Here is a 69685-nt window from a genome sequence, read left to right on the forward strand (position 1 = left end):
CCAGGAGTTATGACTTTAAAAAGAAATCTAAGTAATGTGATTTCAGTATACATAAAAAAGGATGTATAAAACAACGTGAGTAGTTATTACTGTAAATGTTGGTCTATTCATTATTTTTGATAGTAGATACTGAATCTATAACTCCTGAATCCTTGTCATACTCCAGGTCAGTGTGGTGGCCATGCAGAGGGGGGAGAATCTGGCTCCATTTAGGACCAAGTCAGGATACACCCTGGAGTTGTTGTACATGGAGGAACTCACAGCCCAGGTTGGTGTGCACTTTTATTTAGTTTTATTTCGTATTGCTTTTATGCAAAAAAAAATACATTGCATCAATAGAGAATCATATCATAATGCAAGGAAAATGCCATGATAGTGTTAATTCTGATTCTGGCATGGCTATATATTTCCGTGGGCAGGAGGTATTTGAAAAGGAGAACCAGCACAATGACATGAAAACATGGGGACTCAGGTTTGCAGGCTGGGCACTAATGTTCCTTGGTATCAGTTTGACCATGCGCATCATCTACACACTGGGTAACTACTAATAACCGTCATATGATATAGGCATATGTTATACAATTGATTGAATCCTTGGATATGATGTATTTACTTTACTTATTTTCCTTATCTTTCTGCAGTGGATTGGATCCCCATTTTGAGAGAGCTTGTTTCCTTGGGGCTGAAACTCTTTGCCCTGTGTGTGTCCTGCTCTCTTTCACTTCTCACCATTGCAGTTGGTTGGCTCTTTTACAGGCCCTTAGTGGCAATGGGACTAATAGGGCTTGCTCTACTTCCACTGCTTATTGGGCGCACTCGTGTACCAGCCAAGAAGCACCAGTGACATCTTACAGGGTTCCCACGGTCATGAAATTCCTGAAAATACTGTTATCCAGGCCTGGAAAAGGTTTGGAATTCATCAAATGTTTTGGAAAATGTTTGGATATTGTTCATAAAAATACATTTCCCAAAACATGTCTAACATTACGTAAACGTATACAGGACGTCACGTGACAAAAATAATAGATCTACAAGCAGTTGCACAGTGATATGATGTTAGCTTGTAGTTCAGATTTTTTTGGTCAATTGTCACGTGGCGCCTTTGCTCGAGTCTGTCTTGGGGCACAGCACACTGGAGTAAAATACTTTTGGAAAAGTTCAGAAAATTCTGTGGTAAAAATGTGTGGGAACCCTTACCTCTTTATCATTAGGATGCCAGCAGCTCATGGAATCCAGTTTGTCAGAACAACACATTTTTGTGTGTTGCTACCTTACCAAATGCTCCATCCTTTTCTGTTACGGTGCACAATCCTGTTTTTCCACACGCTTTTGAACATGTCAGAACTTAACGCCTTTGTTCAATAGTTATATGGTTTATAGTATAGTAATATGCTTGGTCCAGAATCTATTTGTTTTTAAGAGGCTACATTCATTGGCACATATACAGTAGTATATATTTGGGTTATTCAGTGGGTTTTGTTTATCAATGTGTTTGCATATTGCTCATATACTGTACATGTACGCTATGTGTCAAATGTAGTCATAATTGAGTCTGAATAATCTACTTGAATGTTTGCTATTGACTTGGTAAAGCTGGTAGTAGTTCCGCCGCCTCTATTGCATGATAATCTCATCCAGTTTCACAAAGCCATGTTGTAAGAGTAAAGCTAGTGTGCTTATTGTTCAAGAGTAATACACAATTTGAGGGGAAATCTGCCGATATTTTAATCCTCTGGCGTATGGCATTTTGTTTTATAATGTTGTATAATCTTTGGTCATGGGTGGGATGGCCGACTTTATATGAATATTGTCATTCTGTTGTGAGGATGACTTGAAAATCTGACAGAAAACTTCCCAATGCATTCTGTTTGTTGAGATCATGCTCAGCGCTGAGAAATCACCGCTTGCTTATATAAAATATATTTTGCAGCATAGAATGCATTGAGAAGTGTTACGTCAGATTTACACATCCTGTTAAATATCAGCTAAATTTACCTAAAGATAACTGTACTTGATAGTCATTGCATATATATATTACATCAAGCTCCAGCTTTGTAATTGTAATGCATAGCAGGGCTAACACTTAAAACTAAGTGTTACTAAATTCTGCATACGTCAAATTATATTGACGACTTCGAAGTCAAGCAGCTTCAAAGTTTCTGCCCCAAGAAAAATGTATACAATACTAGACTTGGAAAATGACAGTATGGTTGAGTTTTTAAGAGCAAACACCAAAGAAAACTATCGATACAATTGTGTGTATGCACTGTACTGTATGTTGAAAATTGGTTAAAATACTTCTTCTTTTTTTTAAACACTTCTCATTTGGTCTCATTTGTAAACAAATCCAAAAACATTTAATTCCTTATCAAGCAAGTGATAGAAAGTATATTCTGATTCTTACAAAGTTATTTATTACACAAAAACACCAAGAGTTTCCATTGTGTTTTAACAAAATGAGTTTCCAGTCTTTTCAGATTGCATTTGTGCATGGGTTCATAATGCACATAGGGTTTATATCTGAAGCACATAAGAAATGTTGGGCTTGATGTGAACAAGTGTTTCTTCAAATAATTAAAGGAATATGGGTCACAGTGTATAGGTACCTCACAACAATTGGCTGTGGAAACATTCTTTAGATCAGCAGGCAGGACTTCAGCACTGTAGTTGGCAAGTACTGTATGACTTTGACAATAGGCCCATCGCTGACCTCTCAGATTACAATATGTGTTGACAAGTAAGGTTTCAATATGGCAGATTTACTCATGTTAAAGTATAAAAAAGCATTTTCTATAACCTCAAAATTGAATACTGACAAAAAACCTGACTACTTTTGCTTAAGACGAAAAAAAGAAAAGAAAAAAAGTAAAAGCATTACACCTTTAGTAAAAACTTGTGAGCACAGTCTTTTGTGGGTGTGTTGAGGGAGGGGGAGGTTCACCTCCCTTTGACCCTTGACCCATGCAGGAAGCAGTCCTCATGCCTCCATTTACAGTAGAAGACATTTATTGTTCTTCTTTCCCCTCCGAGCCTGTAGTGCCGCCCTGGTGGCCATCTCAAAGACTTCCCTCACGCCATCCTTTGATTTTGCAGAGCACTCCATGTATCCAAAGGCACTGATTCTGTTTGCCATGTCACGGCCCTCCTCTGGTTTCACAGGTTCCTATATTCAAACAAATGATTAAATATGTTGTGTACATGAATTTGTATATATATATACATTGTTTATACACACACACACTCTTATATACTGTATATAGAAAAACTGATCAGAAGACAAAGACGAGGGCCAGCAGTATCCGCCCTGTTCTTAGCCTACTCCCTCCAACGCTGTCAGGAAATCCCACTGGGACTGCCATTTTATTCACCATTGCAATTTCTTGATGACATTCATGTTAAAGCTGCATAATTTTTACCGAATTTCTATCGGTCGATCTATATATCTATGCACATTAACCACAAAGACAACTGTGTGTGATTGTGTTCTAACGTCAGTTTACCTGCTTCATTTTGGCCAGCTCCCTACGGGTGTGCTCATCATTGCGCAGGTCTTTTTTATTTCCCACCAAGATAATGGGAACATTGGGGCAGAAGTGTTTGACTTCTGGGGTCCACTTCTCTGGGATGTTCTCTAAACAAGGGGAGGAAAGGCAAACATCAGTGAGAGCAGAGGAAATAGTTTTGGGGTGGGGTTACATGTTAAAGGGTTTTGGTGTCGCTAACTACTGTAAGTGTGAGAGAGAGGGTTAATGAATATTTTGAGTGTGTGCATGAAAACCAATTCTGGTTTCATACAGCTAATAACAATATTGTGACATTTTCAGTTTAAAGGTTTATTCATTTGGGTACTTCTTACTTTATAAAACAGTTAGCTGAATCTGAAGGATATGCCAATTCTGTTAACTTTCCAGGATTCAATATCTTTTTTATAAGGCAAAGATGCATGAAAAGGCACTCTAAACTTATAAAGTAAAATGATACTAAGCCGATGACTGTTGGGAACACATGTCCCTCCGGTTTTGCAAACACGTTGTCTGAGTACCCGTTGTCAGTGCTTTACCGTTTATCATAGTATTAGGGATCTCCATACATAGGCATTAAAGGTACACAGACAGATACAGAGATCTCCATATATAGGCTTTAAATGACACAGACATATAAACATTCAGATAAACAGAGACAGAGACTTGGGGATTTTCACTTCTGGACAACCGCCACTCCAACTGAATTCCCACTCGGCACAACACACCCTCGGTCCTCGGCAACACGTGCCAAGTTTACTTTGAAGACTGACAGACAGACACATAGTGATTCCGTGCATTTATAGATACATTTTCAGTTGATGATCTTGAATTTTGCTTACCAAGACTGTCCGGGCTATCAATGGAGAAGCACATAAGAATGACGTCAGTATCTGGGTAAGAAAGAGGACGCAGTCTGTCGTAGTCCTCTTGACCGGCTGTATCCCAAAGCGCTAGCTCAACCTAACAAAATAATACCAATCAGTTAACAACACTCAAAATGTCACCATGATATTAACAGTGTTTAACACCAGACTCACCAGAGTGCATTAACACATTAAAGTCATACTGTGTAACATTCATTTCAGTAGTCTGTTATAGCAATGCTCTGTTGCCATTGCAGTGTTTGACTACACAGAAGGAACACTGAAAAAGTTAAGCTGCAGGGTCCTTTGATTTGGATTTTTTGATACATAAATAAATACATGTCTGGCACCAACATAAATTTGGCACGAATTTCAGGGGAGCTGAATGGAATGTTTAACACATTAACCGCCAAGAACGTAGTCCTACGGTCCGTTAAATCCAACTGTTAAGCGCCGAGACCGTAGCCCTACGGGCTGCGGTCTTTTCGCGCATGCGCGGTCCGGGTGCACTTTCGGATTTTTTTTGATCCACTTCCGTTTCCGGTTTGATGACCGGAAATAGAATTATTTGGGATCCGGTTTTGACGATCACGCCCGCTCCCATTCTACAGACGAAACTGAAACTCAATTCTCTTCCTGTAGTTTTTTCTCCTCGCATTTCACTGTTTAACGTAATCCGCTCTAACTACAACATGGATACCCCGTTTGACACGCGATCTTCACTGGGAGATACAGGGAGATCTCGCGGATGTAAACAGACCGTGTAGAGCTCAATCTTAAGGATTTTAACAAGATCTATGGCGACATGAAAAAAACAAAAAAACAACAAAAACACCTTGGCACTGGTGAGTACATTATGAGATTAACCTCTGGCGGTCGATGTGTTAATGGTGTTAGAGAGGTTAACACAGTATTACTTTATCATTAGGTATTCATGCTACACAATATGTTGATTTCTCTGTGTCCAAATTGGCTTTGTTTGATGGTCAAATTCACAATATTCTGTTGAAAATTGTCTGTACCTGTTTGCTATCCACTTCAATGTCAGCGACATAGTTCTCAAAAACCGTAGGCACGTAGACCTCTGGGAACTGGTCCTTGCTGAACACAATGAGTAGACAGGTCTTCCCGCAGGCTCCATCTCCCACTATGACCAGCTTTTTCCTAATTGCTGCCATAGCTTGATAGAAACATCACATGAAATGACTCAGGTTAGGATAGAAGAACAACAAAGTGGAGCAGCACTGTTGCAAAAACAAATAACTGGGTGGGCGGGTAACTGGGAATTTGTAGACCTTGTGATCCAGAAATGGTTATTGTGAGACCAACATAATCGTTCTACTGGTTTGGCTTGTGGTATCTGCTCTAAAGGGTTGTCCTGGAGGTGATAATTATATGCAGCGAGTAGGATTGCAAACTACCTGAAATTCTAAGAAAAATAAGGGACGCCCATAAAAAGATAACATCTCACTGTATATGCTGTATGTACATGTTTTATATTAGCTACAACATGGGGGCAGCAGAAAAAGCATCCATGTGGCTCTGGTTGAAGTGGGGGCAGTAGAATGCCACTTGGAAAGGTAACAGGATAGGTGGGCACTAGGGACATCTGGACACCTCGATGTAAAATTGCCTATTTTGTCCAAAATGTAAATATTTGGAAGTTTACATGATTAGAACATGCTTAAACATTCGACAATTAAGATCGAATATTTCTACAATTGCTACAAAACCTGTATATCCAGTCATTTTGGGGCATAAACAAGAAGTTGAAGGATAAAATTAAGTCTGATAACGATGTTCACATCATGTATCCTATACATTAGTTAGGACCATTTTTCAAATATATATATATATTTTTTACCATTTTGGACAAAATAGCCCATTTCACATCTAGGTGCCCAGATGTCCCTAGTGCCCACCTATCCTGTATCCGTTGGACACAGGCCAATGACTAGAAAAAACACTGATAATAATGTGTCCAGGGTTGTGAATCACAAGATGTTTCTGTAAACTATTAACAACCTGTATTAAGATGAGCTGTTTGAACTTGTAAGATGTGTGTCAATGACACATTGATTGATTGATTCCCCAAAATAAGGAGCAAAAGTGTCTCCCTTTATCGGTTCAAATAAGGGGCACGTATTTTAGTTTCCAAATAAGTGACGGTTCTGTATTTCAAGGGACGATTGGCAACCCTAACAAAAACCTGCAGTCAAGTAATGCTGCCAAGTGTTGAAGCAAAACCACCAACACTGCATCAATCAGGTAAGGCTACCTGGTGCAAAACATGCCCATATGAAATGGTCTATCACAGACTAGTTACTGTGTTGTTAATGCCACATATATTTGGGCCTATAGCGATAGCCTAGTGAGAGAAAGAGAATTACTTCACGTTATTGCTGGTTAATCTGCTACAGAGGCTCATGGCGATGAGGAATATCGTGTTAAATTAGTGTAATAAACGTAAAACACTGGACTTTGTCTTGCAAGTCAAATATGTCCGTCGCCTTCTTTCTGATCCACCCCTGTTAGCATTGTTGGCTAACACCTTTCTTACAACATCGTGAATTTACGTTTAATCTGCATTACCGGGAAGACAAAAATATAAATAACATCCACCCACCAGCACAAATCAATGACAATCAAGTTCGCAGGGGTACGTTAGTTAGCCTAGTAAGAATTAAGTTGGCTAGTTTAGTTACATTATTGAGCTAACAACAGTGAAGTAGCCTAGGATAAAAGGATAGGCCGGTGACGTCACAACAAACAACCGGAATCCAATTGTGGAAAAAATCCAGTGGTGTAAAGTAACAGTTACTCAAGTACTGTACTTAAGTACAATTTTCTGCACTTTTACTTCTACTCCACTACACCTCAGAGACAAATATTGTACTTTTACTCCACTATTATTTGAAAACTTTAGTTACTTTGTAGATTTAGATTATTATTACTAGAAAACATTAAGTAACCATTTCAGCCCATTTCGGCCATTTGAAAAGCTCACAATGTGTCGCATCGCATAGGTTGTAGATCTGCTATTTTCAAAAGATTTATAGACATTTTATAAGTTTGAAAACTTGTGAAATGGGACATTCTGCATAATGAGTACTTTCTACTTTTGGCACTTAAAGTACATTTTTATATCGATACTTTTGTACTTTTACTCAAGTACAAAAGGAATTCCGGACTTTTACTTGTAACAGAGTACTTCTACATTGCAGTATTGATACTTGTCCTTATAATGTGAGTACTTTTACCACCACTGCAAAAATTGCGTTTGTGGGTTTCATTTGCACTGTCGAGCGAAAGGGCTCGTGCAAGATTAAAAGCATAAACTACCTGTTTTATGAGCATAGAGTTGGTTATAAGCTAACTCTATGGTTATAAGGCGTTAAAGGGCCCTTGTCGCACTTCCGCTACACGACGCTTGGTTGTGACGTCAATGACGCATCCTTAGTATGTTTGTTCTAGCGGGTAGTTGTTAAACATCGTTCTCACATCAACTTACACACCGCAAAAGTGGAAATACATAACTACAACGTGCAAATAAACTACCGTGAGCGCATGATAATGTAATTGGTTAGCCGATAGCAAAGAAACTCCGATTACTAGTAAACACAAACCCATGTTATTATTATTCCACACTGAGCCTGACCACAAAGCAGCTAACAGATAGCCACAGCTAGACGGAAGCGAATGACAATGTACTGGTCAGCTAGCATTATTACCTAGCGAGCATTAGCACACTAACTACGGGTAAACTAAGCTACAATGTGTAACGTTATTGCGCAGACCACCAGTAGATACGCTATTACACTTTGTATGACCGATATCCTTACCTGGAAAGATAAATCAAAGCTTCCCAAATGACCAAAAATGATGCTTTTCTCCTGGCCTCTTCGTTGCCCACTACTAGCTGCTGCTAATGGGTTGTAACTTGTGTGTGTGTGTGAGAGAGAGTGTGGGGGGGGGGGGGGGGGGGTAGACTGAGGAGGGGCTTGTGTGTTTGTATGTGTGTCAACAATGACTATCACTGTATATGTATGTATGTATGTATGTATGTAATATGTGCTGTATAGTGTGTGTGTGTAATATGTATGTGTGTGTGTATGTAATATGTATTGTATGTTTTATGTGTATGTATGTAATATGTACTGTATAGTGTGTGTGTGTGTGTGTGTGTGTGTGTGTGTGTGTGTGTGTGTGTGTGTGTGTGTGTGTGTGTGTGTGTGTGTATGTAGTATTGAATACTTTATTAACAGTTATTATTGTTAATAAGGTTAACACAAAAAGTATATTCAATTCATTAAGACTTAAGACATAAAATAATTTGCAATAATAAACTAGACATAAACAACAACACTAGTAGCAATAAACTGTACAGTAAACATTGGGGGGTGGGGGAGGCATTGCTGGTGCTAAGCTTTGAGGGATTTTCTAGGACCATACATGTATGTACTGTAGGCCTATGTATGTATGTATGTAACATATGTGCCATTCACTGTCCTCTGATGTTATTGTAACTGTAACGGAAATACAATTTATATTCCTTTTAGGTTATTGTTTTATTGATTATTGATTCATTATTCAGTTAGTATTCATCTTACTTCAGTTATATTCATATATGACTATGCTGACGTGTCTGAATGTAATGTCCTAGCAAGGGAAGTAAATGAGCCTGATAATATGCCTTGTGAGTTTAGTAGACCTTCTGTGTAGCTATCCCTCTGTAAGCAAGTAGCAGGCTCATACAGCAAGGTCAAGTAGCTATTCCTCTGTAGGCAAGCGGCAGACCCAGACAGCAAGACGACAAGTTGTATGGTTTTATGAAAGCAAGGAGAATGTTTCTCATATCAGGCGTCAGTATTCTGGCTAAGGCAGTGACTATGGCCTCGGCGTATAGCAGTAGGCCTTCCATTCTCAGTCGATGAGAATGGAACACGTGTTCATAGTTGATCAGAGGAGCAGCACATCTCATAGTCAGGCAGAAGAGACCTTCCATACTCAAGGGCTGTTTACACATCCTTTGTTCAGACAGAGGAATTTCAGAAGTATTATAACAATGTGTACCGATGTATCCTTGTGCCCCAACATCTAGCCTTGGATCACAAGATGGTCATCGGTCATAATGATATATGACCAGTCTTGTATCAAGGCTACCGCAACATCCAGATCGGTGTCAGACTCCTGTTGCCTTCCGAGGCAGCCGGACCCTGTCCACCTTTCCTTCTTCCATCACTTTTTCTTTTTCCTTTCTATTCTTTACTCTTATTTCTCATTATTACATTATATAATTATTGTCATAATTATTGTCATCTTTTGTATTAAATTAATTAATCTTCTAAATTGCATATTAGTATCAACTCTTAATTCTCTCACTGAGGAAATGTTCAATTTAAACACAAAATTGAACATTCACAACAGCAACCATTGTATTAATTAGTGTCAATTGCGGCTCATTCCAAATACTGGACTGATGAGTTGAGTCAAGTGCAAAAATGCTAAAATACTGTAAATAAATAACAAAATAGAAATACATTGGAGACTTAAGATTAAAAACATAACTGCCAGAACTTTATTTATTTGCGTTTGCCCACTGCCAGAGATTTTTAATTAAAAAAAAAAGTACTCAGGAGCCGAGATACAAAATGTTTAAGTTTTAAGTTAACAAGGAAGTGGATGGGAGTCTAGATCTTCAACAAATCATATCTCCTTGGTCTTTGGGTTAAAAAATAAATAAATAAATAAGAAAAAAAAAAAAAAGTTTTTTTTTTTTTTTGAAAAAAATAAAAGTCGTTTTAGTCGTTCTTGGCAGAGGGGGCTTAAAGGACAAAAGTCGTTTTAGTCGTTCTAGGCAGGGAATGAGTTGAGAGGTTAAAATAATGTGGTGATGAATGATGTACAATGAATAATGTTAATGTTCATTAAAGTGGCATGAGCAGTAAAATAGTCCAGTGGGATTAGCTATTAAAATATGGTCTAGGGTTTAGCCTATGGAGGTTAGATATCTGATTTCATAGTCGTACATTAAATAGATGATTTAGCCTACTGCTTCCGTTTGCTTATTATTTGGTTAATGTTTAATATTTGATTTGACTAATTATCATGAATTTCAAAGAAGCATTTAAATGAGAGCAGAGAGAGAGAACACACTGTCCTGTGTTGGTGTATTAATAACCATGATTCTAACTCTAATCCTGATAAGAGGCTTCTCAGCACTGCTCAAATCCACTTCATGGAAACTAACTTGTTGCATGTTTTCATATAAATTAGAAAAAAAAGAAGAAGAAAAAAAAGTCCATCTGTATGATTGACAAAGTCGGGGTTAAATTTGAAAGGGACAACCCAATACAACCATCTACAAAAATATGTTTATGTAAAGCAATACGTAAAGCATTACGCTAATATGTGTTAGTTTTCTCAACCTCCATTTTTTCCCCCCGAAATACAAAATATTGTATTTTCATACCCCTCACCACATACACACACACACACACACACACACACACACACACACACACACACACACACACACACAGAGCTTGAGCGTGCGCACACACACACGCACGCACACACACACACACACACACACACACACACACACACACACACACACACACACACACACACACACACACACACACACACACACACACACACACACACACACACACACACACACACACACACACACACACACAGGAGTTATAGACAGACACCATCTGGGAATTTAAACTCTGTTGCCCTCCCGGTCACCATGAACTTCCTGTTGAACTAACAGCAATAATGTATGTCATATCAGATTGCTCATACATAAACACTCCATATAAACCCTCAGATGATAGGAAAATGTAATACAACCATTACCTTTAACAAAAGTAGGACTTATGCATCCAGAGGTAGTAAGATGTATTCACTGTTTAATCAAATATAATTGAAAGTTCATTGAGTTAATGAAAAAAAGAGCACCTTATTATTTCACAGTGGTCCCCTACACCGCGTAGGGGACCACTGTTAAATAATAAGGTACTTAATTTTTTTTTTAATAATAATAATATCCATCTTTATTCCAGATGTGTGTGTGTGTGTGTGTGTGTGTGTGTGTGTGTGTGTGTGTGTGTGTGTGTGTGTGTGTGTGTGTGTGTGTGTGTGTGTGTGTGTGTGTGTGTGTGTGTGTGTGTGTGTGTGTGTGTGTGTGTGTGTGTGTGTGTGTGTGTGTGTGTGTGTGTGTGTGCGCGCGCGCGCGTGTGCGTGTGCGTGTGCGTGCGTGTGCGTGTGCGTGTTCGTTCAGACTCGGAGGCTTTCCATGGCTCTCTGCAGGGGGTCGCTGCTCCAGTAGTCTTGGTTCCAGCCCAGGAACCAACCTGTTGGAGATTCGAATCCCTGCTTGACCTTCACTATGGGCGTGCCACTGTCTCTGCTGGAGGGGTCCGTCTCTATGTACTTGGCCTATGTTTTTTTGTTTTCCACAAAAAGTATTCACATTCACAAAAAAAATGCCTCATAATTTTTACTACTGTCGAAAGGGAATATATTAACCACTTAACCCCTATATACTTACTGTAATATGGCAAATAGTGAACATAGCCGATCTACAAGCTCACAACGCATGTACATCTGCCCACAGATAGCTGTATATCTGCTTGTATACAGTATCTGCTATTTCTTATCTATTTATAAACAATTTTAGAATATCTAACTAACTATCTATTAATATATGCCCAAAATAGAGGCGCCAGAGAATGCATGGAAGGAAAAGCATCGGTCACAACAGTATGTGTTGTGTGAGCTAATGGTCACAACACATACTGCGTACAAACTACTGTCTTCCTACTTTGTAAAGGAATGGTGTCATAAAATGGTGGTAAGAATCTGCAAACTGAAGAGCATACATCTGGATTTTGCTAAGAAAAGATTTTTATTCACAACTTAACTTCCGAACCACACATGTAAAAATGTAAAAATAAATATAAAAAAACCCAAATGATATATCAGTAGTGAGGTTTAACAGTGACAGTAGGACTGTAGTATGTATAAGCTCATTCTTGAGCACAATGTGCACCATCATAACATTTAACCTCTGTGCCATTGTCTGATGTCTGATGTCTGGAGGTAACCATCCCACTTTCACAGTATACAGTATACTGTGTGTGGTCAAAAATCTCACCATTGTTACATTCTTGCTGATTTTCGGCCTATCTCAGAGGCAGAGTGTGCCAGGACACCCATGCTTGCTGAAAATATATTATTTTCAACTGATAAACAAGAAGCATCTCATCATGTTTTTAATGTATTCTTTTTATTCTCCGTGAGCGACGTTGTGCAAGGGAGTAGTAAATGAGGCTACACCTGGAAGGGATAATCCTGTAGATACTGCTGCAGAGGCCTTGGGAGTGGCAGCTGGTCAGGACTGTTGGTGTGACTGTTGATGGCGAGCCGTGTGAGGTGCTGCAATGATGGGAAGGCTTGTGGCCGGTGCAAGGGGTGCATGAGCTTCAAATGCACCCCACCGTCCTTAGCAGTGCAAGGGGCTGAGTCAGGTTTAGCTCTGGGCTGATGATTATTGTCCTCATCTGCTCTCTGGCCCTGTGGAGTCTGGCCAGAACCGATGTAGTGCTGCACCAGGCTGAGGACATCGGGAAAGGACTGCAAGAGAGGCAAGTCTGGAGAGCTGGAATCCAGCCAAAAAAAACCCCTGCCATATTCTATGCGTACGTTAGTGGGTCCACAGCGCGTCTTCACTGACAGAGTCAGCATATACTGTGGGTGGCTGCTGTCGCGCACCAGGAATGTCCCTTCAGATTCTTGTAGGAGTGCATCCCGTGCTTCACTTGCTGAAATGGACCCCCAGTACCAACCTGCAGTTAAAGAAAGATATTGCTGTGCCTCCAAATTAAGTTAGGAATTGCTGCTATAAATTCTGGGCTGTTACACAGGCAACCCAGATGTGTCTAAGATACTATGTGCCCATGATCCATTCTTAAATAAATATTGTATGTTTGTACTTTGGCTAAATGTAAAGCCAACAAATGGTATAAGTTACGGTTATCACAAAAAGGGGAGAAACAGCACCCCCTGGCTCCAAATGCAAGTGAACATTGTATTATCAGACGAGTGTTTTAGGCCATAGCCTTTGTCTGAGTATTAGTCCTCTGGCTGGTTATATTAGTCAGTGGTGTAAAGTAACTAAGTACATTTACTCAAGTACTGTACTTTTTACTTTACTGGAGTAGTTCCAATTGTTTGTACTTTTACTTACTACATCTCAGAGGCAAATATTGTACTTTTACGCCACTATTATTTGAAAACTTGTGTTACTAGTTCCTTTGTAGATTTAGATTATTATTATTACAAAACATACATTAACCACTTCCGCCCTATATACATTTTGACCATTTGAAAATAGCCGATCAAGTGAGCTTGTAGATCTGCTATTTTCAAATGATTTTTATACATTTTATACATTTATACAACTTGTGAAATGGGACAATTCTGCATGAGCACTTTCTACTTTTGGTACTTTAAGTACATTTTGATACCAATACTTTTGTACTTTTACTTGAATTCTGGACTTTTACTTCTAACAGAGTATTTCTATTGCAGTATTGATACTTCTACTTAAAGAAGTAGTTCACCCAAGAAATGACTTATTTTCTATCAATTGCACACCCCATGAAGCCTTGAATCCATGGATTTATTTTTGTTTTTGTGGCATTCCTAAGCCAATAATTTGATTCCCGTCTCCTACCGGCTAATGTATCCGGTAGGAGACACAAAGTAGATTATTTGTGTCTCCTACCGGATACACACCCGGTCATCAAATTATTGGCTTAGGAATGCCACAAAAACAAAAACAAATCCACGAATTCAAGGCTTTATGGGGTGTGCAATTGATAGAAAATAAGTAATTTTTTGGGTGAACTCCTCCTTTAAGCAAAAAAAGGTGAGTACTTTTTCCACCACTAATATTAGTTGAACAATGCATAATGATGAAGTAAGTGTACCAGGATATACTGTACCGTATATACGGTATGTCATTTGTACCAAATGAAGACAAATAAATGTCCCGAGGTACCTGAGGTATGAAGATACTGTAAAGTTGTAGTGATGCAGCAGAGGTCTTTGGTGGCATCCCATAGCGGGGGGACAGGGTGTGGGCAGCGTGAACCTTCTCTCTTCTCCTGATAAGACATGGCAACCAAGACAACCATATCTGATGGTATCTGGTAGCCCTGCAGATTTCTGGTGTTGCAAAAAGATACATTAAAGTCATAATGGAAATCAATAGCAAAAAGGGATTATGGTGGTTACAGTACCACCTGAGTTACATTTCTATTAGGCTATCTGTAATATGTCCACAAAACAGCAGTAGCCTAATTCAAAAATGGCCCCGGTAAAAGTCATAACCTAGCCCCACCCCTCGAACTGTTTACTGTACACATTTTTAGTTTTTCTTACCTTTAAACTGTTTATATGATGTCCTGCATAGTAGTGTATATCTGTCTATCATTTATTGTCTGATGAATTGAGTATGTGAGGACCCCTATTGAATCAAGCCGAAAGGCTTCTTTGGGTTTTTACACCCTTTTTAGTTGACCTTGTATTTTGAACTGTACTTCCATGTGCTTTTTCTCTCTGCAAACTTAATAAATTATTCAATCAATCAATCAATTATAAATCGATAAGGATCATTAGAGGTGTCTTTCATGGATTAATAGGCTATATTATAAATAGTATGGCTATGTTATAATGGCACATTTAAGCTATAGCTTAATTGCACAATCGTAAGAGATTAATGAGTTTGACAATATGGAACAAGTGACCATTTTCCCCCAGATGTGTTAGTTATTAAAACAGGCTATAGCCACTGTAACCCTAAAGGATATGCATGAGGGAAACGGTTAACAGAGAGAAAATCTTCTGGTAGGCCTACTGCAAAAGTTTATAGTAGGCTAGCCAACATTTTAGAATGAACTATAACAAAACAATGAAATATTCTTCTTAGACTTACAATTTAAGTGCACAGAACAATGTGTTAACTTGATAGTTGCTAGTAACTTTACACATTTTATTACAGGCCCTCTATTTCCCAGCAAGGCAAGTTGCAGCTAATGTGATATGGAGGGGGAAAATACTGTCGAATTCACAGTGGTGGAAAGTAACTGAGTAGCCTACATGTACTTTGATTGTCATTGAAGCACTTTATTTAGAAAGACATGGAAACAGTACATGGAATTACAATTCACAATCATCAATCATCCTCTAAACTGGATTGTTCATCAAAGCACAATGGCTTATTTAAAATAAGATCCCCACGCACTCAAATCATGATGACATTTAAGAAAACAGACAGATATACACTACTATGCAGTACACTATAGCCTACTCAAGTCCTTTACTTAAGTACACATTTGAGGAATTTTTACTTTACTGGATTATTTAAATTTTCAGTACTTTTACTTCTACTCCACTCGCAGAGGCAAATTTGTACTTTTTAAAACATACTAGTTACTTTGTAGATTTGTATTAATATTACAAAACATGCATTAACCACTTTATACTTCGGCTATTCGAAAACGGCCGATCTACAAGCTCACAATGTGTTGCTTTGCAGTGTGTTGTGAGCATGTAGATCTGCTATTTTAAGTTTTTTTAATAACTTTTGAACACTTGTGCGTAATGAGAACTTTTACTTTTGTTAGTTTGAGTACTTTTACCCAATTAAAAATGTAATACCGGACGTTTACTTGTAACAAGAGTAGGCTATTTCTACATTGCAGTATTGATACTTTTACTTAAGTAAATAATTTGAGTAGGCTACTTTTTCCACCACTGCGAATTCATCAGCAACATAAACGTCTGACAGCTTTATGTGATTCTGAGAATGAACACCGAAAGTTTGGGAAGAGTAGCCTAAAGGCCACAAAATGAAATTAAACGCTTTAATAGCACACTACGGTCTGTATAACATTCCAGTTGGTCGACACATAATATCTTACCTTTGACCACACAATATCATGGAAAGGATTTCCACCGGATTCGAGAAGATTTAATCCAAACCGTCTTGCCAATAATTAAAATAATAAAAATGCACTGGGAGAAGAATGCAAAACATTTTTAGAACAAATTAATATGGCAGCATGTCCAAGGAAGGAAAAGAAACATCATATACACCCATCTCAAATAATATCGGCCAAGGCTATCCAAATTGAGAGTTGCGACCCAGAGACATGTAGGCTATAATAAACGATCAACTTAGAGGACAAGGACAGAATAAACGCATTTCTCTACTGTATGTTCAGTTGCTGGTTGACAGAACTTAAGTTCCGGGAATTTATTTCCAAGAAAGGTTTTGTATTTCAACGCCCGCAGAGAGAGAGAGAGAGAGAGACAGACAGGGGCTGGATTGTCCAGCAGGTTTCGTGGAATCGCCTGTTCACCCGCGCAGTCGTAGAGCCAGGCTCAATTGGCTTTATCCGTCAGCACAGCGCAGCTGATGGCTTCCCAGTACACAGCTTTCCAGGAAGGCTGGCTCACCCACACACACACACACACACACACACACACACACACACACACTTACATTGACCTCCACTGTTGAGCCTTGATCCCTTGCTGCTCCTCCCTCTACACATCATGTAGGGTGGAGCAATTTGCAAACAACAGATTGCATGTAGCCTACATGCAATCTGTTGTTTGAGCCTATAGGCCTGCAAACACATTTTCTGTGGTAAATTATCATTTTAGCCTACTATTATGCTATATACATTGACAGTACCCATTGACAGTGGTGGTGAAAGAAGGACTCAGATATTTTACTTAGTAGCAATACCACAATATAAAAAGACTTACAAGTAAAAGGCCTGTGTTCAAAATGTAACAAGAGTAAAAGTACATAAGTATTGGCATCGACATATACTTAAAGTACCAAAAGTAAAAGTAATATAATGTTTGAAAATAGCAGATCTACAAGCTCACAACGTGTCGTAATGCGATGCGTTGTGAGCTTGGAGATCGGCTATTTTCAAATAGCCTATGTATAAAATAGGGCTAAAGTGGTTAATGTATGTTTGTATAATATAGTAATTTATATCTGCAAAGTAACTAGTAACTTAAGTTTTCAAATAATTGTAGTGGAGTAAAAGTACAATATTTGCCTCTGAGATGTATTGAAAATTGAAAATTGAAAATACTCCAGTAAAGTAAAAAAAGTACAGTACTTGTACATGTACTTAGTTCCTTTCCACAACTGCCCGTTGATAGACACTCTTAATCAAATCTTGCATGCAAACAAAAAAAAAACTACTCTGCAATGTGCAAGAATGGTGAACATACACACAGATGTAATAAGTAAAATACAGATTGTTTTTATTTATTTCTAGGATCATGTAAAACAATAGCCTTTAGCTAAATATAGTCAACCCTGGCTAGGGTGACCACGTAGGCTAAGGCACTTATACAACTGGGTCTGGATGTGCTAAAGAATGAACCATGGGCAGATTGGGCACTGTACGGGCCTATAAGTAGGCTATTTGAAGGGTAATCCACCCTAAAACAAATTTGCATGGGTTTTTCTTGTTCCACATGATATTATATAGTTCAATCAATATCTATATCTTATATAGTTCAATCAATATTTATAAACTGGAACAAATTGTTCCCAAAGCTAAGATTCTAATCCGTGGTGTCATTAAGATATACATTCTAGGTTTAGTGACACTGAACAAGAAGCTGTAATCTGAGGCACATGACACATAGCAACATTTAGAGGCAATGTTGCCCTTGAGTTAGACAGGAATATGCAAATGAAGTATGTAACATCATAATGCTGATATATATTGCTCAAAGATATTATAAAAAATATTCACAAAGATATTGCCTGAGAAAGAATGCTTGCTTTGATTGTCTCTATTCAACAGTTCTGAACCACAAAATTCAAGAATATTTACACGTAGCGTCAGGGCAGCTCATTAATTCAACGGAGTGGTTCCTGCAGATGATCTGACCTGGTGCCACAGCAACCACCACTTGACAAGTTGACATTATCTTCACAAAAGCACAACACTACCTCCTGCTCTGACTGCTGCACAAAACCATTCCCTCCCACCTTCACTGTTGAAAGCATCTCTACAGGTTGCACTGCAGTTTGGTATGACCAATCTACAGCGTTGGATTACAAATCATTACTCCTCCCAGGCTCCCGCACGGTTCTCTCTGTTGCCACCAGGTAGCATATGAACAACAACTTAAAGGGCAAGACCACTTTGGTAGAGGTTTGGGTTGTGTAGTTACCTTGCCATGATGTAACTCCAAAGGTGGGCAAGAAATAAAAAATAATTGCTCCATTGATTAGAAATTGATAATTCAAAATATGCTCCTCATTGACTTAAATTGTACGGTAAAACTGCTCTCAAAGTCACTCTTTTAGCACAAAAACGAACGCAAACAAAGTTGATTCAGACAATATAGAACATCACCAAACCCAGTACTGTTTTTTTTTCCAATAAAAATGTTAACTTCCTGTTGATTTTGCCATTTTTAATAAGTAGAAAACCCGGACTGGATCGGTGGATCCGGATCCAGATCTTCAAATAGTAAAATCAACAGGAAGTTGACATTTTTTATAAAAAAAAACAAACAGTACTGGGTTTGGTGATGCTCTATATTGTCTGAATCAGCTATGTTTGGGTTCATTTATGTGCTAAAAGAGTGACTTTGAGAGCAGAGAATTATCAATTTCTAATCAATGGAGCAATTATTTTTGATTTCTTGCCCACCTTTGGAGTTACATCATGGCAAGGAAACTACACAACCCAAACCTCTACTAAAGTGGTCTTACCCTTTAAGTGTGTTAAGGACAGCTTCTTCCCCCAGGCCATTTGTATGGCCAACAACAAATAATTGGACTAATGCTCTCTCACTAAAGCACTGCACGCCCACTTTATTGTTACACTTTAACACAGGAGGTGTTGCAGCTTTGTGCCTGTTCTATTATTGACTTGATTTGTGTGCTGTGACTCATTGGTGTGTGTGTGTGTGTGTGTGTGTGTGTGTGTGTGTGTGTGTGTGTGTGTGTGTGTGTGTGTGTGTGTGTGTGTGTGTGTGTGTGTGTGTGTGTGTGTGTGTGTGTGTGTGTGTGTGTGTGTGTGTGTGTGTGTGTGTGTGTGTGTGTGTGTGTGTGTGTGTGTGTGGCGTGACAGTTATACTGCTGTGCTGTCCATTACTGGATGAGTTGGCATAAAAGAGCTGTGAATAAGCATTTATTTGTTTCTCAAACAGTGGTCTGTTTTAACTAAGCCCTATTTTATAATTGAAAACATTTTGTAGATCTGCTATTTTAGAAAATGTGCCTATAATGACATGCCCAACATAGGGACACCGGGTTGAAAGCATGGTCAACATAAACTCGAATTGAAACCGTGTCTTGATGTCATCACAAATTAGAGGTTAGCGGCTAATTGGTGGTTAACGTTCTCATATTAGCACAGAGATTTGTTAGTTATACATTTTGACAAAACCATTGATCACAGGAAATAGGAATTCTGTTTTCGGGTGGATTAAAAAAAAGTTTTACATGAAAGAATATGTCCTTGTATGTCGACAAGTAAAAATGAAGAAATGGCTAGATGCTAAGCAGTCAAAGATCAAGTCAATTCATAGATATGGTGTTTGTCTGCTGGTGTACATGTGCTTGTATGTGTAATTGAGTATACACGACGTCTAACTTTCTTCTCCATTCTCCCCTGCACCCTTGATCATCCTTTTGTTGCCCCTCTTGCCTCCTGGTCCTCGGGGCTTGGCAAAGGCTTGCTTGAGAGTGTGTTCCATCGGGTGGACCTCCTCGTATAGAAAGTCCTCCGTCAGGCCGTCTCCACCATCAATCTCCATCTACAGCACACACATGATGAACATGCATTGATCCAAATGCACACACGGGCGGGCGATCACAAGCATGCGTGCACGCACACACACACACACACACACACGCACACATGCACACACACACACACACACACACACACACACACACACACACACACACACACACACACACACACACACACACACACACACACTCACACGCACACTCACACTCACACTCACAAAACAAGTCATGTTGACTGAAAATATAGACAAAATAGTTGAATTAATGATAGATGACTAGTTTCTTATGCTAATATTATGACTGAGGAACGAAGGGTGTAGACTCGAAGTTTGCTTCCAGATTATTATCACTGCATTTCAACTGTGATTTACTGTTCTGCGTGTGGGTGGGTTTGTTGATCTGCACCTTTTTGATGACCTCAAGTTGGTAATCTCTCTCCACTTCATCCAGTAGCCTGTTCTTGCAACTGGAATACAACATCCGCTCCTTGATGCTACAGCTATACCCGGGCATGGAATAAATGAACACTGGAAAAGAGACAAATTGGTCTTAAAACATATGAAAGGAGACAAATATGAGCTTCCGTTGTGCTTATATCAAGTATAATATTAAGTGCCATTTGCAAGTTTGTACAAAGCTTTAATTTCATTTTTATGAATCGCTAGCATAGATTTAGCAGATGATCGTGTATGCCACTTTATATAGTAGGGCCTACATTTGTAGTTCAATTTTGTGTGATGACCAGACATTTAGCAATACTCAGGATCTAATGCAACTAACCCTCATGCTAGGATGAGAGCCTATAGTCCCAATCATCATGACATCACCACAAACCACATTTTATTTCAGGGTGGATATCACCGACAGCATCACACTGGGGCAGTACTATTCTTTCGAAGAACAGAACACTTAGGATATTGTTATTGAGTATTGATAGAAGTATATTTCTCTCTTCTAAACAGGTTGACAAACTAAACAGCTAATGTATTGGTCAACTTATCTTATATTTATAATGTATCAATAGACACATCCACCCAGAAACATACTGCCCTACTTGTTTACAAACATTCTGATTTGGTCTCTTCAGAAACCTATCTTGGAGGATAGAGAGGAAAGCAGGATGGGTAGTGAGGGTAATGCCTCATTTATGTGTCTACACGTGACGCCGATCATTATACTGACCCAGTGCATTCTCCTGCTGGCCCTGGTGGGAATGTTTGAAGACGAATAAGTGGTATCTGGGAGCATCAGTGGGAATCCTGTACGCAAGCTCATGGTTCTCTGTAGGCTGGGTGTGAACAAGCTCGATTGTCTCTTTATCTACGTCCAGCCTCTACAACACATAGACACAAACACACAGGAAGGTATTAGGTATTAGGGAGGTAATAAAAAACATAAAAAAAAGGGGGGGAAACAACAAGTGCATTATATACCCAACACAAAAGTTTGGATCTTGTCAGACAGGGACACCCAATAAGAGCCTAGAGCAGGATATATGTTAAAATATATGTTAATCTCATGGAGCTCACCAATTGTATGTAGTTGATACGCTTTTGCTTGAGCTGTTGCAGAGCTCGTTTGGCCTCCTCTTGTAGAGGGAATGCAAGACCCTGAAGAGCCTGTGGCCTTCTGTCCAAGCCAAATTCCACCACCTGCAGAGGGAGGCAAAAACATAATACACGTTTCTTAACTGTCTGTTATTGCACACGCCATCAAGCAAACTAAAATGAAATGGACGAGATGAATATGTCTGTGTACTACATACACTGTAGGCTTGAACAGAAAACAGACCAACCTTCGCTCGTGCTGTCGGAGTACTGAGTCGTCTACGTTCATCCTGAAAATATAATGGAGAAATCTATTTTAATCTTTCTCAAACTCTCTCTCACACACACACACACACACACACACACACACACACACACACACACACACACACACACACACACACACACACACACACACACACACACACACACACACACACACACACACACACACACACACACACACACACACACACACACACACACACACACACACACACACACACACACAATTTTTGCAAACATTTGGAGACACTGCCTTGACTTATATTCAATCCATATTCACTTACCCTAACCATAACTAATTGATCATAACCCTTACGAAACTGCAGTAAAAATGTAATTGAGGACTTCACTTTTGTCCCCAATAAACTAGAATGATGTACAAAAACTAAATGCGTCCCAAAATGTGGCCTATGGAAGGAACACACACGTCACGAACACACATGCAAACGCACATGCATGCACACACACTCTCTCAACTCTTTAAGAGAATGAACGTACCCATACAACCTTATCCTGCATAGCATGGGAGAAAGAGAGAGCGAACATAAATACACATATATTTCAAATGATGCTTGCATTACATTCTGACAAGTGACAGCATAATTATGACATGCCTCTCATTGCCTAGCCTACCTCTGTGAGCTTAATTCGTTGCAATTCCTGCTCTGCTACTGTGAGTGGTGCAGGGGAGATACAGGAGGCCATATGTCGCAGGTATCCCTGGAAGCACAGGTCATCCTGCAACGCAGAACGACACTCAGCAAGCAGGCCAAGATTTTGATACACTTTTAGCTGTGGCAGCTTTAAAGATGCACACATAAACACTGAACACTTCACTACTCAAAGCCTTCCACAAACCTCGACTGTCCCAAACATTTCATCTTTGATATGTCCCCCTCCAAACTCTTTCTTAAGAGTGGCACGGGTGGCTGCGTATACCATCTTCTGCCTCACCTGGCATGGGCAGAGCAAATGGGAGTTAAAAACCAGTTGGTATATGTGAATGATTGACTGACGGTAAAAGTGCAGTTGACAGCAGGGGTCATCAATATGTCCGTACACGTGTCTGTGGCTAGACTTGGCCTTGTCTGTGGCAAATATGACAATTTTAGTTTTTTACATTATTTTGATCGTATTACTCAATATTGACTCAATTACTGAATGTCTCAGTCTCCAGGTTTTCCTCAGAATATGCATGTCACTTATTTACTATGACACTATGTATGACACATTAGGAGTTCACTTTTTATTTTCAAGGACCCCCATAACTCAGAGACTGCACAAATGGAACCAAATGGACCCTATGATTTTCCACAAATTTCTATGCCCATCGCAAAGATTTTGACAAGAATGTCCATCACAAGCCAGCATGGCGATGACCCCTGGTTGACAGGAATGACAACATGCAAGTTCAGTTCTCCCATGAAATTGCTATTCCACATACAGGTGATTGGTCAGGTGACCAAGCGAGAAAGATCCACTCATAGCCCTGTGCGTTCCGGGAATCGAGGCGGTACAGGATGTAGCATGGCTCCGCGGCAACGAGCAGAGGAAGCAGGAAGGGGTCATAATCCTTGTCCCAGCTCTGTTCTGGCTCCCTGTATGAGCCTAGCACCAACTCCTCTGTAGATCAAAACCACTTGTGTCATTTAACCCATTTTTAGTACGTTTCAAGTTATGTTATTGGGCGTGCATGCTGGCATTCTTTGGGTTTGTAACAAGAGGGGAACACATGCTCACCATTTCTGATTTCAATCTTTATTATTCTGATGGCACCTCCCCTTGCCTTGGCCAAAAACTCCATCAGTTCAGATGTTGCTAGAGTAACCAGATATAAGGCAGACAAGTCAAAACTCAGGACAGTGGGAGAGAACGAGAGAGACAGAGTTGGTTGGGTTTGTAAGAACTTGAGACTTAACTCCAGGGAGAACATTTGATCTACTGCCAGGTAGTCACGGTATCGCCTTGTGACACAGACAAGTGACATAGGCCCTATAGACTAGATCCTCCATGTAAGAGGGGCACCGCATACTGGTCCTTCTGTCTTGCATTGAATTCTAGACGGGCATTGAAAATTTGACATGCAGAATCCTCAACAAAATCCAGTTACGTATTGTACGTGTTCCTTCTCTCTCACCATGGTTACCTAACACAGTGGTCTCATAAATGATTTAAGATCAGGTGAGAAAGGTGAGAGAGGTATGCTTCCGCCTCCCTTCCCCCTATCCTCCAATTGAGCGAATGCCATTACACAGGGATATTGATTTGAACTTGTCGTCAAATTCTGAAGACACACACTAAAGACATACATTAAGTCCCATTAATCAACAAATGGAGTTCCAACGTTCTATGCAAAAGTCAGGTTGTCTTCACAGCATGTTGAACAAAGAATTAGATTAGATCTCACAGCTAATATGTCAACTCTGACATTTCGGACAATAGTTGAGCCAAAGTATCAAAAGCAGGTGAGAGTTACCGCATTACTTAAATTCTGGAGTAGAGAGTGAAACATCAGTAAATGTTAAGCAATCATCTAATCAAGAGGTATCTACACAATATATCTGCATAAATCAACAAAGAAAACACTGCAAATAAAGCAATGTATTTTGGAGACAACTGCTATAAGACAATATAAAGATGTCACACAGTCCCTAAAATTACATTACCATTAATTCCAGTTTGGTGGGACATCTTTTGGCAGTCAGAGTCACCGCTTCAAAATCCTTTCCTGCAAGAAGAAGGAACCTGTCCAGTACTCTGTGTCCTTGCTCTTATTGCTCAGCAGGTAGGTTACCTCTCCACTGACAGCAGACAGATGGACCCACGCGCCAGTGACATAAACGCCTTGAGGGCGGCTTGGGAGATTCCTAACACTTGAAAGGCGATCTGCGGAACTGTGGCTGATGAGTAATAACGTGTCTGTCAGTGGATATGCCACCCTAACCACTGATCTAAAATTCGTTGCGTATCGGTGACCAGAAGCCTGAGGTTCTCAGCGGGGGTCTCTTCCAAGCACTTCAAAAAGGTACCAAGGAACTGGATGGACTCTAGTCTAGAGAACTACGTTACTCATGACATAATCGATGAGCGCACTGCTCTCTCAAATGCTGCTAAAGTGCTTACAATGAAATGTTATCGCTCTTTCATATAGTGCGCCCTATCAGTTCACGCAGACATGATCTCAAATTCCAGCCACCATGGTCATAGAAATGTGACACCCAACAAGAATCTAACTGGTACATTTCATCATCACTCCATGGGTGAGAATGGGATAATTTAATGTATTTAATCCAAGAAATGTTCAATATGAGCATGCTTTTTACTGATGGCGAGGGCGTCCAGGTCAGAAAATGACAAAAGAAGATAATTGTCATGTCGGTAGGAGGCATTTGTGTGTCATGTAATACCGGGAACATTAAGATAAAGGGTGCAAATTCAGTTAAATGGTTTGTGCAAATACACCGTGACCAGAACATACATACATACATACAAAACTAATGATATAGTAGTTATACTATGCAGACATGTGGGAGTATTGGAGGGAGAGAGCGAGAGGAGGAAAGCTGAAGGGGGTCAGGGAGGTTGCCAGTAAAAGAGTGACAAATGCTCGCACGATCACAACTTATTCCTACCTCTTTCCCATTAGACACCCACACCCTCCATCAACCTGGCAGTGCACACAGTCACACATAACATGCACACACACAGATAGGCGGGTGAGAGAAAGATAAGTGTGTACCTGTGAGGTTACCTTCGATGGGTTCATCCATTATTCATTCAGTGGTGAGTACACAACCCAAGCTCCTATACATTATTCAACAGTTGCCCCCTCCACTACAAACGGACACACTTTATCTGCACCGATGCGAAAAAACAAAGAAAGAAAAAACCCACTCATTCACAATTACATAAAATCAAGACTAGCCTTTCCCTCACCGCCTCATTCACATACACACATGTAGGTGTATTAATTTATACAGTCCCACTGGTGACTCAACTTCCGTTTGCATCGATTCCATCCAGTGAAACATGATTGTGGTTACGTTAAGAGACATTAGTCCCATAATCTCATAATTGCTTAACAAAGAATAATCTATAACGTCTTGGTAATAATCACCATATTAGTCTAGTAATTCACCTCCGATGACAATGCCATAGCCTATAACAAACATAAAATCAATCTTTACATTCATATCCATTGTATAAAATGTGGTCCTTTTAATAGAATAAGTCAAGTATCCTTACAAGCACAGCAGTACCTCTTACTTCCATGTAAAACACAATTATTAGTACTTAAAATGTCATACAGTAAAACTAAACAAAAGAAATGTCATACAGTAAAAAAAGATCAACACTGAGTAAATTATACATGAGTTAACAAGATATAGAATAAGACATTACACAAATGAACCTAAAATGCTGCCGCACAAAAGTGTGCCGTCCACACAATCGTAATGTCCAGAGTCAGACTCCTCACCTCTCTGCCCTTTACTACACTACTGTCCAGTCTAAATAAGAGTAGAAAAAAATGACTTTATAAAAATAAAATTGTTTGTAGGGCATTCAATCATCCAAGAAAAGATTGTTTCTGATCACCCTGTTCTCGGACACCGTTACTATAGGCAGGTACAGCATAACAAATAAAATAAGGCGGTGGTGTTGATGTGCTCTTACATGGATGACATCCCACTAGTCATCACATGGGAGCCAAAATGTCTGTTGAGATAAAACAAGTATAAGTAAGAACTCCATTTACAACTTGTGACAGTTTAGCACTATAAACAACAGATTCTGTGGTACATTTAGCAGACTTAATCCAGAGCAATCTACAGTAATCAAGATAAACACGAGGTAATACATCAAATGCATAGAAATAGTAATCTAGGATCATAGGTACAGTAAGGTAAACCAAGAACCTATCAGTCTAAACTGTATAATTCTACATTGAAATTATACACACCATAGGATGCCAGGTCTACAAATGAACCTGGCATCTGTCTACATAACATGCTATCTAAATGACATTTTAGCCTTTGCATAAGCCTGCAAGGTCTTCAAGGCTAGGGCAAGTGGTAGAAATTATACAAGAGTGTTATGTGATGTTTTTAGAGCTTCTCACCATGTTAGAACAGGCACTGGCAAATGTCATGTATCTGGGATTGAACTGCAGTGTGTTGATAGGACCAGAGTGCTTGCCATCCAGCACAGCTACCTTCATCCCACTTATAGTGCTCCACACATGGATTCTCCCATCTTCCGAGCCTATTAGATCATGACACAAGATGACACATTCAATGTAGAAATACTCCGTTACAAGTAAAAGTCCGGAATTCAAAACTGACTTGAGTAAAAGTACAAAAGTATTGGTATCAAAATGTGAGCTTGTAGATCGGCTACTTTCAAATGGCTGACATGTGAAGTGGGTAATGTATGTTTTGTAATAATAATCAAAATCTACAAAGTAACTAGTGACTTAAGTTGTCAAATAATTGTGGTTGAGTAAAAGTACAATATTTGCCTCTGAGAGATGTAGTGGAGTAGAAGTAAAAGTATTGAAAATCGGAAAAGTACTTTTACTTTACTGGAGTAGTCTACTTAAGTACAGTACTTGAGTAAATGTACTTAGTTACTTTCCACCACTGGACATTAGCAGAACTAATATACTGACATAATAACCTTACCAATCATTACGAACTGCGAGTCAGGAGTAAAGCAGGCCTCTAGGGGAATGCCTTTACTATTATTGTAGCCCTGGAAGGAGTAAATAAGATCAGCATTAGATCACCATGTACGGATGTGCCATTCATTAACCCATTAAGACCGGGATTCGATTTTAACCACTTTAACCATTATCTTATACTTTGGCTATTCAAAAATAGAAGATATACAAGCGAGTGCCGAGTGCGCTATGAGCTTGTAGATCTGCTATTTTTGAAAGATTATGAAAATGTGTGAAAATCTTTGAATATACCTTTTTTTAAAGCGAACATTTGTAACTCAAATCTTTGCTTCTGGGTATTCTACAAATGTCTTCTAAATCCGTAAAAATTTTTTAACTATTAAACAATGTTGCTATAATCAGTGGTTCTCAAACCTTTTCATGTCAAGGACCCCCAAAATTATATGTATTTGGCCGCAGACCCCCATCTCATAATATTTTGTTCCAGGGACCCCCGCAAAGCATAGATTTGAGTCGCTTTAAAAATATATATATATTCAAAGATTTTCACAAATGTTCACGATAAAAAATAAAAAAAAATCTACAAGCTCGTAGCACGGCACTCGGTGGGTGCCGTGCTATGAGCTTGTATATCTGCTATTTTTGAATAGCCAAAGTATAAAATAATGGTTAAAATGGTTACACAGATGCGTTCCCGGTTTTAATGGATTAAGCTCTTGAAAGTGTAATGTTAACTGTGTTAATTACTGTAGGCGTCTTACAGAAAAGGTATGCAGCACGGCTCCATTGAAGGCATTTAGAATGTGTATCGCACCACCGTTGGTAGAGATGAGTATCTGTTTCCCATCCTTACTGAACTTGAGTCCAGTCCACTCACTGGCACGGGTGAACCTCGTGTCAAAGATGGCAAATGGACCCTGTTCATAGGAAAGGAAAATATGGTCAACCTATTCTACATATCTGAGAAAACAGGTGGGAAAAATATATTTTGCTCAGTCACTGAATTACGTCTAGAATAAAGTCAGACATGAAAAGGGAATCACATCTGTGGCTAAGTAAGTAGGAATATGAGAAATTATTAGGTTATGCACACATGCAGTCCAAGGACAAATAATTTCAACAGGTGATGGAATAAAATAATTACTATGGAAATCTGCACACTGTTTTTAATGTTCAAAAGAGAAAGTGTAGATTTAATCGTAAAACGTTTCGACCTCAAGAGGTCTTTGTCAGGTACATGGATTGGTTACACACACACACACACACACACACACACACACACACACACACACACACACACACACACACACACACACACACACACACACACACACACACACACAGAGATGTTTTAATGTGTTACCTTGTCAAAAGAGCGAAGGTCGTATAGGTTAATTTTCTTTGATTCAACTCCTGCAGCAAATATCACACCCTCTGGATCAAAGGAACAAACTGGATTCTCCATTGGATTAGTTACACCCTGATTCACAAAAAGGGGGGTGCAGTACAGTGGTGGAAAGGAAAGAGGAGAGACAAAGAGGAATTAAAGCTCCATCTGGCTTCTTAATAAATGTTCTTTCACATGCAAATACCCATTCAATTATCATGATTATACACATTCCAACCATGACCCATGCTGGTGTTGTGTTTGTAATTAATGCTTTTGGCAAATCTTTATTAAAAGGTGACCCGTCATATCATTTTGTACAAAATCAAAACATATCACAAAAATCTTCTATATTAATTCACGAAACATGTGTGTGTGTGTGTGTGTGTGTGTGTGTGTGTGTGTGTGTGTGTGTGTGTGTGTACCGTATTGTCTGTGTATCCCGGCCATAACTTGGGCGCCGTCCGACTGAACGGCCTCAAAGTCAGCATGTGCCCCATATGACCTGGGGGTGTGCAATGCTGAGTGCCAATTCGGTTCGGAGAACGCACCGATAATACGGAGGACGCACCAAATCTCTGTGTGTCTGAGGGGAGTGTGTGCGTTGGCATCCCTGACTGGTCAACCCGACCCATCGGCTTCACAGATTGGCAGAGCTTTGCATCACGTTTGTGCCACTTAGCCAATATAAGCCCCTGACTGGCCAACTCGACCAGAAGGCTGAACTAATTGGCCAGGTTTTGCTTTGTTTGTGCCAGGTTGCCAACATAAGTGGCAATAGAACAGAAAGTACGAGAGCTGTGGTCATTATGAAATAAGTGAACGAAGTGGCGGCGCATGTGATGCGTGTGGAGCTGACAATATGAGTATTTCACAAAGGCTGGGGCGGGTATTCCCGCCTTGCATGGCCCTGAGTAGGCTGGCACACTTTGGGCGCCGGGCCAATCCTATTAAAGGGGAATACCACTCATTTTCAACATTGAACCATGTCATTATATGCCTTAGAGCTGTTGTGTGGAAATAAGAAAATTGTTCCCCCCTTCTATGTCGCCTAGAACTGTGATTTGAATATAAAGTTAAGACTTGTTAAAGCATTTTCAGCCAATTGATTTCTATTATATACAAATACAATGTCTTGTGAAATGTGATATATAACCATATGCCACTATAACTACTACAAGTCGCACTGTTTCAGCTGGAAGTGAGATTCCCCATTCTAGTGAATGAGGCAGCGTAGAGGGCGGGCAAAAGAGTACACCTTCTGTATATGTCACTGATCACATGACCCCAACAATCGATTCTCCAGTTCTAGGCAACATAGAAGGGGGGACTTTTTTTCTTATTTCCACACAACAGCTCTAAGGTATATTATGACATGGTTCAATGTTGAAAATGAGTGGTATTCTATATTCCCTTTAAATTGGGATCTGTTCATGGATAATTTAACAAAACAATAACATGAAAACCCTTGATCTAAAGCAGTCATCTGTACAATTAAATGTTGTCAGATAGTATATGTTTAGACATTTTGAACAGACTACTTACTTGACAGTTTTGAGAGCGCAGATCCCAGATTCTAATGGTCTTATCCAATGAGCCTGAGATAAAGTGATCGCCCACTGGTGACATGGAAAGTGCAACAACCCTGACAAATCAACACAGCACAAACATTACATCAGTGTGCATTTGTATACATATAGAAATGTAAACCTGTAACTAACCATGCCTTACTGGGGTAATAAGGCACACATAATAACATGTATAATTAATGTGTAATATTTGATGCTATGTTGATGAATTGAATACATAGGCCCACAATGGAAACAAGTCCCCAGGACTATTTTGTGTTATCCCTTTAGCCTAAATGTCTTACTGTACTACCGTGCTGTTTACATTTTTGTCTAATAAAGTATTCAAGTGTGTAGTCTACATTTTATGTATTTATACTTTAGAAAACAGTGAATTTGCTGTTTGATGTTATATCATTTGAGTGACTAGATTTAACTGATTTTGTAGTTTCTACTAGAGTGGAAATCCTATCATATCATCCAGCAATGAAATATCTTCACTCTACAGAATAAGTATTGAATTGCTTTTCGCTCTTGCATGACACTAAATCTTGTGCCCGTCTTTGGATTCCATCTGCTTGCATAATACTCACCTTGCAGTGTGACCAGGGAAATAACGAATGAACTTGTTGTCAGTGAGTGACAGGTATCGAATGGTGTCTGTGAAATACAATGACAGTTTAGGAATAGATAACTGTGTCGGTTTTTGCCTGAGGGGTGGGTTGGGTAATTTCTACGAACAGTTAATAATTATTTATTTATAACACACTTTACATTTTTGCAAATCGCAAAGTGCTACAGGGCTTAAAAACAATGGCATACAAATAACAAAGGCAAGACAAAAACTAAAAACATTTGTCAACAACATAAGACCCTTCTTGGGGTAAAAAGTAGATAAAATAAATAAGGCATAGATAGAGCCCTAGGGGAAAAGAAGACTAAGCAAAAGCTTGTACAAAAGTTGTACTACCGTCTAGTTTGTTGGAACTGTAGACCACTGTGCCGGCGTCTCCATGTGTGTAGCGGATAAGGTCCACTCCATACTTCTTGCTGTATAGGGTGTGTTTAGGCCTGAACAACAGAAAACAAAAATACATTGTTCTATTAGGTATGGTCACATGTCAAATGGCCAGTGGTGGAAAGTAACTAGGTATTGTACTTAAGTAATAATAATAATAATAATAATAATAATAAACGTTATTTGTATAGCACCTTTCATGACATGAAATGCAGCTCAAAGTGCTTTACAGAGCAAGAATACAATTACAGTTACAACTAATTTGCCAATAATGCAAAAAAGAAAAGCAAAAGCATAAAACAACATTAAAATAATAGCAAAAGGCAGTGAATACAATTGAGGTATTTTTTTCTTTACTTGAGTATTTCCAATTTTCAATACTTTTACTTCTACTCCACTACATCTCAGAGGCAAGTATTGCACTTTTTATTCCACTACAATTATTTGACATCGTGAGTTACTAGTTACTTTATAGATTTATTTTTAATTATTAGAAAACATGCACTAACCACTTCAGCCAGTAAATACTGTATATTTCATACAGTATACGTTGGCTATATGAAAATAGCCACTCTACAAGCTCACAATGCGGCGCGTTGTGAGCTTGTAGATCTGCTATAAACATAACCCTAACCCAAACATAAAATACATGTACAGGTGAGGTAAATGTCATCCAATCAGGAGATAAATCCTAAAAGATACAATAAACATGTGAAGTGATTAAACAAATAAATGCGCAGACGAAATTGGAACTGGAACACTTTAAATTTCAAGTTGATAAATGGGGTCTCTCTCCTGATAGGATGAAATTTGATACCCACCACAAAATGTTAATTTTTTCTTCCTGTTTACTAAAGAACTGGGGAGACCCTTGTTAGTTACCGAACACTTCTAGTCTAGTCCACTGATGAATTTAATACACAGGGCCACAATAGAAACAAGCCCTTCTTAGGGCTTTTTGTGTTATCCTTTTAGCATCGTTGTATAATTGTACTGTACTATTTGCAAGCTGTTAATAAAGTATTCAAATCAATCAATCAATCAAGCAATGATTACTAACTTTGTTTTAACAACAAAAAGAAAAGAAAAAGGGAACTTAAGTTTAAAATCTCAAGTTATTATTTCAACTTACTTTCCCTCACGGATGTCATACAATACAATGGAGTCGTCGTCACTGCTCGCCACTGCATTTTCACCATTATCACTGTAGTCCACACAGTTGAACTTCATGGAATGGTCCCTGTATGTCCTGGCGACCCTGAAGCTTCGTAACACACTGTCTGTGATCTTCATCTCTGCAAATGAATGACATTTAAACACACTGTCTGTGATCTTCATCTCTGCAAATTAATGACAATAAAAAACACTGTCTGTGATCTTCATCTCTGCAAATGAATGACATTAAAAAACACTGTCTGTGATCTTCATCGCTGCAAATTAATGACATTAAAAAACACTGTCTGTGATCTTCATCTCTGCAAATTAATGTCATTAAAAACACTGTCTGTGATCTTCATCTCTGCAAATTAATGACATTAAAAAACACTGTCTGTGATCTTCATCTCTGCAAATTAATGTCATTAAAAACACTGTCTGTGATCTTCATCTCTGCAAATTAATGTCATTTAAAGCAAAGCTTGTATATCGGCTATTTTCAAATCACTAAAGTATATACAGGTCTGAAGTGGTTAATGTATGTATTTTTTTTTAAATAAAAATAAAAATCTACAAAGTAACTATAGTAACTAAGGTTAACAGATAATTGTAGTGGGGTAAATAGTACAATATTTTCCTCTGAGATGTAGTGAGTAGAAGTAAAAGTATTGAAAATGGGAAATACTCCAGTAAAGTAAAGAAATACCTCAAAATTTTACTTAAGTACAGTACTTAAAGGGGAAATCCACCCATTTTCAATATTTAACTATGTCATTAATATAGCATAAAGGAGTTGTGTGGAAATAAGAAAAAAAAAAAAAAAAAATTAACATTGCAAAAAAATGTAACATTGCAAAAAAATTAACATTGCAAATTACACCATGATGAGTCATCACAGTGTAATTTGCAATGTTAATTTTTTTGCAATGTTAATTTTTTTTGCAATGTTAATTTCTTTTTTAATTTTTTCTTATTTCCACACAACTCCTTTATGCTATATTAATGACATAGTTAAATATTGAAAATGGGTGGATTTCCCCTTTAAGTACACTAGTTACTTCCCACCACTGGACATTAGATTGAAACGCAAGGCACTATCAATCAATAGCTGGAGGCAGATCTGATCTTCTTACAGACAGACGTGCATGTATTCTCTGTCTGATCGGTCACACGATGCATTCCTTTTTTACGCTATTAAATTCTTATTATCAATGTATTTCGATTAAAACGAACGGCTGCAGAATTTCTTTTCACAACATTGTTCAACAGCTTCCAGACAGCGTTGCCAGATTGTGCGAGAGAAATAAGCAACCAGGTCTATAAAGACAAGCCCAAAAGACCACATGAGCACTTAAACGTTGGTTATTTGAAAATAGCCAATCTACAAGCTCGCGACGCGTTGTGAGTTTATAGATCTGCTTATTTCAAAGAAGAATCTAGGAAAAAAAGTGAAAATGTAGGAATATTTTCAAAATCTTTTATGGGGGTTTGTTTCTGGCACAAACTATTTTCAGAAGGTTGGGTCTACAAATACATATTAATTTGTGGGTCCTTGACTTGACATGAAAATGTTTAAGAACCACTGGTTTAAACAACATTAGGGAACAAGCCCAAATAAACAACTACACTTTAGAAACAATCCCAAATAAGCAACACTTTAGAAACAAACCCAAAGAAGAGCGCAAACGGCACAACTACCAATACATTTACAAGCAACTTGAACAGACAAACAAGCCCAAAGTCGCTTATAATAAGCGGACATGGCATCGCTAGGTGAATGTTCCATTTTAGACACCACCGATAGTAAACGGGCGGAGTTTTCTAACCCCCGCAACAATCACAACACACTACTATTATTATCCCGCCAGATTGTCCCGCCAGTACAGCTGGTCTTGGAGTAAAAAACAAGCGCGCCAGCTGACCCAAAAAAAAGGAAGTGACGAAAGATTGCAGGAAGAAAAACAACACGCAGCAGCAGTTAGTTTCAGTGTTGCCAGATCTGCTTATTATAAGCGACTTTGGGCTTATTTGTCTGTGAAGTTTTTCTCTGAAATTATTTGAAACAGTGGTTCTAAAATATTTTCATATCATGGACCCCCAAATAGATTAATGTATTTGTCAACCCCCACCTGAAAATGTTTTTTTTTTTAAATAGAAGATCTACAAGCTCACAACGCGTCGCATCGTTTTCATTGACCTGGTTGCTTGTTACTCTCGCAAAATCTGGCAACACCGGTTAGTTCACACATCGATCCATGACAGCATGTGTGTGAGAATTTAGTTTACCCTTCAAGCGCTACTATGAACAACTCGTGTAGAAGAATGTGGAACGTGATAATTTCTCATCCCAAAACAAATTGCTGCACGTCGTTTACCAAGGTACATTTCAGTCATTGAATTTGGATTCTGTGTGTGAGTTGGTTGGATATGTACATTCGTGATGATGATCTTTTTTTGTGTTGTAAGTCCACTGACCACTGTCCACACAAGTGTTTTGATTTGTTGTAAACAAAGACCGAAAATAAACCATTCAGTCATTCATTCAAGGTGTCACATTGTCTCTCACGGAGTCATGCCACTGTGGCTAAAGGAGCCCCCAGGAGCCGTGCCACCGTGTCTGAAGAAGGAGCCCCCAGGAGCCGTTCCACTGTGGCTGAAGAAGGAGCCCCCAGGAGTCATGCCACTGTGTCTAAAGGAGCCCCCAGGAGCCGTGCCACTGTGGCTGAAGAAGGAGCTCCCAGCACCCCTGATCAGGGCGACAGACCTCGGCTGAGAGCCATCGATCTGGCACGGAAGATCCAGCAGGAGAACCAAACGGAGCAAGACCAGAAGAAGACAGCGCAGTCCACCACACGGGGGGAGAAGGGGGTCGCAGAAATGAAACAGTTCACTCAACAGTTGCAGAATGTTCACCCTAACGTTTTAGCCAAGCATCTGCATAATACTTTGCTGTTCCAGAACGACGACCTGGTGGTCATCAACAAACCATATGGGGTTCCCGTCCAAGGTAATTCATTCATATGCAGTCACTGTGTTATCTGAGTGAATGTTTTATACTAGTGGTTCTCAAACCTTTCATTTCTATTCAATGACCCCCAAATGGGGGACCCATTCTTTATGAATTGAATACAATCATCATGAATACAATCATTGTAAACCGTACCTCTGTACAATCTGCAAACTGTTAATAATAAAGTATTCAATCAATCAATCAACCCTTACGGGTCCATTTGGTTCCATCCTGTAAGGATCCATTTAGAATCCCCTCAAGGAACCTGGACCCCACTTGTGAGAATCACACTTGTTTATCAAAACTCTGTATTTTTCCCATTTATTACTCACAGATAACTCGGGGGGCACATCCATTTCCTCTGTGCTGCCAGTCCTCAGCAAAATGTTATTTGGGATGAAAAGCACATCAATGCTATACACATGTCTCGGCCTGGAAAAGGAGGCCACAGGAACTCTCATACTGGCTAAAAGTGAGGAGATGGTGGACCACATACTAGCCCTGAGCAAAAATAGCCAAGTGCAGAGGAAATATTGGTAAGACATTGAATATAGATTGCTGTTGTTGTTGAGTCAGCAGTCTGTTGTTCTTGCCCACATGAGATCATAATCTGTCCAGATGTTGTACATTACAACCAGTGAGAGACAGTCATTGTTTACCTCCACAGGATCATCACTGTCGGTGTGCCGGTACCGGCTGAAGGGGTGATCGACATTCCTGTTATAGAGAGACAGGTCGCTGGCTCTCGGCCCCATTTTAAGGTTATTAATCTTAAACCATTAAAACCTGAGGCCGAATCTACAATCTAAACCAGTAGTTCTTTCAATTAAGATTCTTCAAAAATGTTCAAAAATAGCAGATGTACAAGCTCGCAGCGCGGCACGAAGTGACGCGCTGTGAGCTTGTATATCTGCTATATTTGAATAGCCAACGCTAAAATCTAAAATGACACGGATGCTTTTTGTAGTTTGGGTAGTATGGTGAGAAACCATTTATACACAGATATCCTTATTCAATTCACTCTTTTTCTTCAGATGGGACTAAGTCCAGTGTACAGGGTGAGTGACACGGGAGAGGGAGTAACCAGAGTTAGGTCTCATCGGCAAGCTCAGGGTGCTGTGACCCAATACCGTGTCCTGGAAAGTGACGGTGGTTGCAGCCTTGTAGAACTCCAGCCACTAACTGGTAAGATTGTTATTGGGGCATATTATTGAGTGCTAAAGTTAAGTGGTTTAGCAGCTAAACGCACTTCATCAGATGACTGACAGATGTCAGAGAAGTACCCTCAATCTTATTAATCTACTGCATCTACTATGTTCGTAGGAGTAAAACACCAGATGAGGGTTCACATGGCATTGGCTCTGGCATGCCCCACCCTTGGGGACCACAAATACTCCCATTGGACCAAACTGGCACCCCAGGTATGGCTGACAAAAAATGATCCACTTCCAAAATAAATTAGAGACATTCAGTATACTGTATAACCATATCGCTTGCATAAGCAGACTAGACATGTATCTATTCAGATCAAAATGGTAGGCAAAACATAGGTATGACTGAAGATGTCTGCCCGCCACATTTGTTCTCGTTTAATATTCTTTTTACCCACCGAATTTGTTCTCGTTTAATATTCTCATGTGTCATAAACAGTGTTTGGCTTGTGAAAATGACTGAGTAACAATTTCATCCTCAGAAACTACCGGAAGGTGTGTTGGGAAGGTTGGAACTGGAACAGAGCAAGGTCCGTTACCTTCCTCTTCATTTACACGCCCGCCAGACGATACTGCTGGGAAACGAAGGTCAACCCGACGTCTCTGTGACCTGTCCTCTGCCCAGATTCTTCACCAAATCACTGCGTCAACTGCGGTTAAATCTTTCTAAAGAGTGATCATTTACAATTATTTCAATTCCCATTAAGGATACAATGAGAGGGTTGCTTCCTTGAAGCATCTCAGACTGCTGTACATAACTTGGAAAGCTTCCTTTTAATGGGTAAATAACATCCCATAATGCCGTTGACTAGTCGGTTTACACTTCGAATGTCAATCTGGTAAATACTGTAAACTGTATATAAAATAAATGACTTGCCTATTGTTTTTTGTGAGTCTAAAATGCTAGAAACAAACTCGCTTGCAATTCCAGTGATGTTACAGAAAGCTCTGTAGATGACAATAATTGCCCATACATATGGAGCTGTAGATGACCCAACTCTGATGTGCTGAATAACCAAATGTTGTCATTGGTGTATTGGATCAATGTCCAGTGTTTGCGCTTTGGATAAAAGCGCTATATGCACCATTTAACATTTAGTGTAATTAAAACAAAACTCTTGATAAGTGTATGGGGGTCACTGGATGGAGTTCACCCGAGAACAATATTTCATCACCTCCTGGTTGAAAACTATTTGAACTTCAGCTTCATTTTTCACATATGTACAGATTCAAAATGATTACACAATTTCAATTTGGTGGAGAGAAAAAAAAACAGGCACATTCTTCAGCTTTCAACATATTATAATACAGGGGATCAAAAATGCAGGATAAAAAAAATTAAGTTGTGAAGCAGAGGCCCCATAATTGTCTATGAAAGTGTTCTGGGACCTGAGAGAAGTTAAGACAACGTGACGTGAAGTGTGAGCTTAACATGAAAAAAGTCAGTGTCCTAATTTTATAATATTGACAAGACTGATTTCATTACAACATTAACCATTTCTAGCCAAGTTACAGAGCAGCAGCCTGAAGAGTTCAATAGTGACCCGACACAGGTCAGATGAAAAGCTTTTTCAAAGGTTATCAAGGTGACAAAGGTCATTGAGGTGACAATTTAGAAACCTAATGTGGCCAACATAAAGAAGATTCCAGTCCATCACCACTGGTCATGAAAATGAGGCATCTGTACTGTAGATGAATAGATCTATTTTAAAGAGCCAAAGACAAATCCCTTAGGTGAAAAATTGAAGAAATATGGGTTCACTTGTTTCCTTGAAGACCGTTTAGGCTAAAACCTAATTTATAATCTGTAGTAAAACAGTGTCACTTACCCAAAAGAAAAGATTTTTGACAAGCGACACCGTCCTGTGATAGATTATAAATTAAGTAACGGAGTGAGAAGGGGATACTGCATAGAGTCAACAGTCAGTGCAGGACGTTACATTTCCAATGAGGGTCCACTTCAGTCCATCCTCAGTGCATGTTCGCTTGCGCAGTGTTGATGGCATCCTGAATCTCTCGGACCACAATGATGCGTGCGAGCATATTCTCCACTTGTTGATCAGTGATGGGCTGGGTCGAGTACCATATCGGACTATTGGGTGCAACAACTGGCTCCGGCGTCAGGTAGTACGCATCGTTGCGTCCCTTCGCACTCTGAGGACTGAGATAAAATGAGGGATTTTAGTTTTGTAGTCACAATGGGAAAAGATCTACAGGTCTACAGGACTGCAAGATTGATATTGACCACTTGAGCCCTAAATAGAGAAAAAAAAAGCTTCTAGATCCGTTAGATTTGCAAATTTCTAAAATAAAAGTGAATATATTTGAATAAATGCCCAAAATAGGGATGTCAGGGTTATATGGTTAAACAATGAACCCAAAGAGAGGTAAAATATCTGCACACTGAGTTATAGCTCCCAAAATAAACCTTGGGCAACGTTTCGTCCACATGTCTTCCATCAGGCAAAATTACCTGATGAAGACCTATATGGTCGAAACATTGTGCTTGAAATAAAGCTTTTTTTTCCGGGAGCTATAACATTTGAACTCTGTGATTTCTGCATTCTTATCCAACACCTGTCCTAAATACAGGTTTAAGATGTGCACACAATCTCCTCATTGCACTGTAAATAATGAACCCCACTTGGCCACTTACCATTTGAAGAGGTAAAAGTCATACAGTTTAATGGGACAACGAAGAGGGTTCTCAGGGTCCTCGATCTGCTCTTCATACATATCGTCCGTCACTGAAAGACAGGCCACACAAAAGGTCAACATCAGTCAGCAATGGGAAGACTTAAAACAATGAAGTCAAATGTATTGAGCACCTTTTTGGCCAACGTGATGTGGACCTTGGCCTTTTAGGAAGCGGATACTGGTAGTTTTGTCCTTGGGATTGGAGGGGTTCTTTTTGGTGTGTCGTAGCACCTTAGAGAAGGCCACCTTCATATGCTGCTCAACTGTTGTCAAATGGAAATACCTGAAAGGAAGAACATGTTGTCAGGGCAGCTATGTATTTGTGGCATCAGCATGATCGACGAGACCCGTTTTCAGGTCATGCAGTTCAGAGGACTTGGTGACTCACTTAGTGTTGAAAAACATTAGAGTTGTAAGTAGTGTGGATGGGGAATGTGCTCCAAGTTGTTTGCACTCCCACAGCATCTCCTCTGTCACATGACTTGGAATATAGTACCCTGAAAAAAGGGCACTCGGGTGAGTAAATTCAAGCTAACAAATAAACGTTTTTAGTTTTTTTGTGTAGAAAACAGATGCTAATGATCTCTTACCTAGATGAACATTGGGTCTCCAACCTTCTAAGATTTTGTGTAAACACAGACCGAAACGTGTGTAGTATGGATCGGAGAAAACATCATCCACACGTCCATTTTCAGAGAGATACTATAAGAGAAATGCACATTTTAAAACCTACTGTGTTATGGAGGTTCAATACACAGGAGTCAATCAATGTTTGTATGAAGGACTGCAAACCTTTTGTATACACAAGAAGACGTAATATAGGACATCAGGTTCAAAGCACTCTTCCTCCAGTCCTCGTGCCTCCTGGGTCATCATGGCTAGACCAGCATTTAACTCAGCGACTGCACTGGACACCAAGTCCTCTTGAAAGCGTAAGGGCTGCCGACCTGGACACGCACAACAAGGAAAATGGTTAGAAAAAGGGAAATTCAAGTCAAAGGCATCAAGGAAATCTATGAATTTTGATGTAAATTAACTGCTGGGACAAATCGGTGTGTAAACTCACGGCCGATAGGAGCTAGCTTTTTCTGCTCCTTCTTTTCCAGCTCTGCATTTTTTCGCTGCACCCAAAGGCGCCAGACATCCAAGCCCTCTTCTGGCTTCAGACAGATAGGAACTAGAAGCTCTGCGGGAGGCTCAGCTTGTGACTCAGTTTCTGCTTGTCCCTGTAGGAGACAAGAATTGTTTTCTAGTGTTTAAGAGAAACAAAAACTCAAAACAAACATCTAAACATTACCAACATAAAGCTACGGGAAATGATTTATCTGTAGTTTTTTTAGTGGTAGTCCAATCAAAAGTCAATCACGAGAATAAAAATGTTTCCACTGATACTTATTATTTTTGGTAGTGGGGTTATCCATATATATGAGTGCCTTTAAGAAAACTATTGTCCAGGTATGTGTCTTGTACATGGTTGTCTGCATTTCAATATTGAATTAGGCATACACTCACAATGGAGACTTTATGATAAAGATTGTATTTTTTAAACACGGCTGAGTGACCACAAATTTAAGGACTAGAATGTTGTTAAGCAAAAGATGACGTTTCTGTTCTCACCTGCAGGTGGAGCTGCTGTCCTTCTTCTTCTTGGCTGTTCTGTTGATTTGGGTCCCAGATTTGTACTGACTGCGTGTTATATGCCCCTCCGACTGTCTGCACAGCCACAGGGATGTGAATGTTCCCGTTCATAAACTGTGCGTGTGCAGGGAACAGGGTCTGTACGATCTCCTCCTGTTGTCCAGCAGTGAGCGACTGGACCGTGGCAGACCTCGATGAGGAGTTGGATGCCATCTTGTCCTTGTTTTGGGTGGCAACGTGAACTGTACTGTACGCCTCCTGGGGGATGGCAATGTGTGCAACTCCCTGCTGCTGCGGAGTGGAGTACACAGGTATGGTCCAGGTCTCCCCAGTGGGACCCGTGATTGTGCCTGTAGTGCTGTAAACCTGAGAGCTGTCGACGGTGAGCAGATCTGGCCGTATGGACACGTAGCTCTGCTGCTGTCCTCCTTGAGGGATAGCCAGGACTGTGGCCATCTGCTGGCCCTGTTGAACGGCATAGGACACTGACACAGGCATGTCCACTTTGCGTTTCTTGGCGGGCTGGAGAACAGTGGGGACAAGTGATCTCCTATCCGTCTCCCTAGGAGAGCCCTGCTGCTGGGAAGGAGACATCGCCTCTATGGTCTGGATCTGGATCTGCTGGCCACCTGGGAGCTGGATATGTTGCCCCCCTTGCAGTTGGATGTGTTGGCCACCTTGGAGGTGAATCTGTTGGCCACCTTGCAGTTGAATGTGTTGGCCACCTTGCAATTGAATCTGTTGACCGTCCGGTAGCTGTATGTGTTGGCCACTCGACAAGTGTATCTGCTGTCCGCTAGCTACAGCTGCTACCAGTTGAGCCTGTATCTGTGAAATAACAATAATGCCATTTTCAGGATCTTTGACAACCCCAAGACTTGTGCATCATATGGTTGTACTTGACATGGGTAATGATGAGGTTTTAATAAACAAGAGTACCTGTTGGTGCTGCTCCTCTGTAAGCTCCCCCTGCTGTATAAGCTGTGTTCCTGCTGAGAGGGCCTGCAGCTCCTGCTGAGAGGGAGAGGCCAAATGCAGCACCTGTCCCTGCTGTCCCTGAATCTGAACAAAACGCAACACACAGCATTCATATGCATTACTAATTACGGTATGGTTCGTTAATAATTGTCTTAACAGGTATACTATATCATCAGCAAACTATAATTTGCACATTTGATTTGACTATTACCCGAGAGTATATTGTTATATCAAAGTACAAATTTAGAGTGAAATTATGTAGACTTGGTAAAAAATTTATCTTGCCACCATCTCAGCTCATACGAAAAAAGTAACATACTGTAAACTATAGATCAAAGTTCAACAACTCTAATGTAACTTCATAAATAACCTTCCAGAGAAAGATTCTCACACCACACTGTACATCAGCTTGTACACACAGTTTATTTGCAGTGTTCCCACCCACCAAAAAACAAAATAATGGCTACCTCAGAAAAGGCATTCATTTTGATCAGCTCAACATATAAGAATAGATTTGTATGTTTCCAGTTTTTAGTTGACCGTACTTAACTGTCATCTGATTCAGACAAACTAATAACTAATAACTAAAACTAGTAACAATATTTAAAATGCCAGCTATCATATTTAACCCCGCCTTGTACCCTCGCGTCCCTATTCTGGGGGGAATATTTGCCAAAAATAACAGATCTACAAGCTCACAACGTGTCGCATTGTTATTTTTTTAAAATATATTTTTGGGGTCTTTTTATGCCTTTATTTGGACAGGACAGTAGGCTGACAGGAAATGGGGGGAGACATACAGCAACGGGAGTCGAACCCGCGACACACTGTCATGCTGGATTACCAGTTTATGTGGTATGCGCCTGGACCGCTAGGCCAGCGGATGCCCCAACGTGTCGCATTTTGACACGTGAGCATGTTTAAGAGAATTGGTGTGGTGTATAGGGTAAAAGAGCAGACCAATTACAGAGCCAACCCCGAAGTATATAGGGTTTAAGTAGTTATAATTCAAAGCTCAGAACTGGTATCTCTTAATAACAGCTAGCCCCATTTGGAACCTCTCCCTCCGCTGTACAGCTCCCAGATGTGGTCCCACAGCGCCGGGTGCCGTTGGGTGATGACACCGGCGAAAATTGGCCACAATGCATGATTCTTACCTTTTTCCGCACATCGTATCCAAAAAGTAAAGGTCAGCCCCCCTGCTCTCAGATGATGAAAATGTTTGCGGGCAAGAACATTTTACCGACGGGTTCAAACAAGCGTTTAAATCGCTTTTTTGTCAGCTTGTAGCATGTTTTCCCAATGCAATCTTACGGGAGCAGTACAGCACATGCGGACGGGGGTTGACTGGCCACAGGCTGACTAAAAAAGCGATTTAAATGCTTGTTCCGTCTGTAAACGTTTCTTGGCCGCTAAGAGCAGGGGGGCTGAACTTTACTTTTTGGATACGAGTGTGGAAAAAGGTAAGAATCATGCATAGTGGCCAATTTTCGCCGGTGTCGTCACCTGCCGGCACCCGGCGCAGTGGAACCTCATCTCGGAGCTATATAGTGGAGGGAGAGGTTCCGATTGGAGCTAAATAACAGCAAACTAACCTGCACAATTTGCTGCTCAGACTCATGATGCAGCTGAGATGAAATATCTGTAGATGTCACCTGGACCTATCAGAAAGAAACAGAATGAGGTGAGTTATGTACAATAGCAACTCTTTTGAGAATGACAAAAATCCACCAACAATGGAAAAAGAGGAGGCCATGCTCTTACCGGACAAGCCAGTTCCAAGAGAGACCCAGCAACCTCTGTGCTGTCAGTGTAGACACAGTTGGTGCCCTGGTGGTACACCATGGTGGTGGTGGTGGTCCCTGCATCACCACCCTGCTGGCTGAACTCCTGGAGCACCCCTGTTCCCTTCGCCAGGGACTCCAAGAACTCCTTCATCCGGTGTTGAGGGACAGTGCGGGCCTTTTGTCGCACATACTCATCAAACGAGACCACACCACTCTCTTGGTTATTCATTGGAAGTCAGTTTAGCCTGGAAAAGATGAGGGGTTGTTCAAGTCAAGACTTCAAGTTATATTACAACCTTAACAAGCCTATAGATAGCTTACAATGCAGTGGTGGGGGTACACCCACACTGTATGTAATGAAGCATAGTCTAATCAGCCTGGTAATCAAACACTGATATTAGGATATAACTGTGAATGAATGACCTAATTCAATTCATTGCAGCGTGCAGTGAGGTTATCACGATGATCCCAAGGGGCAAAGTGAATATGTCAAGTTCCAAAGTTGTAGTGCATTTGCCAATTTTATTATAGTACATATTCACAAATATCAATTAGAATCCGTTATAATTAGCAGTGGGCCAAATTATAAAGTCTCATTTTCTTGTGGTTAAAAACGACAGGGTACCAACAACAGCAGGACATGCTGACTGTCAAACAATAGTATCTAGTGAATACCAAAACGCTCGCCCCAAAACACAGTCGCCCCAGGGCAAATGCGACGGTATTCACCCGGTATTCCTAAATGTTACCTCTGAATAAACTATGCATAACCCTAATCTTATTCCTAAACTTAACCTCAGTCAAACTATGCCTAACCCTGAACTTATTTCTAACCTTATCCTCGGTAAAACAAATACAAGAACACAAGAACCGCTGGTCCGCGAAAAGATATGGGGGCGAGCGTGCTTTGGGGCGAGTTTTTCGATTACCTATCTAGCAAGTTAGCATATTAGCAATGTTAGCAAGGTATTTCTTTTGCCACAAGCTCTGGATTACTAGTTAGCTTGCCATCTAACGTTAACGGTGATTTACGTCATCGAAAGACGACTTTATTCAACCAAGAAACCCCTTTAATTCGCTAATAAGCATAAATAACAACGACCAATGCGTTCCACCAAGTGTAAACTGAGGTTAGCCGTGTTAGCTAAAGCTAGCCTGACGGGTCCCATGGATCCTTTCATGCTACCTTAAATAAAACCAAATCCTCTCCTTTCCGCCAAGGCACGGCGTTTAAAAATAAAAAAGCCGAAAAACAGCTAATCACCAAACAGCTACGACCACCGGCATGACATTTAGCTTCGGCAAAATGTTGATGAAGACACAATCTAATCTATGGTGCAAACGATGCAGTAATTAGACTGCAATACAGTTTTGCAGCAAGCTGGCGAGGTCTGTCTCTCTACGTGTGCTTATTTTAATGTTGGTCCCTCCTAACCAAGCTTCGACTAAAAAAAATACATTAATGTGCAAGTTTACCAGGTCGAGCAAAGAAACGGGTGTAGGTATCCAGCGGAGTGTCGAGAAATGTCACCACTACCACCATAAAGCCCCAAAACACAACATGCAATACCATTCAGTGGATTTGGTACCAGGAAAATGATAAAATGACGGAAGTAGGCCCTGCTGCCAAACAACGCAAATCCTCGCACCGCTCCAGCAGTGGCCTCACACCTCACCGATATGAACATGAATTGTACATAAGAGCAAAACACATATATTCTGTCATTACATCCCTTATATTTATAAATGTAAATATATAAATATTAATATTAATATTAATATTAATATATATATATACATACATTTTGTTCATGTTATATATATCTATAAAAAAATATATCTATTAATATATATATAAAAATAAATAGATTATATATATATATATATATATATATATATATATATATATATATATATATATGTGCTCTTTTCTATTTCTATTGTATTGTTTTATTGCGATATGGATCTCCCTTGGGTCTGAAATAAAGAATGAATTGAATGAATATATATATATATATATATATATATATATATATATATATATATATATATATATATATATATATATATATATATATTTTTTTTTTTAAGTTATAGGCTATATTGCAAATTTGCACGAGTAAGACAGAATAGTAATTACTCTCCATCTATTAATAGATGGAGAGGTCATAAAATCTATGGTGATAGCCTTTTATAGTTATAGTACTTTACACAATCAGAATCAGGACCAAACAGCGCACAACACAGGTTCATTGGCTTTTATCACTAGACTAGAGAACACTTGAGAACTCAAGTCTGAGATAAATGATCTTGCTATTCACCATTATATTGACTTCAAATGACTGGCCTACATATGGACTACTTGAAGTCATTTAGCCCCGGTTTGACACCTCGTAGCCTTTTGAATGCATGTACCTTTAACAGAAATCTAACTTCCCCAGTCTGCCTTAAAGAGCCAGGCATGTGCCACCGAGGGCCCCCCCCTCTTCTCCCCACAACTAGCGGCTTCTTGCTTCTCTTAAGGTGGACCGGAGAGATGCATCCTTTGTATAGGTTGCAGACGATTCTTCGAGACGCGAGAAAGAGTTAATTCCCTAACCCCCCCCCCCCCCCCCCCGAATTTCTGTGATTCTAATATCGCTGACTTGTGAAAATGACTATAGATTATTGTCTTTACACACACCTTTATAAAAAATAATAATATATATATATAATATTTAATAGACACTAAAGCCAGTGTGTCACATTTGACAAGTAATTTCTTACACTGTCTAATTATATATATAGTCTTTTTAGGATGAGCACATTTCCTCTTCAATTAGACATCTATTAACCTACATGCAAGGTCTTTTTTACACAATACTCTTGCTCATATAGCCTACCACTATAATCTAATGACTTGGTAGAATAATGCATGCAATTAAGTCTCTGCAGTGCTGCATATGTGCAGGTGCATTTCTGCTGTCTCTTGATGTGACTGTGCTAGTGCTACTCTAAGAATCTTAATGTAATCCTTTAGAGTTCAGACTAAGGAGATTAAACACAATCAGTATAGAGAAAGGTAGGCAAGTCTCATTGACTCTTCTTAATTAGTTAAATAATAATAATAATAATAAACAAAAGTTAATCAAAACACACATCTATGGGCTATATGCAAAAGTTTAAAAAAAGTAATGATTAAGTGTTAAGATCCTGTTTCTTATTGCAGGTGATAAGATGGGAGGCTGTCAACCAACCAGCCTATGCAGTAATTGGACCTAAGACGTCAGCTTGAGGTATAATGACTCACAGCATCATCTCACTCACTAGTAATCCAGTGAGTTCTACCCTCATGGTGATACTCCTAATGCGGCTACATTCTAAGGTATATACACTTTCACGTTGCATCAGTAGAATGCATGCTATAGCATACTAAAGAGAGGAGACAAGGAATTGCACGTGAGACGTGACACATGTGAGTATTCTTGTATTAGTGAACATAGCCTGCAAATGTGCAGGATAAGTTTGGCAAAAGCGTAAAAAGGTGGACAAAATAATTGTTACAATTTCTGCAAAATGCTAAAAACATGCTCATATTTTATGTACTGCAAAACAAGGCTGCAATGAAAATGATTCGGACCTTTATAATAGCTGTGTTGCTGTTTTTGAAGTAGACTGTTATTATCCAATGGTACTGGTGAAATCAATGGTAAATTCAACATGTTTATATGCAGTACATATTTAATTCATGGAGTAAGTACTGCTGACAATTATTCACCAGCTAGGTCCATTATGAAAGTTTATTTTTAGTAACTCAGTGAACAAAAAAATAATATTGTAAAGATCATAATACGGTACTTTGCTTACATTTATATTTAAGCAATTAAATATTTGATTTAATTTAATATTGTATTGTATGGCCATTTAGTCACTACCGGCCACATTCATTTTGATTCCATTCACATTAACTGTGAATCAATTTGATATTGAGTAAATGAATATATTGTTTGCCTTTTTTCACCAAGTCAAACCATTAAGGACAATTAAAATATAGAGATTATAGAGAGAATTTGAATAATAGAGATTCAAATTTGAGTTAAAATTAAAATTCCAACCTGAACTTCGTAGATGTGTACAGATCAAGATGTTTCAAGTAGATATTGAATATTCTAGTTTCACTGGACTGTTTCAAAAGAGTTACGTTTTCTCTACATTGTCACCCACAACAACACATTGTAACTCTCCCTCTCTTTTGTTTATTTGTTTCTATCCAGGTCTTGGGATTTCAACCTGCATACTGTGTCAAACAATGGCCTATCTAACATTGGTATTCATTGTTCTTGCATTGGTTCAGTCCTCAAAAGGACGTATCAGAGCTTTAACCTCACAGAGCAGTGAAGATCCTGTGGACAGTAGTGGACATGGGGTTGAGGGCCCACAAAAGTCAAACCCATCTATTAAGATTTACACATCGACTGGAGGTGATGAGCAAATGCATACAACAATTCCTGGTATGACGGGTTTATCAAAATCACCACATCTGACTATGGAGGAGAGAACTGGTGATCATGAAGCAGGTAAGACACATTCCTTTTTTCACTTATTTAAAAATAAACTTCATTGCTTATTTGTGGAGAAAAATGCACCTTTACAATAGTCCACAGTAGGGCTTCAAGTCTATGGCTAAAATGATGATCTTACTTTAATAACGTTATCACAATTACTAATCATGATGTAAGTGATTATTATTATTGTTATAATTTTATTTTTTGTTTAAATGTGTGTTAAATATCTCCATATTCTGTACGGAAGGTATTGCTGCCTTGTCAGGAAATGACAATCGCATTACACGTTATTACGTGATGTTTTGTTTTCCTTTTCGGTTTTTGTAACGTGATAATTATTACTTGTTTTACGTGCCAATTTGTTTTTGCAGTTTTTGATACGGATCATGTCATGAACTTGATACGTATCATGTTATAATGTGATACGTATCATGTTATTACATGATAAGAATGAATGAATGAGAGAATCAGGAGAGAGAACTCATACAGGATACAAAATAAACAAGTGAAATTGGAAGTGATGAAACAAAACAAAAACAAAATTGGAACTGGAACACTACCAAATTGAAGCTGATAAATGGGTTCTCTTTCCTGATTGGATGAAATTGGCAACCCACCTGAATTCTTTTTTTCTGTTAACTAAAGGGCAAACGGAAAAACGGGAAGACGCCTGTTATTGAACAAACACTCTATAGCAATGATCACTATGAGAATATAACCTTTAACAAAAAACCCAAAATATCATATATTACTGAACCTTTAATGCCGTCTGTGCCATATCTTTGGACAAATTGTGTCTGTGATTTTATTTTGCCACTATGAGCCTGATGGATGGAGAGATGGGTTGTACAATGTTCTGGTTATTAACCCTGATTGACCCTTGTGTAATGGTGAGGAGGCAAGGGCAAGGTTCAAACAGATGTGAATTGTCAAGTTTCACAAGCATGCAATTGTGAGAAATAAAATAGATTGCTTTCTATTAATTTTGTAACTAAAATATTTTCTTCCTCTCTTTTAGGCAAACATGATCCTGAACCTCCCATACAGCATGGTGTGTTTAAAGCCATAATAAACCACAAAGTGTCACATCCTGGAGGTCCCTGTGCACATGGCCTCAGTCCCTGTGCTGTTCTAACAAATCCTGATGGCACTAATCTGCTCTGGGATGATATGAGCCGAACACTGACTTTTGTGTGGGAACTTCATGTCTTTGGGTCTGCCAGTCTTTTTATATTACTGGCCGGCATTGCTGTTTTGAGAATGGCAAGTGCGTCCACTCTTCTTCACCCCCTCTGTGATTCCTTAAACCTGGCTAATGGACTCTTGCTATTGACTGGTATTCTTCGTGCTGTCCTTCTTCTGCTTGATCCTTACGGTACATGTCAGATCCTGTCTCGTCCTGTTCTCGCAGCACTCCATAACATGGCCCCACAGCTTCTCCTTTGGGTACAGGTTGCCCTGACTCTGGTTGCATTACGAGGCATGAAGCTTGTTCTTTTACCCTTGAAACTGCAGCAACCCAGGATGGTTGGAGGTCTTGTTGTGTATCATTGCACTGTGCTGTTATTAGCTGACCTACTCTCCCCATATTTGTCTTCTGCCCTCCCTCTGTTGCTACAGACCCTCTCAGTTTGCTGGGGACTATCATTCTGTATTGGGGTCTTCATTCACTCTGTGTCACATTCCTTCCTAAGGACCTCCGTACCTCAGTGGGGGGCTCCACAAATGATTGAGACCCGTGTGAGGCGGCTAACAGCAGTGTGCTCTGTCATAGGGGTTCTCTGCTGTGGCCTTCACATGTACAGTGTACTTTGGCTTTATGGGCTACTGGGAAACTGGAGACGTTTTGGTTGGGGTTGGTGGCTTAGCCAATTCTGGGCCAGAATTCTTGAATTAGCTTGGTCATTCTCTTTGCTTGTTTTGGGATCCTGGATCTCCTGGACACCCCACAGAAGCCGTTCAAGAAGTGGTCATGGGCAGGCCAGACAAGAGTTATCAGAGGGCACAAAGCATAAAAGTTGTTGGGGTACACTCTTGACAAACATTAGAAAAGGACCATTCAGGAAATCAGAGGAAAACTGGGAAAATCTAATGCCAAATAACTGGGCGAGGTATAAACTGTGTCTGAGCAACAACACAATGCACTCTTATGATGACCAGGTAGGTGGACCACGTGAATGTATTCTTTCCCTCATAGAGGTTGACATGCATGCCCCATCTCCCATCAACCTAAGGCGCACCATTGACAATGCCTTTCATCACGGTCACCTTGCAGTGGGAAGTCTGTTTGCACTGCCACCTCCCTCTTGGACCTCTGCAGATAATTTTCAAGGTGAGGAGTCAATGCAGTCACCCAGGGCTACTGCTGATCAGACTCCCCACCGAAACCCAAACACTAAACATCAGGAAGAAGGAAAAAACACAAACAAGTCAGAGATCTCAGCAACTATGCATCAGCAAGACTGGTCTGACGATGATCTTACAGATCTTTAAGCTAACACTACAGACAACACTGCTCATTTACCAGCCAGAGCACTGTAAATGTTTTTATATTTCACAAGAGAGACCTTTTGAGTTCTCTTGAGGGATACAATGTTAAACATGGAAATTAAATGATTACCTTTGCAACCTACTCAAGATAATTTAACTTATTAAGCAACACACAAAAATTGTGATTTTGAAAAGGTCATGGAATGAATCCCCCTTTTTATATGCTTCTTTGTTTTCATGAAAATGAAAGAACACATTTATACCATTGTTGTTATTATTATTATTATTATTATTATTATTATTATTATTATTATTACCCTTATTATTATTATTATTATTATTATTATATACCATAATTTCTTTAACCAAACCTTTCATCAGTATCAATGACAATAAAATGTATTATTAAAAGTTGGCTATTGTTCATTGTCTTTGTGTTGTGGCTTGTCAGTGACAAGACATTTATGTTATTAGGATTGACACAGCCCCTTACAAGGGATCGTGCATAATACAGGTAAAGGTATGGTATGCCATCTTGTGGCTAGAGGTTGAACTGCATGTGAAGGATGCCTACAGACTGTATTATTTTACCCCACTTTCCCAGTATTTCTGCAATACCATTCCTCAACCAACACATATTGCTCCAGCTAATTTGAATAAAAACGTATTGGTACCGGTCACTATCATATCTGCCCTGTGCAATTTTTTAAACAAAGCCTAAAAGGTAAATAGAAATGTTATGTTGCAATATTCAATGCCAAACAATTAATCACAATTATTTTTATGACAATTAATCGTCAACTAAAATGTAATTATTGTTCCTAGCCCAGTTCCCTCATGTGCCTCAATTTCAAGACTTCTCACTCCTTATTTTTCTACAATACCAGTGGCACCTAAAACACATGTACCCAAAACTTCTTTCCTGCACAATGGAGGGTTTGATAACCACACATGCTTCTACTGACAATAAAGTCAACCACAGTCATTTTTACCTCATATGTAAGATAATTACATTCCAGTGACTGGAATGTACCTTTACTCTGTATGACATCACCTGCACATAGATATTGCCCTGATGTTTCCCCTGTTTGTTTGTTTGGTTTTTCCATGGCAAGTATTTGACCATTTTCACTCACTCGACTGACTGCATACAGTATGTTAGTTTTTTTTTTGTCAAAAGAAATGAAATGCACACACTTTTGAATTTCCTCACTTGTTTTCTTGAGGCCTTAAGAGCCATTACGTGGAGCGTCATTTTAAGAATGTGTGGTATTTGATACAAGCCACCATCACCTCCAATGTCCACTAGGCCTGTCACAACTATGACATATTCGCCTAATAGCAATTATTTGAGATAATCGCAATTATTTTGCTTAATCGTCATAATCATTTCCATGTTCCAACATTTTCTAAAAATAGCAGAAATAGCAGATCTACAAGCTTACAACACGTCACTTTGTGTGACGTGTTGTAAGCTTGTTGATCAGCTATTTACGCAATTTTTACATAAAAAATATGTCAGTAAGTTTTTTGTATATTTAAGTTATTTGTCATATCATTCTGCCCTGTGCAATTTGTGATTATGAAGCCTAAAAACCTGTCTAAGCCTAAAAACTGTATTCATTAGGTTCCAATGCTCAATGCCACACACAAACACAATTAAATCATTCATCGCAATTATTCGTGTGACATATAATCGTCAACTTAAATTTGTAATCGTGAGAGTGACAGCCCTAACCCCACTCCATGATCATCACAGCATCCAGTCCTCCTGACTCACCTGGATGGATGGATGGATGGATGGATGGATGGGTGGGTGGGTGGGTGGGTGGTGTGGATGATGCTGTGTGGTTGGTGTGTGTTGATGCGCGTGGCTCCGACGTAGCGTACGCATAGAGTTGACGTCATCATCTTGGGGAGTGTCTGTTCCATCAGGAGAAATTAACGGTCATCAACACGATCCTCTCTCAGCGCCCATGTAAGTTGAAGCCTATGAACAGCACCTTTTTAGTTTTTTACCAACCGCTGTGACATAGATATATCCCTCCTTGTATTGCTGATGAACTTTGTTAATCCGATTGTCGTTGCTGCCGGCGATGTCTTCGGTTTAAACAGTAGCTCGATATGACTGCCTGGAGCGGCTAGCTTAGCCACTTAGCATGCTCCTGTCAGCCGACTGACAGACTGGACTGTAGACAGAGACGTGAAGGAGACGCGTGTTTAGGCGCCCCGGGCAGTCCCAATGGGCGGCGTTAAGTAAAGTTATGATATTGTAAATATTCTTGGTTGACAGGCGAAATGTTCCAATGTTAATGGTGACATTGTTGCTCAGTTGAGTGTGGAGACAACACCCAGATTCATGTCATGTGGCTGTTTTCAACAGCTGATTAATGACAGTGCTTCGACTGAAGAAGAGCTGTCTGTGTGATTTATTAGTATTAGTGTGCAAGAGATTCATTAATACTCCCTGTGGCTATGAGACAGGATGTTTGGAATGAATGGAACTGACAGTTGATTTGGCCTATAATGCACACATATAAGTTGACATCTTATGTTGAGCTGTTATGCATTCAAAAAACAGAGTTTCATTTTATTTCTTTTCAAGATGGTGCAATTTATAACTTTGCTGGCCATGCAATGCATGTCCCACATCTTGTAGAATGTCTGGGATTTCATAAAATGTCTGAAATCAAAATCTTGCAAGAATCTATTTCTTGCAATCTAGAATCGAATTTACTATTATTCAGTTAGTTTAATATACACTTCAATGATATTAGGACATTATCAGCCCCTTCTGTATGTTGTGATCAATGGGCGTTTTTGTAAAGCTGATAAAGGGCAACTCCAAAATGTTTAGGGCACACAGGGTGAAACACTATTTGTTTTTATCTCTGTTACCATCTTTGTAGCTTCAGCTTCCCCTCAACAGAACTTGATCTATAGGGCTAGATCTATTAGTCCTTTAAGAAGAAACCACACAATTTCTGTTGGCATTATTCGGAACATAAAAGCAACACAAACCTGGTTTGGAACGGTGTGATGTAGAAGCCTGGCAAATGACAGATCTGTTTTCTGTAGTGGAACACTGGCATGGGTAAATAAACTTGTCTGACAAAGTGCATGGAAACCACAACACACTGTCTGGATGACAGTGTCACACAAATTGCTTGGCCACCTGCCTTTTCTTTTTTAGGAAGGGGTATTATAGACCGGTGGTTTTCAAAATTGTTCATGTCATGGACCCCCAAATTGATAACAGAAAAAAAGGAAAAGAAATCCACATTATTCATCAATTTCGATATTTTTCCAGATACTATCAGAAATAGCAGATCTACAAGCTGTGAGCTTGTAGATCTGCTATTTTTGAATAGCAAATGGATTAAGTGGTTAAAAAGATTGTGATGCTATTGTTAACTACTATTGCTGGGGACCCCCTGGAACCCCACCAAGGACCCCTGGGGAGGTCCTCGGACCCCACTTTAAGAAACAAAGTTATTATTATGTTATAGACTTCTATAATATGATATGATTTTGCAACATAAGGTTTTGTTTATCTAAATTAGATTACTCAGTCAGTACAAAGTAGGGCTACCTGACAGGAGTAGGATCCTCCGGCCCACGCAGTAAAGTAAAACGAACACCTCTCCCCGGTGTTAGCCTGTAACGTGTAGCTAGCTGCTCCACTAGTAGGGAACATATAAACCGTCAGGGAAGGGCCAGTGTGGTCAGCCTTATCTCGTACAACAACCAGCAGTGCCCTTAAACAAAACGTTGAACCATATTCTTGTTTTCTCTGATAGGTTTTCCAATTGAACGCGTTAAAGGTCAGGCCTGCTAACCCTTAGCTAGCAATAAGGAGCTAATTTCATCCCCTCTTATCCATAGCTCTTATCCCTGCCTAAACCTTTCGGACAGGGCTATCTACTGGACACGGATTATTCATACTACATGCACGTGTTTTTGTAATATTTTCCATTTGACCCAAAGTCTTAGATATTATAAAATAATGTATGCATGACTTTTAACTGTTCTATTATGTGTTGTTCTATACGACACGGTATACACTTATCTATTCATTCATCAAATGATACATAATAGCACGCTAGCAGGTGTGTTTCAGGAAAAGTTTTGGTTCCAGGTGACAGTCGGTTGTAACGTACTGTACTGTACTGTTTGTACAGTAGGCTACGTAACGTCAATCCAGACAGGATGTTACATGGCGGTGGTGGTTATACACTATCCGCCCACACCCAGCTGTCAATTCAACATATTCCTGCCTAAGGGAGGCATTTATTCAATCACAGTGTCCTTGTTATTTAGCAATACATTGGTTAACTTTGCATGGGATTGTGTCTCCAATAAGTCGTAAGATGGGACTCCGCATGAAGTTAGATAAGTTGTGTCATCCATGTAATTTCTAAAATCATAATCATGTCATGTTGTCCTATATTATGGAGGGGTGGTTTACCCAGCTAATAAGTGAGCAATTAATCCTGTGGATTAACAGTTCTCTAGTTAGATTAGATTAGATGTCTTTATTATCCACAAGGGAAAATACTAGTTAAAGGTCGGGTAAGTGATATTTTTTGGTTAAAACAAAAAGTATTTTGTTAAAAGGTTAAAATACTATATTCTGATAGTAATCATTGCTATAGAGTGTTTGTTCAGTAACAGGAGTCTCCCCGTCTCTCCAGCTCTTTAATAAACAGAAAATACATTTTTCGGTAGGTGTCAAAATCTCAGCCAATCAGGAGAAAGTACCCATTTTTAAGCTTAATTTGTATAGTGTTCCAGTTCCAATTGTGTCTGCTCATTTCTTAGTGTCATCACTTCCAATTTCACTTGTTTAATCTGTATCCTGATTGAGTTCTCTATCCTGATTGGATAAAATTGGAAATTAAACTGAAACTGAAACGAAAATGCATTTTCTGTTTAATAAAGAGGTGGAGAGACAAGGAGACTCCTTTTACTGAACAAACACTCTATAGCAATGAGTACTATCAGAATATAGAGCTATTTAACAATTATGTTAACCAATGCAAATCACTTACCCTACCTTTAAGTTGATCTTCATCGTGCATGATGAGATGTAGGCCTATGGGTTATATGGTGGTCAATAAAACAATTACAACGATTGATGAGGAAGGTTGTGAGATCTAATAGTCTGACTTTGAATGAATGAGAGCAATGCTTACTTTATGCTTTTATTAAGCTGTTGCACAGTTGATTACAAAATAAGTTGCAGATTAACTAAATATATCGCACAACATAGCTAACAGCAAGGATAAAGTTGTTTGTGCGACCCAGGTCTATTTATGTTTCTTGAACACATTGCAGGGTTACAGAAATAAGGCCATGTCATATTGTTGTAGCACATGTAATATTGTAGCACTTGATCAGCTAAAATAATATGTAGAAAGAGTGCATTTCTGAGATTGGGTTCAGACTAGAGACTGCTATTCTGATCATAGTCAGTTTAGCTCTCCCATCATAGCAAACACTGTCTTTTCCTCACATTGTTTTTCTGTTCTTTGCAGCATGTGATTTTTCTAAATGTGCATGGAATTTTGTGCAGGAAAATTATCCAGAGGAAGGGGCGGTGGAAATTCCCGTGGAATAACAAATCATTTCCTGTCCTCAAAGACATCACAGAACATCTGCTGATGACATCAACTGAAGGTATGCATATATACAGTTAGACAATGGTGCATCAATTCACTCTCTGGAAATTATATTCTTCAGGGATGATAATAATTGATATGAGCTTGAGAATGCTGAGAAACTGCCAGGTGTAGACCCCATGAACGCAAGGAGGTTGCATGTCAAGTATGTGACCTTCTCATCAAAAATGTAGACTTTGTACAGTACATAGAAAGAAGCTGCATTTTGGAGCAACGTCTCCTCAGCATAAGCAGAAGCCTAAATGCTATCGGATACGCCTAGACAGATACCCACTCTGGATAGTGTGACCTTGGAACGGGAACGCAGTATGTGCAAAGCTGGCAGGGAGAGTAATAGGCGAATCTTGGCTGACCCAGTTCAGACAGAAAATGCTTTTCCCCAGGCCAGAGGAAGATGTTTTGATAGGACTTGCACATCGGTCCATTTGTGTGTCAAAGGCATGTTTTGATTATTGTAATTGGTTGTCTTAAGTGGATGGACCTGCAAGACTGCAGAGGTGTGTGCTGATTAATTGCCCATAGCCCAAAGTCGGCTGCATGTTTTGCAATTGAGGTCTGTAATCACCTGCAGTCCTGCACCCAACAGGCTATAGCAGTTGCGTTTATTCTTTCTAACTACAACTGTCTAACTGGGGTCAATACAGTGAAAAATACAGCTTACTCTAGCGCATGATTTACCCCCCCAAAAAATCACACAACTGATTTTTTCCTCCATCTTGGTCTTTCTACACGTGAACTGTCTACAATCAGAAACCCCCCCCTTTATAAGCCATATATTATGAGTATGACTTAATTATTAGCATAGTGACAGTAGTAATGTAGTTTTTGGTAGTACATTTAGCTGTTGCCGTGTTGTGTTAAGTGATACACAATAGCTGTGCTGACTCCTGGAGTCACTTTTCTATTTGTCTGCTAAATAATGCATGCGTGACACAGTCAGGCTCATCACTTTAGCTCTGCTTATTTTCTTTAAGGTTGAAACATGCATCAGACCTGTAAACCAGCTCTCCTCTTGCAATCCAGTGTATATATCAGAAGACATTGAGGGATAATTTCTATTAGTCATTAGACTTTATTTTTACTTGAGGTTTAAATGCACATTTGCCATAGATTAGAGCAAATCTTTCACAGACAACATTTGTGCCACTTGTATTTGTGATACTGTTGTATGATACAGTAACTACCAGCAGTAGTAGTTGTTGTATCTCACTCAGTCATTCCACTGCTAAAACTCATTTAAGTAGTAGTGTACTACTTAAAACGAGTCTGAGCATTGATTGTATTGATTTCTTCTTATGTAGGACTACACTGGCTAGACATAGTGACGGGTAAGTATTTGTCATGTAGCTTGTTGTTACATAGCTGTCTTTTCATAGATGAGAATCAATGATATAACATATAAGGGAATGACCACTACATTTCCCACTAGTTTTTAGGTATGCCCTGGTATTATTAGATTACATCAGAGGTGTATGTTTGGTCTGAGTATTGGTTCATTAGACACTGATCCACTGCTGCCGTTTTAACAAAGACCATTACACTGATAGTTTCTTGTAGTCAGCAATTCAGATACTGGTAATGATACTACTTTCATTACTATCATTACATGCAGTACTACTCAGACAGGACAATACTTTACTTTATGTATTCATGGCATGGCCAACTGGGTTGATGTTTGTTGTGTAAACCTGTGTAAACTATATTTAATAATAGATTAGGCCTATTACTGAGCCGGAGTAGGTTGTAGCTTCATTTCCTGTGACCTACTAGGTGTGCAGTTGCCTCTAATCAGAACTTCTCATGTTTAACCTCCTCATTTAGCCAACCCTGAGTTGTGAGTCAGAAGAGGAGAGGCTGGGCTGATGGTAAGATCTCCTCTATCTCCTTTTCTCTTTCATTTTGTCTTTGTTTCTCTGTGTCTCACTGTCACACGCCCTCTCTCTCCTACACTGCTAAAGTAACAGTCTTTATATAACCTGTCATCTGAGATCAGAAGAATTGGAGTAGTTGTGTGCACTGTACGTCTAGCGTTACTAAGAGGCCAGAGCTATACAAGAAGGGACCGCACTGGATCTTTGGACTCCTCAATCAGATGTGAATTTGATCATTCATTATCTAGTATTATTTACAGTAGACTTGCATTGCCTTTCTCTTTTTTGCACTTGTTACCCTCATCCAAACACTGTTTATGTTACATATTAATCCAATTATTTGAATACTTTCTGAAATGTGGGATACTTAGCCAACTATTACAAGGGCTTAAGTTCTATGGTACTTTTTAAAATGCATTTCAGAAATTGTTCTTGTAGAGTGCTTGTATTCTTAGTGTTGGGTTGGTGCTGTCAGACATACCAGAAGACATTTGGCAGAAATGAAATCTTTGTTTTACAATCACAAATAAAAAGGTTAAAATGGGCAAGAAACATCTGTCTCATAATTAAAATGAGGCACTAAAAATGCTCTGCGTCTTGGTGCCAACCCTTTTTTATCCTGCTTGGTATTATTTTATCTTCTGCTGCTGCTTATTATACTTATTATGTTCATCACTCATTGCTGCATGTCATAATTCATTTTATTTTCCTTCTGTGGTAGACAAGCATGACACTGAGCCAAACCACAGATGCATGCACGCTCAAAAGGCTCAACTGAGCGCCATCCCCTCTGCTTCCTGGCTTTGAACCAGCCTCTCAGTGAGGGTGGGGGGGGGGGGGGGGGTGGCAGTGGCAAATAGCTAGTTCCCTGCACCCCCGAGTAGACCCTCACTGTGAGACTGGAGGCCCCTGATGGATCAGGGTAGTAGTGAGCAGAGTCCAGAGGAGCCGGACACGGGGGGCAGAGCGGAGCTGGAGGTCGGAAGGAGGGCTTCAGATTCAGAGCATGGCCTGTCCAAAATCACCCATAATGCCCTGGAGAACATGGGAGCGTTGGGCCATGGCCTCAAACAGTTATTCCAACCGCAGCGCCGCCGCTCCTCCATTTCGCCGCACGACTCGACATCCATTGGCGTCCATGCCCCTGTCCCTGAGCTCCCTGATGCAGGGCCAGAGGCAGCGGATGCCCCCTCGGCCCCCTCGGCCCTCCCCACAGATTCTGACAACCCTGCCGCTTCCGCCCCCCCCGCAGCTCTGAGCCGCGTTCTGCAGCAGATCCGAGGTGCCCCCCCAATGATGAAGCGAGGCACCAGCCTGCAGAGCCGCCGCAGCAGCAGCAAGGCGGGGGGGAGTGCCGATCCCCCCCAGAAAGGTAGCCCTCAGATCCACCGGCGCAGCACCCACGAAGCTCTGCTGCAGGCGGGACGCCCACGCTCCTCCTCCACCACTGACACACCCACCAGCCCAGCACTAGCAGACATGCTGTTGACATCTGGTTATCACTCCACTGAGGAATCGGACAAGGTGAGTGTCCTGAAAGGCCTGTAAGCGTTGCCAGTGAGAGAAGCAAACCTGTAATGTTAGCTGTGGGAAAAAAATAATAAATAATGGTAGTATTGATAATATTAATAATAACAACATAATTGGGACATTTTTGAGACTTATATGAATGTTTTCCCGAATGAATTTCTTTTTAGATTCTAATAAATTAAATCCTCAACAGTTAAAGCAGCACTATGTAACTTTACTCTTCTACCCCGGATTTGAACCTGGTTTCCTGCATAAAGGAGTAGTTCACCCAAAAAATTACTTATTTTCTATCAATTACACACCCCATGAAGCCTTGAATTCATGGACATGTTTTTGTTTTTGTCGCATTCGTAAGCCAATAATTTGATTACCGTCTCCTACCGACTAATGTATCTGGTATCAAATTATTGGCTTAGGAATGCGACAAAAACTAAAAATCTCCATGAATTCAAGGCTTCATGGGGTGTGTAACTGATAGAAAATAAGTAATTTTTTGGGGGAACTATTTCTTTAAGTGCTGGAAATTTTACTTTGAGCTAATACAGCCGGCCTGCTTGCTCAGGGGATAAATTGAATCTTGACCATCAGGTCAAAATTTGTGTCAGATCCTATGTCTAGCTGAGACATGACCTTTGACACGATCTAAATGTCTCAATAGAAGAGCAGGGCTCTACTATACAGATTGGACAAAATTACATTTTATTCATAAAAAAAGGTTACATAGTCAAGCTTTAAAAAAAGGTTGGCATCAACCTACTCAAACCCAAATGGCTTTTCCTGGAATAGTGTCATGTTTTCCATGTCTTTTCTTTTTTAAGGCTCGTGCAAAGAGTATATGCATAAATGTCAAGACTAATTTAATAGAGGAAATGACAGTTTCCTCCTTAATAGTTTGGATGTGCCTGGATGAACGGGTGAATGACAAATGAGCTGTCTACTGGAAGGTCAGAGATTGACTGTGAGTGCTTGGCCGCTATGTGCTCTAAGCCTTGCTAAATTTAGCTCTCTGTGTCTCTAAGTGTACTTCAGGTCAAGTCTTACAGAGCCAAACAAGCCTGAACTTTGACTGTTTTTCTTATTCATTATGTTCAAAAAGATCTAGTAACAGTGGACTGTCCCCTTTCTTATGCACTGCTGGAGTGCTACACAAAAGTGGTAAAATTACCAAATACTTTTATGAAAGCGTATTCTTGGTGTTACACTACAGAACCCATTTAGACCGGGAACCCCTATACGTAACTATACCTTTCAATCCGGGAACCTTTTTTGGGGTAGTTGTTGCCTTACAGTATACATTTTTGAATAAATATTTGACGTTTTTCAGAAAAGGCGTTTTTAGAATCGGCCTCAGGTCTAAATGGGTTAATGACATTCTCAAGGATGTTTAGACATAAGACAGTGCGCCCTGACTATATAGTAGCTGTTGTCTTACCTCATAATGCAGTTGACTAATTACATTAAACAAGCAAATCATGTTTTTCATTTGACTGTGCAGTGTGCAGTCATTTTCACATTTTACATTTGTGAATAAAATGGTTATACTGTATTCAAAGATTTCAACTGTTCAGTTTTTTGTTTTAATCTTTTTTTATTGAAGGAGATTAAAAACAGTGTAAAAACAGTAGAAAACAGTTATCCGTATGATAATAATAACAATAATAATATCCACATGAAATAAAACATCACTAAAACAAAAATAAAACTTCCCTTTGTTTCTCTCTGCTTACATGTTTGATCAGCCGGAGCGGTTTGATGGTTCGGGCCCTGCTGTATCACCCAATGCCCTCTCCTACGGTGCGGACGGATATGGAGTTGATGTAGTCGACAGTACCCCGGACCCCCAGCGAACTAAGCAGGCCATTGCGCAACTACAACAGAAGATCCTCAAGCTCACGGAACAAATCAAAATAGAACAGACTGCACGCGACGACAACGTGGCAGAATACCTTAAACTAGCTAATAATGCTGACAAACAGCAGAGCACTCGCATCAAGCAAGTTTTTGAAAAGAAGAACCAAAAGTCAGCCCAGACCATCCAGCAGTTGCAGAGGAAGCTAGAGCACTACCATCGCAAGCTTCGCGAGGTGGAACACAACGGCATTCCACGGCAGCCCAAAGACGTGTTTCGAGACATGCACCAGGGCCTCAAAGATGTTGGAGCCAAGGTATGTATGCATAGGGCTGTCACGATCTTGAAATTAGACGTGACGATTAATTGTCTTACAATTAATTGCGATTACAGACGTTATTGTGTTTTTAGCATTGAACATTGGAACATATTAATTCAAATAAAATTTCAATCAATCCATTTTTTATTTTGGTTTGTCTTTTGGGCTTTGTAAACTAAAATTGCACACGGCAGATATGGTTGTATTTGATCTCCCTGCTCTTCTATTGAGACATTTAGATCCAGTGACCTTTGACACGATCCTGTTTCTGGTCAAAATAAAACTTCTACCCAGAGCAAGCAGGCAGGCTCAGTGGTAAAAATGTCAGCACTTGCACAGGAGACCTGAGTTCAAATCTGGGGTAGAATAGAAAAGCATATGCAAAGAAATACCAATTGTGAAAATAAACAATGTACTATGGCCAAAATAGGCAATATTTGATTATTGTATACTCAAAATGTGTTAAAGAAAATAGTGGAAATAGCCGATCTACAAGCTTACAATGTGCGACGCGTTGAGCTTGTAGATCTGCTAATTCCAAAATGTTTTAAAATGTATGAACATTTTAACATGGCAAAGATTATGACGATTATGCAAAATAATTGCGATTATCTCAAATAATTATGATAAAGGCGATTATTTATTCATTGTGACTGGCCTAGGTATGCGCTGTGATGGTCTCCTAGCTTTTCTGTTTGTGCCTACTATGTTTTGGGACACTAAAGCTTGCTATGTACTTGTTATCCCATTTGTTATATTCAATTCAATCTTTACTTCAGACCCAGGGGAGATCCATATCATATATATAGTTTGCCTTTGTCTTGATTTTCCATGCTGCTGTTTTTTATTTTATTGTTAACCCCCAAACTTTCCTCTTTAATGTTTTACTCAATATTTTGCCACTTAATTTTGTAACAAAGCTTTTAAGGACATCTATATGAGCATTAGCCATCTTCTGTTTTCAGGTCATGAACATGCTGATTTTATATCTCGTCTCCATAGCGACCCAGTCTTAAGTGTTGACCACTTTTAACTCTGCCCTTTACAGGTGACAGGTGGCCTCTCTAGCTTTGGTCACGCCACTCATTCTGCAGCCGGCGCTGTGGCGTCCAAGCCCAGAGAGATTGCCTCCCTTATCCGGAACAAGTTTGGCAGTGCTGATAACATCGCATCCTTCAAAGGCTCTCTGGAAGAGGTCCAGGGAGATGAGAGCGTGGGCCCAGGAGCAGCGAGGATCCTTGGAGCACAGCTACAGCCGTCTAGTCCCAAGTATGGCAGTGAGGATGACTGCTCTAGTGCTTCGTCTGGTTCTGTAGGGATAAACAGTACCACGGGAGCCCCTGGAGGCCCACCAAGCTCTAAGGGGAATACACTTGAGCATGGACAGAGCTCAGGCTTCGACGCTCTGCTCCACGAGATCCAGGAGTTACGGGACAGCCAGGGTCGACTGGAGGAATCCTTTGACCACCTAAAGTCCCACTATGAGAGGGACTACACTATGATCTTGGAGGCCCTGCAAGAGGAGAGATACAGGTAGCTTAGGCTTACGTGCTAATATTAGGGGTGTGCCGATACACTAATTTCATGAAACGATACGATACGATATTGGGCTCACGACATCGATACGATGCGATATATGGCACTTTTTTATTATGAAAATATATGGGGGGGGGGAGCAAATGCAAACAAATATTTCTGTTTTGCATTATTCAGACATGCAAACTTGTAGCTTTTCAGCTACAATAGCCGTTTTGAATCCAAATAGGGCAATAGTGTGACACCTGACCCGAAAAAAAAACATGTTGTCACCCTTTTCACCTTGGGGCTGTTTGCATGCCTGATTATTATTATTGTGTAAAAAAACAACAACATATCGTCACGAAAACGTATCGCGATATAACGCGGGACGATATATCGGCACACCCCTACGTGCTATAGTTATAACTAGTTGTAGAAAAACATATCTGTCCCACGTGTGACTTATCATTGTCTAATGTCTGCATTTGACAGGTGTGAACGTTTAGAAGAGCAACTCAATGATTTAACAGAACTGCACCAGAATGAAATCCTGAACTTGAAACAGGAGCTCGCCAGCATGGAGGAAAAAATTGCTTACCAGTCTTACGAACGGGCCAGGGACATACAGGTATGCCCATCAAAATATTCACCTATAGCTCACAACATTTCTGTACAGTGTGCTGTCGGTAAATTAGAGCCTTTTAAGTGACAGTTCTCTCCCTGATATGCAGGAGGCGCTGGAGGCCTGTCAGACACGCATCTCCAAGATGGAGCTGCAGCAGCAGCAGCAGCAGGTGGTGCAGCTTGAGGGCCTGGAGAACGCCACAGCACAGCATCTTGTGGGCAAACTGATCAATGTTCTGCTGGGTGTCATGGCTGTTCTTTTGGTGTTCGTCTCCACGGTGGCCAACTGTGTCGTCCCCTTGATGAAAACACGCAGCCGCACGTTTTCGACACTGCTCATTGTCGTCCTCCTCGCCTTCCTCTGGAAGAACTGGGAGACCATTTCACAGTATCTGGATCGCTTTCTAGTCTCTGGATGACCTGCTTAAAGAGCCGTTGCTAAATGATGAAGGGACAGGGGAGTGAAGGGAGGGGGATTAACCCACACACAGGGTCGAATCTCAGGGGTCCTGCCTGTATTCCTGTTCTATCGCCTTCTCAAAATGCACAGGACGTGTAAATCGGATGTTTGTTCCTGAGATGCATTTTGAGAAGAACGAATGGAGGACAGGGGGTTTGAAGGTTGGACCTTTGGGATTCACATATCAACTTGGGTGCAATTGTGGCCCGTGCACAAACGGGTGGCACTTAGTTGAAGGAGGAGGAGCCGAGAGAACTGCACACTTGATTTCTCTCTTCAGAGTGAATTTGTTTACATGTGGAAGACTTATTTTTTTTTCCTCACTGGAGAAATTGTAATTAAGAGTTTTATTCTTTTAGTTGATTCAAGTGGTATTGTTTCAATGTTACCGCTTTTTTAATGCAGTTGACTGATGGCTCTCTCTGTCCTTTTAGTGAGGTTGAATGGTGATGGGCTCACTTTGGCTATGTTCACACTAGCAGCCTAAATCAGATTGTTGGACCTATCCAGATTGGAATCAGATTGTTGTTGTCTTTTTCTTTTTTTATCAAGTCTGAACAGCAGAATCTATGGAAACAGATTTGTATTAATCAGATTTCAATAATATTCCTAGTAGGTTTGAAAAGCGATTCAAATCTGAATTCAAAAGATGTCTCAGTCTGGTCATTCGGACACTGAAGCCTATACATCATCTTATGATGGTGTTGCTCGGTGAAACTAGACGATTTACATTTGTAGACCGTCTATTTTCACCGAGCGGCACCGTTGTGCGACAGCATTACTCACAGATACAGTATGTCACTTATGTCTTTAACACAGTAAACAATGCAGATAGGTGTGGACAGTCAGTCCCAAAGATCAGATTTGAGAAACAAATCAAATTTGCCTAAAGTCTGAACAAAGCCTTTATTTGCTGAATTTAATTGTCCCCATTCTGGTTTCCTTGTCAAATTCTTTCCTTCTATAGCATTGCCATTCTGGTACCTTTTCAGAATGCTCTTTTAAGTTTCAGCATGTTTTCATCAAATCTTCCATCCTCCTGTTCACTACACTGTGTGAAGATTGTTGAGAATGAAACGACATCGCTCACTACGTGGCATCAGTCACTGGATCAATCTGTGATGTGTTTTAGGTGATTATTTTTTTACTTTGAGTGAGTCCGCTTCAACCAGGATGCCGAAATGGAGATGAATTGAAGGTACCACCCTGCCCTTTGGGTCAGCTGGCCCCGCCACTGCAGAAATGAACTGAATGAACATACTTGAAGAGCAGTAAAAATGCTCAAAGACTCAGTGCTTCCGTACTGTTTCTATTAGTGACAATGAAATAAAGTAATACTTTTTAGTTGATTTTTATTTTATTTTTTAAAGACAAATAAACATGGTTTTAAAAATTAAATGGAAAGTAACTTGTCTTTGTAATAACCCTTTCTGTTTTTTGAACTTTACTTAGAACAGTGGCATAACTTGACCATTGATAAAAGCATTGTGAGTTTTCATATAGATGGTAGAATGAGTGACCCAAGAGACCCCCTTTTCAAGATTAATATGTGGGCCTCATGTAGGCTATGGAATGCATTTTTGGAAGACCAATAGTGTTAAATGCAGTGTGCAGCATTACAGAAACTATGCTCCGTAGTCTATTCGTGTCAAGGACCCCAAATTGATATACAGATATACATTTGTCCCCGGACCCCCACCTGAAAACGTGCCAGGGTTCCCCAGAAGAGAAGATATGTGTTAAATTCAAAATTATTCAAACCTTTAAGATTTTCCCATACATTTCAAAAATAGCAGATGTACAAGCTCGGAGCATGGCACAAAGTGGTGAGCTTTAAATCTGCAATTTCTTTACTTGGGCGGGAACTATTTGTAACTATACCTTTAAAGACGGGAACCCTTTTTGGGGTTGTTGGGAGTTGTTGCCATGTACAGTATATGGCAACATACATTTGTTGTAATTTTTTAGAAAACAGGATTTAGAAGGCGTTTTTAGAATCGGCCTCGGGTCTAAATGGGTTAAAGGGATAGTTCACCCAAAAAATTACCTTTTTTCCTATCGATTAGTCACCCCATGGAGACTTGAATTCATGGATTTGTTTATCCTGGGCCAATAATTTGATGACCAGCGGTCCGGTAGGTGTCTCCTACCAGAACCGCTGCCCGTCAAATCATTGGCTTGGGAATGCATCAAAAACATACACAAATTCAAGTCTCCATTGGGTGACGAATCGCTAGAAAAAACATTAGGGTTGATCTATCCCTTTAAATAGTCAACATAAAATTATTGTGATGCTTTTATGTACTCCCCATCCCCCCAACCAATGGTCTACAGTACACAAATCTGGTTAACAGCTGAGTCTAGGTGGCTACACCTAAATAATATTTTGCATTAGAGGGGTTGCATAGGCAGATGACAATAAGGATGTGTATTGTACGAATTGGTTCCAGACAGTCTACTCATTAATTGGTTGTGATCAAGTACGGTTTTGCCCACCAAAGCAGCCATTTGATGCAAGTGAACAAGTTGACGATCTATCCCCATATGATGTTACCAATGATTCCAAAATGAATACGCTACTATATCAGGACATTAACTTTTCTATGAGAGACCGTTGGCAATGGCATCCTACAAGACTCTGTTTGAAAGAGGGAGAGCACACAAGCCATGACAGATATTTTTTTAAATCCCACTCCTTGAAAAATGTTGAGAATAGATAAGACATGCACGTTAATGTTAATGATCAAGTTTTATTTGAAATATACAAAAGTATTGTGCAGTAGCTACAAAATACACAGCGGTACAAAATACAGTATGCCATTACTCAGTCGTCTTTCCTCGTTTCCGTGTAGCCCTTGGGGCAGAAGCGTCATCATCTTCTTCCTCTTCCTCTTCTTTGGTAGCCTTGGGTCTCTTTGATGCTTTGACTGGTTTAATTTCAGTTGCCTTTTGAGTCTTTGCTGCAGCTTTTTCTTTTGGTGCAGCTTTTTCTTTTGGAGCAGCTTTTTCTTTCAGAGCAGCTTTTTCCTTCGGAGCAGCTTTTTCCTTCGGAGCAGCTTTAGCTTTCAGAGCAGCTTTAGATTTCGGAGCAGCTTTTGTGGTCTCTTTTGGTTGGTCGTGGTCAGAGTCTCCATCTTCTACCACAGTCTTGGCAGCCTTTTTTGCCCTGGGCTTTGGGGCAGCTTTGGTAGTCTGTTTTGGTTGGTCTTCGTCGCCATCTTCTTCCACAGTCTTGGCAGCCTTTTTAGCCTTGGGCCTTTTGGGGGCCAGTTTTGAGGCAGCAGCACCTCCAGCTTTTTCAGAGTCCTAAGACAAAAATTACGTTAGTTTTTGCTTTCCCCATCAACCCACAAAATAAACATTTACACCTCAAATTTCACCTCTGAAGAAGCAAGCTTTTTCTTGGTCTTTTTCTTCTTGTCACCTTTATCTTGATAAAGATAAAGACATTGGTTAGATTAGAAAACACCCAAAAAGGGAAGAGAAACAATACCACACTGTCACAGATCCATGTTTCAAAATAGACCAAAGGTTACCGGTTTCATCAGCTACCGCCTTAAGCTTTTTTTTCCCAGCCTTTGGCAGATCACTATTGGGATCGCTATTCTCCTTTTTTGTCTCCGGCTCTTTCCTAATTTTCTGTGAAAGCTGTGGAGTGATAGTGAAGTCCATGTAAACAGGTGATTCTTTTAAAGGATCACTTCACCCATTTTCAACCTTATCTTCGTATAATTGGTCCTCAATAATGCTCATTACCAGATACCATGTCTGCGTAGGCCTACTCGCTTGGTGCTCAGAAGTGGGTTCAGAAACCTGCCTACCGATGACATCGATGGGGATTCCAAGCCATACTACAGCCTTTCTCTTACTTTAAAGAACCACACTGAAATGGGATCAATTTTTTATCCTTGCAACAAAATGACCAAACCTGCCTACCGATGACATCACTGGTAGCGGTTTCTTAACTGTCCACAACCCAACTCTGAGACAGAAATGTGAACAAGGACACATTTTATGAAGACAAGGTTGATATTGGATGAAGTGCTCCTCTATTGGATGAAGTGCTCCTCTAGGAGCATTCAGATTGTGGGAAATGTGCAAAATATATAGGCTAGACATTACCCGGAATTTTCCACGTGCGCCATTGACATTTGTGTATTTGGGAGGCCTCACGTACAACCCATTCTCGAGTCCTTTAGTCAGGGCTCTACGGATAAAGTACTTCATCCTGACCGGATCCACAGAGGGATAGGTCCGTTTGATGAAACTCGTAATAGCAATGGAGGAGACGCCTTGCCTCGTGTCAAGACTTTTGAGCGCTTCCTTTATCATCACCACAGTGGACGGATGAGTAGCAACTTTGCGCGATGATACAACAGCGCCACCTGCCGAGAGAAATCAATGTAATAACAATGCAAATTGATGCTTCTGGCCTGTGTTGTCAGATTCAACACTGGCCAGAAACAAACAAGCAACCAGGTCTATAAAGACAAGCCCAAAAGAAGCAACTAAGCCACATGAGCACTTTAAACCTATATACACAGCCATTTGAAAATAGCCGA

At 39.9% G+C, this 69685-nt stretch overlaps 8 protein-coding genes across 14 annotated transcripts in view; 3 read left to right on the forward strand and 5 right to left on the reverse strand.

The window, feature by feature from the left end:
- Positions 1–2308, forward strand: part of tmem43 (transmembrane protein 43) — a 6817-nt gene extending 4509 nt beyond the window's left edge. Inside the window, exons 10-12 of the mRNA XM_080424800.1 lie at positions 167–268; positions 420–537; positions 642–2308. Coding sequence (XP_080280926.1) covers positions 167–268; positions 420–537; positions 642–844 — 423 coding nt within the window. The 3' untranslated portion in view covers positions 845–2308. The remainder of the gene's footprint in view (positions 1–166; positions 269–419; positions 538–641) is intronic.
- Positions 2309–2391: 83 nt separating this feature from the next.
- On the reverse strand, positions 2392–8336 carry LOC308082802 (rho-related GTP-binding protein RhoA-B). Its single transcript, XM_080424821.1, has 5 exons — positions 8230–8336; positions 5410–5567; positions 4364–4484; positions 3501–3631; positions 2392–3163 (listed from the first exon to the last, which is right to left on the reverse strand). Exons 2-5 carry the CDS (start codon positions 5563–5565, stop codon positions 2990–2992), a joined length of 582 nt encoding a protein of 193 aa, XP_080280947.1. The 5' UTR covers positions 5566–5567; positions 8230–8336; the 3' UTR covers positions 2392–2989.
- Positions 8337–12327: 3991 nt separating this feature from the next.
- LOC308082799 (cytokine-inducible SH2-containing protein-like) lies at positions 12328–16763 on the reverse strand. The gene is made up of 3 exons (XM_080424818.1): positions 16390–16763; positions 14466–14632; positions 12328–13248 (listed from the first exon to the last, which is right to left on the reverse strand). Exons 1-3 carry the CDS (start codon positions 16407–16409, stop codon positions 12734–12736), a joined length of 702 nt encoding a protein of 233 aa, XP_080280944.1. The 5' UTR covers positions 16410–16763; the 3' UTR covers positions 12328–12733.
- Positions 16764–19681: 2918 nt separating this feature from the next.
- LOC308082786 (twinfilin-2-like) lies at positions 19682–24216 on the reverse strand. Of its 2 annotated transcripts, XM_080424798.1 has the most exons (10): positions 23849–24216; positions 23553–23731; positions 22967–23062; positions 22742–22846; positions 22607–22621; positions 22072–22113; positions 21806–21928; positions 21459–21609; positions 20682–20803; positions 19682–20278 (listed from the first exon to the last, which is right to left on the reverse strand). In XM_080424798.1, exons 1-10 carry the CDS (start codon positions 24093–24095, stop codon positions 20111–20113), a joined length of 1248 nt encoding a protein of 415 aa, XP_080280924.1. In that variant the 5' UTR covers positions 24096–24216; the 3' UTR covers positions 19682–20110. The 2 variants fall into 2 exon arrangements, with proteins under 2 accessions (XP_080280924.1, XP_080280925.1); XM_080424799.1 differs by lacking the exon at positions 22607–22621.
- Positions 24217–26304: 2088 nt separating this feature from the next.
- LOC308082793 (WD repeat-containing protein 82-like) lies at positions 26305–34188 on the reverse strand. 3 transcript variants are annotated; one of them, XM_080424809.1, is made up of 10 exons: positions 33975–34188; positions 32894–33056; positions 31714–31814; positions 31337–31403; positions 30721–30820; positions 29152–29268; positions 28550–28705; positions 27790–27859; positions 27228–27370; positions 26305–26824 (listed from the first exon to the last, which is right to left on the reverse strand). In XM_080424809.1, exons 2-10 carry the CDS (start codon positions 33052–33054, stop codon positions 26798–26800), a joined length of 942 nt encoding a protein of 313 aa, XP_080280935.1. In that variant the 5' UTR covers positions 33055–33056; positions 33975–34188; the 3' UTR covers positions 26305–26797. The 3 variants fall into 3 exon arrangements, with proteins under 3 accessions (XP_080280935.1, XP_080280936.1, XP_080280934.1); XM_080424810.1 differs by having other exon boundaries at positions 34050–34179; XM_080424808.1 differs by lacking the exon at positions 33975–34188 and having other exon boundaries at positions 32894–33323.
- A 993-nt stretch (positions 34189–35181) lies between these two features.
- rpusd4 (RNA pseudouridine synthase D4) lies at positions 35182–38977 on the forward strand. The gene is made up of 7 exons (XM_080424797.1): positions 35182–35295; positions 35464–35923; positions 36261–36462; positions 36594–36687; positions 36961–37111; positions 37250–37347; positions 37620–38977. The coding sequence occupies exons 1-7, from the start codon at positions 35218–35220 to the stop codon at positions 37812–37814; spliced, it is 1278 nt and encodes a 425-aa protein (XP_080280923.1). The 5' UTR covers positions 35182–35217; the 3' UTR covers positions 37815–38977.
- On the reverse strand, positions 38239–45922 carry qrich1 (glutamine-rich 1). Of its 3 annotated transcripts, none has more exons than XM_080424784.1 (12): positions 45827–45922; positions 44215–44482; positions 44046–44111; positions 42412–42534; positions 41452–42300; positions 40901–41060; positions 40627–40781; positions 40425–40536; positions 40223–40331; positions 39966–40117; positions 39794–39884; positions 38239–39298 (listed from the first exon to the last, which is right to left on the reverse strand). In XM_080424784.1, exons 2-12 carry the CDS (start codon positions 44464–44466, stop codon positions 39109–39111), a joined length of 2259 nt encoding a protein of 752 aa, XP_080280910.1. In that variant the 5' UTR covers positions 44467–44482; positions 45827–45922; the 3' UTR covers positions 38239–39108. The 3 variants fall into 3 exon arrangements, with proteins under 3 accessions (XP_080280910.1, XP_080280909.1, XP_080280908.1); XM_080424783.1 differs by lacking the exon at positions 45827–45922 and adding an exon at positions 45424–45552 and having other exon boundaries at positions 38240–39298; XM_080424782.1 differs by having other exon boundaries at positions 38242–39298; positions 45714–45840.
- A 7272-nt stretch (positions 45923–53194) lies between these two features.
- Positions 53195–66660, forward strand: tmcc1b (transmembrane and coiled-coil domain family 1b). 2 transcript variants are annotated; one of them, XM_080424788.1, is made up of 8 exons: positions 53195–53249; positions 56847–56950; positions 58774–58817; positions 59545–60347; positions 62093–62518; positions 63570–64054; positions 64532–64667; positions 64771–66660. In XM_080424788.1, the coding sequence occupies exons 4-8, from the start codon at positions 59736–59738 to the stop codon at positions 65080–65082; spliced, it is 1971 nt and encodes a 656-aa protein (XP_080280914.1). In that variant the 5' UTR covers positions 53195–53249; positions 56847–56950; positions 58774–58817; positions 59545–59735; the 3' UTR covers positions 65083–66660. The 2 variants fall into 2 exon arrangements, with proteins under 2 accessions (XP_080280914.1, XP_080280915.1); XM_080424789.1 differs by having other exon boundaries at positions 60076–60347; positions 64771–66659.
- Positions 66661–69685: the final 3025 nt, after the last annotated feature.

This window comes from Gymnoscopelus braueri (genome assembly GCF_963280865.1).
Source record: "Gymnoscopelus braueri genome assembly, chromosome: 3".
Taxonomy (NCBI): domain Eukaryota; kingdom Metazoa; phylum Chordata; class Actinopteri; order Myctophiformes; family Myctophidae; genus Gymnoscopelus; species Gymnoscopelus braueri.

Excerpts from the sequence above, each read along its gene's own strand:
- tmcc1b (XM_080424788.1), top strand. The coding sequence starts at position 59,736 with ATGGATCAGGGTAGTAGTGAGCAGAGTCCAGAGGAGCCGGACACGGGG. Across the intron at positions 60,348-62,092 it reads CCACTGAGGAATCGGACAAG|CCGGAGCGGTTTGATGGTTC; the intron begins GTGAGTGTCCTG and ends ATGTTTGATCAG. Across the intron at positions 64,055-64,531 it reads CTGCAAGAGGAGAGATACAG|GTGTGAACGTTTAGAAGAGC; the intron begins GTAGCTTAGGCT and ends TGCATTTGACAG.
- LOC308082802 (XM_080424821.1), bottom strand. The coding sequence starts at position 5,565 with ATGGCAGCAATTAGGAAAAAGCTGGTCATAGTGGGAGATGGAGCCTGC. Across the intron at positions 4,485-5,409 it reads TTGAAGTGGATAGCAAACAG|GTTGAGCTAGCGCTTTGGGA; the intron begins GTACAGACAATT and ends TTATTTTGTTAG. Across the intron at positions 3,164-3,500 it reads AGCTGGCCAAAATGAAGCAG|GAACCTGTGAAACCAGAGGA; the intron begins GTAAACTGACGT and ends GTTTGAATATAG.
- LOC308082799 (XM_080424818.1), bottom strand. The coding sequence starts at position 16,409 with ATGATATTGTGTGGTCAAAG. Across the intron at positions 14,633-16,389 it reads ATGATATTGTGTGGTCAAAG|AAATCTGCAGGGCTACCAGA; the intron begins GTAAGATATTAT and ends TTGCAACACCAG. Across the intron at positions 13,249-14,465 it reads ACAGTATCTTCATACCTCAG|GTTGGTACTGGGGGTCCATT; the intron begins GTACCTCGGGAC and ends CTTTAACTGCAG.
- LOC308082786 (XM_080424798.1), bottom strand. The coding sequence starts at position 24,095 with ATGTCACTTGTCTGTGTCACAAGGCGATACCGTGACTACCTGGCAGTA. Across the intron at positions 21,610-21,805 it reads GTATCAACTACATACAATTG|AGGCTGGACGTAGATAAAGA; the intron begins GTGAGCTCCATG and ends TATGTGTTGTAG. Across the intron at positions 20,804-21,458 it reads CCAGCAGGAGAATGCACTGG|TGTTCATTTATTCCATGCCC; the intron begins GTCAGTATAATG and ends TCTCTTTTCCAG.
- rpusd4 (XM_080424797.1), top strand. The coding sequence starts at position 35,218 with ATGAACAACTCGTGTAGAAGAATGTGGAACGTGATAATTTCTCATCCC. Across the intron at positions 35,924-36,260 it reads ATATGGGGTTCCCGTCCAAG|ATAACTCGGGGGGCACATCC; the intron begins GTAATTCATTCA and ends TATTACTCACAG. Across the intron at positions 37,112-37,249 it reads AGAACTCCAGCCACTAACTG|GAGTAAAACACCAGATGAGG; the intron begins GTAAGATTGTTA and ends CTATGTTCGTAG.
- qrich1 (XM_080424784.1), bottom strand. The coding sequence starts at position 44,466 with ATGAATAACCAAGAGAGTGGTGTGGTCTCGTTTGATGAGTATGTGCGA. Across the intron at positions 40,332-40,424 it reads GAGACCCAATGTTCATCTAG|GGTACTATATTCCAAGTCAT; the intron begins GTAAGAGATCAT and ends CCCTTTTTTCAG. Across the intron at positions 39,885-39,965 it reads ACATCACGTTGGCCAAAAAG|TGACGGACGATATGTATGAA; the intron begins GTGCTCAATACA and ends CCTGTCTTTCAG.
- LOC308082793 (XM_080424808.1), bottom strand. The coding sequence starts at position 33,099 with ATGAAGATCACAGACAGTGTGTTTAAATGTCATTCATTTGCAGAGATG. Across the intron at positions 31,815-32,893 it reads TATGACATCCGTGAGGGAAA|GCCTAAACACACCCTATACA; the intron begins GTAAGTTGAAAT and ends TCTGTTGTTCAG. Across the intron at positions 27,860-28,549 it reads CCGTGCTGCATACCTTTTCT|GGCTACAATAATAGTAAAGG; the intron begins GTAAGACGCCTA and ends TACTCCTTCCAG.